Raw genomic sequence first — 71,112 nt, 5'->3', positions numbered from 1 at the left:
ACTCAGGGTTTAGGATGTGGGATTCAGGATGCTTCTGCTTTGGGTGAGAGAGATAGTGGAAGAGAAAGAAGTTTGACACAGAACCAGTTCTAACAGAAAATTTTCAGTAAAATTGTAGGGAATTCAGGAAGAAATGGTTGTGGGAGACAAGTTTTACAACAGTTCTCAAAACATTGGCGTGGCAAAGGAAAACCAGTGGCTATAAAGACTTTCATGTCTCTGTCGCCAGCTAGACTCTGAATATTTGCAGTATCCTGTGTGCAATAAGAAAGTGGTCTTGACTCAAGCCTCACTAGACAAGGAATCCACAACTGTTCTTATTGGCAGCTCTAGCTGAAAAAACAAGCAATGAACGTGCAAAATTAATGATGGTCTGTCTTCTAGAACAAGACCATTCAGGTAGAGGCTAACAGATCTTTGACGATGTCTATCTAGAAAATGGAAATGGTCATTTCCAGCACAGCCAGCCAGACCCCTTTTACCATCAAAACCAGGAAAGGAACGTTGCACATCTGCCTATGTTGTCGTCAGATGGAGGTACACAATTAATGGAGGCATAAGCATTAAATCAAAGTAAATGTAAAGAATCTTTTGGTGCAAATATAGTAACTCTGACCTCCTCCTGCCGGGGCTGGTGACAATGACCACATGCATTTCCTTATACTTCATCACTTTTCTTTAATAATAAACCATCAACTAAACCATAAGCGGAAAACAGAGAAAATGACTGAAAAACACTTTTCAAAGAACAGCACGTAGCTACATTCCTTTTTTTCACACACCACTAATAAATAACTTGCCCTGACTATCCCACCGAGAGTCGGGGTCCGCTGGGCTGTCCATCAGTCCTCTGGGCGAGGGCTAAATCGACCCCTGCTTAATTGATCGGAGCTGGAGGAGTTCATCCGAGCCAGCAAAGGGAAGTCGTAATCTACGTGTATTTATTACAGTCACCCAACTCATTCTGGCTCCAGCCTGGCCCCAAGACACCGCCAGCCCAAACCTTGTGCTCCCACCGTGCTGGCTGCCCGAGCCTCCTCACCGCTACCCAAGGAATGGTGTCTGCGTGCTCCGAGCTGATAAGAGCTGGTGGAAACCGTGCTCGGAGAGGGCCCGTGAGAAGGAATGTTTAACTTGTAAGAGCAGGGAAGAGCAACCAGTTATTCTGTGTGTTTTTATTATTTGTGTCTTAATCCTGTCCAGTTTGGAAAATTTAAAAACAAAGGATGCTTTATTTCTTATGTGAACATAAATGTGGATTAATCCCTCTAACCTTACAGGAAAACTGGGGTTGTAGAGAGATCAAAAGGAGGGGAAATCCGCATGGGCCTAGAAAAATGTTAACATTTTTTTAACAAATAAACTTAATGTGTAGTCAGATGATCAAAGCTGCTGGATTAGTTCAAATATTATTCTTGGAACAGAGCAGCAAACACTCTATTTCTGTTTCTCACTTAACCTTTCAAGTAAAAGTACCATTAGACGTGAGAGTTTCATATATAATGAAATAAATGCAGCCTACTGGCCTGCTTTTCCCACTGTTTTTCCTCCTTTCTCCCGAGGTCAGGCAGCTACGATGTGCCAGTTACCCACACGCTGACACACGCTTGCTGCACCCTAACCCGCGGTGGCGGTTTTGCTTCACACGCATGACCCACGTTATCTTTGTGCAACAAGGCATCTTAAAGTGACCTGGATCTTTCATTCCCTCTTAATGATGACTCTCCCCGGCTTTTCAGACTCCGGCCAGCTCCTAACGTGCCAATAGTAGGGAAAAATGTGCACCTGAGACTTGTGAGCCCGCATCTGCCAGATGTCCCCGCATCCCGGTCCCTGGGGGACATCCTCCTGACGGCCCCGTGCCGCTCCTCTCCGCCATGAGCAGGCGGCTTGAGGCAATGTGGCCACAGTTCTGCGTGTTCGGGCCGTGGCTGCTCGCTCTCCAGCCGGGGAAGGATCGGTTCACCCCCCCCCCCGGAGCAGCCAGCCCGGCCCACGCTCCGGCAGCGGTGTGGGGCGGTCACGGCCGTGCCGCCGGCAGCACTGCGGGCACCTGCTCCTTCTTGCTCAGGCATCCTGGCAGAGCCTTCGATTGTTTTTTAAGTGGGTATCAAGTCATAAAGTTCACAGAAGTGGATTGCAAAGAAGCGGGAATGTATTATCACGCACTGCGAGACTGGTTACTTATTAAACCCTTTTGCTATTAATAGTAAAACACCATCGAGAGGTTAGGAGTGCGAGTTCAGGCAGTGCGTTTTTCGACTGAAGGATGCCAAAAATAGACACACAAAAGTCCAATCCTGATAAAACTTTAATTTTTGTTGGTAAAAAACACATACTATACTAACTCTGTGAGCCCTGGAGGCACTGACCCCTGATACTCACTCGCTGGTTCCTGAGAAGCTATAGAATAAACATTGTGTTAAAAAAGCAAGTGAGCATCATCTGCTGTATTTGTAATCTCTCTTTTGGTACTATTTCCAAATTAATATATAGCAAAGTTTTTCTCTACTTTTCAGTTTCTGAGTTGAAATGAAGTTCAAGGGTGTTTTGATGTATTTTATTAGCTATAGTCAAAATAAATACAAAACAACTGTTAAGTCAATTCTAAACAAACAAACCAACCAACCAACCCCAAACACACCCCCCCCCCAAAACAAGACCAGTGTTAGATTTCAGTTTGAATGCTCTGAAGCTGCCGGTGTCCATCCTGTGACTGCAGTCACGCCTGCTTTGGCATGGGCTGCTGTAGCTGAGGGCCTTCCCGTCCCAGAAGATATTCCACTTAGGACTCAAACCTACATTTCTTGGACACTCCCCAACTTACAAGAAAGTTGACAAATATTGTCAGCGTTCAAGAAAGACAGGACTGAACGCTGCACTATATAAAGAAGACTAACCAAAAAGTTGTTCTGCACATCTGAAGAACTGTTCACCATCAGCACAGGGAAAACATCATCAGACAAAGAGAAATTGCCATAAAACTCTCAAGGCAATTAGCAAAGCACAACTAAGTAGCAGATTGTTGACATGAGGGGGATTCTTCCTCCAGCTGGAGCTCAGAGCAGCTGCAGAAAACATTTTTGAGACGGCATTGCCAGACATGTCTTCCTTCAGGTCTTCCTTCGCAGTTGACTCCGAGGTTGACTCACTCAGCAGAAGAATTTTGAAATAAGCCTCTTAGGACAAAAGAATTCAGCAGGTGACACTAAGTAGTGTCACAGGTTATTTTAGGAGAACATTTAGCACGTGTCAAACCAGTTTAGTGAAGAAGATCCAACAGATGTGGGTTTTTTTGCTGGAGAGGAAATGTACACCACCACGGCTCACTCAACCTGGCCTCACCACGTAGGAATTACAAAGGAGCTACCACCGGTATCACTAGCAACAGCACGATAACCTCAAAATTAAAAACACCTTGAAAGCACAGTGTAAAGTCTCATGACTTCTCCATGCAGCTGAGATGCACAGGTCATTGTCTGGCTTTCCAGTCGGCAGCCCTTATCTCCTGTAAATAAGAATCTGTGATAGTTAGACTTTCACCCAATAATTAATGCCACTACAGCACCTTCCGTGTTTATTCAGTTTGTAAGCCATCCAAAGGTATTTCATCTCAGTGGCGATACTTACATGTGGAGTCGTGCCTCTCTTAAAATTCAGCCGACTGTGGGACCCAAATCTGGTGAGAAACAGGCTACATTAGTAATACTTCTCGAACAACTGATCCATTATTATCTGAACTTTCAGGGATTAACAGTGAAGTAGTTAAATCTCCTGAATAGCACAATATTTGGCGTAAGGCCTGCTCCAGATCCCTCCAGACACACTCCTGACTAATTTTTCTCCATGTCCTTCCTCAGGCAGAGACAGTGACAAAACCAAGGAGCAGGAGGGAGTCACACTGGCTGTACCCTGTCTCCCCCCAGCCGTTGCAAGGCATTGCAGAGATTATGAATCATCGCTTTGTCTAGACAGATTCTGTCAATTTTTCCTCTCCTTGAAGATCAAAAGAGATGCTATAGGTGGCACATTCCCCCCCCTTTTTTTTTGTTGGGGGTTTTTTTTGTTGGGTTTTTGTTTTGTTTTGGTTTGTTTTGGTTTGTTTTGGTTTGGTTTGTTTAGGGTGCATCTCAGCTACTGGATGTCGTTCATCAAAGGCAACAGGTTCCTGTTCTTTTGCAGTCCCTCTCCACACAGGCTTGCTGGGGCAATAACTGTGCTAAAAGAAGCCTTCTGGCCGTAATCTGATAGTCCAGTCATGGACATGGGCAGAATGTGTGACGTTCGTTGCCCGGTCTGGTTTTGCTCAGCTTGTCTCAAGGAAGATACGGAGCAGGCTGAGAAAACAGCCCGGGGAATGCTGGAAAGCGGGTAGTGCGGTGAAACGCGATGTGGGGATTACCCAGGAGCGAAGGAGAAAGGCGCCTGACAGGCTGAGATAAGCCCTGAGGGCGAGAACGGGGGATGGATCCTCCATTCCTGTCCCACGGCACAGATAAACCTGGAAGGGTGCAGCATGAAGTGAGAGGACGGTGCTCAGAGGGGAGGCAGAGGGGATGGAGTCTGCCTGCTTTTGAGCAAGCACAGAATTAGCTCTGAGTCAAACCTGGGCTTTTAAAATATCTGCCTGCTTTAAGTCACCAATAATATTTATGATTTCTGCGCAAGCTAAGGATATTATAAAGTCGTGCACAGGCTGTTGGCAGTGGTTCAGAGGACAGGCTTCCCCCATGAAAGACGCTGCCTAATGCAAGTACGGTCCTCCGTGCCAGGCGGACTCTCGCTCTGGATTAGCGACTGAAAAGAAACTAGTCGATTCTGTGTGCACAGGCTAAGACAAGAGCAGGTAGGAAGGGGAGCAATGGTTGCATATTTCTGAAGACTGAAGCGTTATCCACACAGCAAAAAAAGGTGCAACCTTTGACAGAAGTCCAGGATAAAGTTTTCTGATGAACATCCTTGCTCAGGTCAACGAATGGGTTTTTCCCGCTAACTCAAACAGTGTTTGTGCAAAGGCTCGCGTATGTCTGACAGGCACGGTTAACCAACTGTTCTGCACCTGCTCACGGGCTGTGTTTCACCGGGGTCTTCGCAACCGTACGAACAGAGGAGGGTTTCACGGGGCAGGCTGTCTCTCCACTCAGCCAGAAGGGTGGTGCGGGAGGGACGTACACCAAGGACGTAGCTGTGGAGGTGTGTGATGTACCTGGGCTTTTCACACACAACATAGCAATACTTTAATCAGCATCTGCAAAATTGTAGATGTCTATCATTCATGCTGCAATCATTAATCAAGGAGTAAAGGAGTGTTTACCATAAAGCTCGCAGAGATTTAAAACTCTTCGGGGGAAAGGGTGTGTTTTAAAAGCAGGCTCAAGAGTTTCTTGGACACCTTCTACTCAGAGCGGCTTTGTCCGAGGTTTTTGTACAATTTAATGTTGCTGAATCATGCCTGATGATGCTGTGCCTGAATATGTTTGGACAGCCCTACTTTCTTAAAATCAAAATGTGCCGTGTGACTAAGGCAGTTTTCATGAAGTGCCCTTTCAAAATGAAAATTAGGAGTTGTTGACATAATAATGTTGAAACCTACCAGTTAGGAGCTTGACTGAAAGAAAAATCTTTGTCCTGGCATAAGTTCTTGTAACAGCCCTGTTATTTCTTAAAAGCAATTCCAAGTTTTCTAAAAGATTCCTTTCTATAATATTTGCATTCACCCCGATGTATTTTCTCTCTCTCCCAAACTTGATTTCGCTAAAAATAATATTAATTTTTATTTAATTTCATTCAAATTTTGAAACACGAAAGATTTTTAAAATTCAAGATTATAAAAAACCCCAGCAAACCTAGTTCCCGTTCTCCTTCGGCTGCAGTAAAAGCACCACCCTACGCAAGGTGGGAAGACACAGAGCTGTCGGCTTCGACAGGCATGGCGCAGAAGTACCACCCACATCCCTCCAGAAATTAGAGTAACGAGGGAAGGAGCGTGAGCGTGGCCAGCGTCAGGCACGTGGCTTCACAGGGCTGCACGGCCACCGTGTTGTAAAATTTTGAGCATCCCGGCAGACGTTAGGGAAGGGGTGAGCAGAGAGCAGCTGTTCGTGCTTTGAGCAGCGCATTTCGCTATGACCATCCAAGCACGTTTCTCGGCGCCGTACCTGTCCCTGCGCGTTTGTGCGGCGCGGGTCCTGCCCCCGTGTCCCTGCCCGCGGCCGTGCCGTGGTGGGGCGATGGGCGGCTGCGGGAGGCAGAGCCCAGGCTGCCCCGCTCGCCGGCTCTGCCCCAACACGAGCGCTCGGGCAGCCAAGCACAATATCCCTTTCCTTTCATAATGCCCATCCTTCTGGTACCTGCTCGCTCTCTGTTGAGACAGGCGTGTTAGGTGTGATCTGCCTGAACACCCTCTACTTCAGCATCCCTCCTGAGCATGTTATTTCCATTACGCAGAATTCACACCTTTGTTTATTTGCCCAGGAGCTCTGATTTTCCCCAGAACTGCCAGTTGCTCCTTCTATTGTTTTTCCCTGGATCCCGTTGACTTCTATATATAGCACAATACTCTTTGTGTCCTCAAAACTCTGTTGCCTTTTCCAGGCAAGCCCATTGGGTGCCAATCGCAGCCCCAGAGGGGCTCGGAGGACACAGTGGCTTCCCAAGGGTTATCGAATATGCAGAAAAATGTCTGCTCTGTTTTTCCAAGGGCACCTGCCAGAACCCTGTTGGTGGATCAAAGCACAGATCAAATATTTGGCATCAGCCGTATCCCTCCCCGAGCATCTCCACCTGCAGGTAGTATAACATGCTATTTTTAAATATTTATTCCATTCATTTGTATCTATGCATAAATAAAACTCCCCCCCCCCGCCCCCCCGCGGTGAACGGTGAATATCTGCACACCGTGGGCTCACAGCTAACTCTTTGATTCCTCAAGCAATGAGCTGATCTAGTTTCTCTTTCAATTCTGCCTTTGGGCAAGAAAAACTTTGCGAGAGTTATGAATCAACTGTATTTGAAGCTACCCTGCTTCCTGGAAAATGTCCTCAAGCACATCTTCCCATGCATCGGTTGCCAGACTTCCTCTGTGTGCCCCTTTGCTGGAAATTCGTAATGCCACGGTTCAGTGACAAGGACATCTTTTGCAATTAGTTCTTTTCTGATTTGTTCAAAACAGAAGGCAAGTTCCTGAGAGGTTCTTGCTTATCGAAAGTGAAACTTTGGTATTTAGAGGAAAAGAAAAAACTAACACCCTCCTGGATTTAGATGGCTTAGTTTCACCTAAACAATTAAGAACCCGAGGGTCTGCATCTTAAGGCGAATGATTCAGTGCCCGTATTTCTCTGCAGGGCGATCCTGGGAATCGCTCCCTAGGTGGATCTGTGCGACCGCAGGGCCAGCTCCGCGGTTCCTTTGGCTAACGCAAAGCTATGCTGCAGCCCCGAAAGAGCGGTGGGGCCCTCTCCAGCGCCGTGCTGTCAGCCCCCAGGTGCGTGTTCAGGCCACCTTCCTGCTGTTGACTCCAGCAGATTTGTAGCCAAGGGCTGAGTCAGAGCAGCTCTCTGATCCTACTAAAACCAGCCCTGCAAAAAAGGGGTTTTGTCTGGATCAAAGTCTCACGGTTGAGAGAGATCAGGATACATGGTCATAACAGGGGTGGAGGACAACAGCCCATAATTAGTCTGTGAACCCACAAAGTTCCCTTGGGGTGCAATCTGCACAGGGCTTTTATTGCAGGTTAGCTAACCACACCTACAAAAATTCACACGGCTCCCCTGTCTGCTCCTTTGAGTTGGTGTGAGCGGCTCGGAGGGACAAGTCCTTTCCCTTTTCAGAAGAGGCTGTAAAACTCCCACTGACGGCTGGTTAGCGTCACCGAAGCCCTAGATGTGGGCTTCGTCAGTGATGAAACCATCATTTATAAAGAGGCCACCAGAAAAACCCCAAAACCCCAAACCTTACCATCCCCTGCCCGCGCCCTCCTCGTACCTGCACTGCACGTTGTGTCCCTGAGCAGCCGGTGTCAGTCGGTGAGCTGGAGTTTAACAGACACGGGGGCTGAGCAGAGCCCTCCACAAAGATGCGGCGCTGCTGCTGGGTTTAGTAACCCTGATAAAGCAATATTTCACTTCACCGCAGATGTTTCCCTCAGTCTGCGCTCTTTATCAGTCCCTTCAAGAGAAAGCACTTAGATGTGAACTTTGAAATACGGAATTTTCTTAGGAAAAGCAAACGCCTGGTATTTTACAGACCCAAATTCCCATCATTGGTCTTGAGCAACACATCTTTCAATTTCCCTCTTTTGTGGGAGTTAGTGAGAAAAGTAATATAGTTATTCTTAGTCTAATTAACATTTCTTTCTTTTATTCAAGCTTTGGAATGGATAAATCATGTTTATTAAACGTTTATACGGAGTACTGTTTTGAATCGAGGTGGTTGCCATTAATAGCAAAGTGTACTTGGATCCTTCTTGTTTAGAATGGTAATTTCTTTTCAGTACATAAACCATTCATGACCAGAAATTATCTTTTTCTTCGTAAAAATCCAATGTTTATTCTAAGGCTTCTCTCCAGGGAGGTACACTTTTGACCTGTACCAAAATGTGGGGGTTTTAATAGCTTCCTTGATGACAACCCAGCATTATTTTGTGTTATCGAACAAATTTCTGTTCCTCCAATGATTTGTCTATGTTCTTCGAAGCTAAACATCAGACACTGTTGTACACCTCCCTTACCAAACACCCCCAAATTCCTTTACTTCCCACCTCACAAGTCATGTCTTCCTCATTTACTGATGAATAATTTGTATTAAAATGCAAAAGTGATTTTTTTTAGCAGAAAATGCATTTCATGAAGAATTTTATTGGGTCAGTAGCCTTGCTTAGAAAATATCTTGAGCTTTTACAAAGTATTTTTAGAGATGTTATCCATGCTTCATTATAAGCTTTTGAACTTTTTATACGCACGCACGCACACACACAGAGAGACAAGTCTCATTCACTGTGATTTTTGAAAAAAGCCATCAGTGAAACACTGTTATGAGAAAATACACGTCTGTTTCATCCTGTAAAAATATTTGTTTCAATTTAATTTTAAAGCAGAAAAACTTCTATTTTTTTAAAGCTAGAAATTACAGGTAACACCCAGAATTAGTGCGCTATTTAATATAGTAAAGGTATATTGCTGTGGATCAGATATCATTAGCAATTCAAGTATGTGAAGTTTTGGGTTTTTTTGGTTTTTTTTTTTAAGGACCAGTTAATTTTGTCGTCTTTGAAGTTATTTAAAGATTTCACAGTTCTGCAAGCTGCACAACCTGCTTCCCTCAGGTAGAAAATCCAGGATGCTCCAGGGTTTAGTCTTTAATGATTAAAACGCCTTTCTGTGGCATCCCAGCCTCTTGTACACTTATTTAAAGGGAGAAGCTACAGTGGAAGCTCCCAATAAGAATTTAATAATATGTCCAGTGTATCCAGTTACTTGAGAAATTTATATCAGTGTGACTGCATACAAGATATCTCATGTTTTGTTCTCTTTGTTGGTTTGGTTTGGTTTTGTTTTGTTCTGGTTTTTAGTGGAGTGTGCTTTGAAGTTTTTCACTCGCATTGAAATGAGATCCAAACATGTGTGTCGCAAAGAGCGGTGTTTATTTAAAGCTGTTCTATTGCTCTGACTTTCAAACATAGCCAGAGGGAAGACAGGATCGTTCCGGAGTACCAAAACTTGGCATCTACCGCACGGAGCAAAATCTGTGTGTGAACACGACTATCTTCCTGTCTTCCTGCCCAGGATCTTGCTCCCAAAGTCAGGGCAAGCTCCTTACTCTGCTTATGCTCTGCAGGTGCCATCTAAAATGCATAAATTTGGATCCCAGCTGAGGCCTCCTCCCGTGCTTTATGGTAGGACAGCCGCTGTAATCCTGTCGACTTGCACCCTCCACGTAAGGAGCGTGTTGGGTGTCTGCAGCCCGTGGGTGGGTTCCTGCCAGCCACCAAAGCAGCTCCCGGGTTTAGGACGGAGGGTGGCCTTTGCCCGTGGATCCAGCTGGCTCTTGGCTGACCCCTGATCAGATATGTGGGTACCTTTGCCCTGAACCAAGTGGGACTGAGCTTGATTCAGGCATTGACCTCATCTGCAAAACCAGTTGTGATTCCCGTTGGTGTAACCGAGATAAGAATAAGGGTTTTTTTGTGGGAACTTGCAGGTCTAGATAAGTGCAACCCATACTGCTGGAGATAGGAGTTTTCAAAGACTTCCTTCCATTATTTCCATTAATTTTGAGAACGTTTTTCCTTTCTTCATCTTGAGCCAGGTCCGTGGTGCTGGAAGTCCATCTGACAGTGAGGATACCGTTTAGTTCAAGGTAAGCAAGACCTGCACCATTCCCCTGCTTCTCTCCTATCTCCCGTTTTTATGTGGAACACAGTCCAATAGCAGGATGAATCAGATGTGAATTGTTTGATTTACTATCAAGTTTCTGGGCACCTAAGTTGATAGCGGAGGGTAAAGTATCATAAACGTGCATACCAATTTGGGAAGACCAAGGGGTAACTCTCGTACTCAGAGTTGCCCTTTATTGCCTTGTTGTGCTCCCTGCCTGCGCCTGCCTGCGCTGCCTTCGCTTCTCCTCTGACACGCGGTGCCTGGAGTTCATTCAACGCACTTAACAATTAGAGGCAAAGAGTTCCAACTTGTCGAAAGGAACATGCCCAAGAAAGCGAAGTATAGCTTACCCCGATTATAAAATGCATTCCATTCCACGCTTGTTTTGACATTGGCCCTTGGAGAAAAATATTTTGGCTCATAAAAAAGTCTCCTCGTTGCTTTCCTTGTCAGGAGGAGGATTGCTCCGTAAGTGTTCAGCTCCATCCAAACCCCACAATGTAAAGATTTCTAAAACTCCTTCTGGATCCAAATACTATAGCTTAAGCATAACTTTTTAGGTTGTTCCAAAGCCACAGGCCGGTGATCATACAGCTGGGCCAAAAACTATGGGCAAGAGTTGAAAGTCAATGTAGTGCTTCCTCTGCTAGCCAAGAGGAATGCGGGAAGGTAGGAATACAGAAGAGAGGGTTCAGACAGGTGTTGTATGAGGCGCTCGTGCACGTCTGGGTGAACGGACAAGAAAGGAGTGAACAGCAATATTCACACGGAGAGCTGGGCTGTCTTGGAAAAACTACACCGTAACCTCGCACCAGATCCCAGGTGTGCTCCCCGGCCGTACCAGTTACACTTCCCTGCCCAGAGAATCGCACCGATCCTGTAGCGGCTGATCCCAGCTCCGTGTTAGTTTACATTTCTCAGCGTCGACAAGGGTACTCCTGGGTTCTGCCCAGGCGTACGACAGGGATTCACGGCAGCGGGACCGCAGCCCTGAGCTACTGAACAAGAGAGCGGAGTCGGCAGGACCGGCAGAAAGGTCAGGACGTGCTGTTTCTGTGACAAAACAGTTTAGCATCTCTCTGTTTTCTTCTCTCTTCAAAGCTGATACTCAGAAATCCCCAAGAATAAAAGTGAATAAGCATAATGCTCAGTTTCGTAATATAATATTCATACTTTTTCCCAAGCCATGCCTGGGAGGACACATCAAAAAAATTTGAATGCAGCCACCCACACTACGATATATCAATCCACGAGTTACCAGAACAACACACACATCCAGGGGCAGAGATTAATGAGGCTGCTTGTGCCTTCAATCTCAATAAGCCCTTTGTTTCAATTATCAGAAGTAAAAAGGCAGCTTTTTCTTCTGAAACCACAACCCTTACATGAATTTTGCATGTCTGTGCCACAAATGACATGCTGGAAACTGTTAAACTTTCTCCTTTTATGAAAACTGGTAACGCACTAAAAGCCCTGGACATACACGCGCAGTCCCGCTGAGGTCAATGTGAGCTTTCACATATTTAAAATTAAGCACGTGCCGAGTTGTTCTCCTAAAATTTGCTCTGAAAGGAACTTCAGCTGTGAACATTTTGCAGAATTAGTTTTTCAGAGCTTGGGTTGTTTTGCCCCATCAGTTAAAGTCAGCGTTGACACAGATATGAATTCACCTCTAGCTGTCGAGAACAAAGATCCTTCTCAGGGTGGAAGAAGACAGACGAGAACACATCATCTGGCATCTAACCACAGCAGGAAAGGTGTACGCAGGGACTGGCTCAGAGCATACTATATAACAGCCAGCTTCTAATGAGCAGAACAGATACGAAAAATGCCAGATTGTCAGTCCTGAAAACTGGCGTTCTTTATTCATAAAAAAAGCACAGATTAGTTGGCTCCAACTTTGTCTATCTCATTCCCACTAACATGCCTACAGCCTGAACAGAATCAACTTCCTTTTGGATAGGTAAACCCCGTTCACTTCCTTGTTGAGAAAGTTAATGTGGAGGCCAATTAATTCCATTCGGTTTACGATGCAACTATCTTCCCCTGAGGAGTAACTGTAGGAAACGATAGTAGGGAAGTAGTGTTGTCATTGTCATTTTAATATGTAATTCTGAATGAGCAAATCATTTCAAAGCAGCAAAGAACTGAACTGAATTTATCCAGCTGACCATAGGTGAAAGGTTTCATAGACACTTATTAATCTCAGAAGCATCATGCTGGTTTTCATACTTCTGAAATACGAGAAAAAGAAAGCCATGCGGGTTTCTTAATGTGAAAGTCTGGCTTGGTCATTCATTATCTGTGTAGTTTGATAATTACCTATTTCCTAGGTAAATTGTTTTGGACGTTTACTTTGAGGTAGCAGATTAATGAAGTTCTTTGAAAACTTTGGGAACCTGAAAATCTACAAAGCTTCCGGAACAAAATTTTCCAGGTCAGTGGTTATTGTACTTCTAGAAACCCAGAAGATGGCACATGTTTGTACCTCAGCTTGTACAGACTTGGTCTAAACCTTACGCAGAGCAACACTTGTATAGATCTCTGAGTCCACTAAATTGAAGTAGCAAAAATAATAAGCAGTGCAGTAAGCAGGAACCTGTGATTTACTATACAGAATCAATAAAGGATTTCGAAATAGCTGATAACGAGGCTGTCAAGGTCAGGTCAACTAAATAGCACCTCTTCTCTTTGGCTGTCTTCAAAAGTTAAATCGTCGGGACATTTGTGAGCAGTGTGATACGCCTGGAAGGAACGGCAGACCTGCCTTTCTGTTCACACTTGTTTCATACTGGCACAACTCCACTGGCTCCAACGGACTCCTGTTAGTTGATAATACTCTAAGAAGACACTTAGTGTATATTATTGCTGTAGTAGCTTGGGTCAGTCTCCCCACACAGTCTTGCACCATAGCACGAGCTGCCAGAGCTGCCTGGGGCTGGGGGGGAGCACCCGCAGCGTCCCAGCCCACCCTCCCGGGCTCCGGCCCCCGCGCTCGTCTCAGCAGCACGAGCTGCAGTCACTCCCAACTGCACCGCGAGTGTGATTTTTCAGAAAAGCGACATTCTTACACAGCGCCGTACGATTTTTCTTACACCATCATTCACTCAGCCGGAGGCAACCTTGGCTTGGCAAAGCCAGCACGGTTCTGATAACTGTCAGGTTTGCTCTTTGCGTAACCATCAGGCTGTCACTCGCAGTGCTGGTGGATGGCTTCTTCTATATACATCATTTCCTTTGATCCTGCAAAGGTTCAAACTATTTTTATCCTTCCTCAAAACTTTATACTGATTTTATCTTGTCATAATGGCAGAGGAAAGTAACAATCCCATCCCTGGAGACCTCAGTACTGTGCATGCAGGGGAGAAACGCGTTCAGACTGTGCTGTGGCTGCAGAAAGCCTCCTACCATCAGCGTTCGCTGAGGTCTGACAGGATGGTCCAGAGGGAGGGGGGCTGTAGGCATGGGTTTAACACCTAATACTAGGGCTAGCCTGGATCGAAGGAACGCCAAGATTAATGGCACAGAAGGAGTTTGGCATCAAAGCTCTGAGCTGCAGGGCTTAACGCCCCTGTCCTCGCTCACCTGGGATCCCCCTCCCCGGGGCTGGTGGGTGCCAGGCAGTGCCCAGGATGGGTGCCAGGCAGTGGGTGCCAGGCAGCGCCCGCTGTGCATACCCTCCCACCAGTTTCCCAGCGAGGGTGTTGTAGCACACAATCAAGCAACTTTGGGGTATCACAAAGCAGAAGTTTTTCAGTGTTGAATTGAAGTAACTTGGTTTTGTAGAATGTCAAGTTCAAGCCCAATGAGGATATTAAGCAAAGGGATGAAAGTACAAAGTACCACCGCAACTTTTTTGCGGGAAGTTACCACGGAAGACGAGATTTTTGTAATGCTACAAAGAATTTATAATAAACTGTGGAAGACTATTTATAGAAAAAAAAATAGAAATCTTTATTTTTTTACAAAATTGACTATTACCAAATTGACTAGAAAGGTTCTGACAATGCACAAATTGCTTCACACATTGTAATACGACTACGTTTACATGTTTGAGTATAACAGCAGAGGAAAGCAAACAAAACACCTTCAGGAGGCAGACCAACAAATGCTAAGAACTTGTATCATCTCAGAATGTAAAAAAATAAACCCAGCCCTTTATGGTTTTATATATAAACCTGTACTTGAAACTGCATCAGGGGAAAAATACGCTAGTGACCGTAATAGCTAACGTACAGCGTTAATGTAGGGCAGTGACAGCTTTAACCTTTACATACAGGTATTGAAGTCTCCACAAGAAATAGATCTCTCTGAAATGTTTAGGATCCTCATTTCCTGCGGTTCTTTGAAACATACATTTTATATTACTCATCTGATGAAGTAACTATCCTGTTAGGATAATCATCATTTAATAGTGGCAGAACCCATAGGATTCCAGTGATTCCATTCCTGGATAAGGCCTTTCATGCAACAAAAGACCACTAAGGTTTTACAATAAAGGTGTGACAAAATGGCTTGTGAGGGAGTTGGAGCACAGAACTCCCGGGGCGAGCAGAGTACGTGGCAGGCACAGCGTGGCAACTGTTCAAATCAAAGTACTGGGCAGGCATGAGGAACAAATCCTGTTACATACCTTTGTCCTTGTTTCCCTTTTGGTAAGGAAGTGAATAGCGCTAGGGAAAGTATACTTCTTTAATTATCCTATTTTTTAAGCCCTTATTACAGACTGCCATCTACCTTCTCAGTTTAATTCATGACGTCGGTAATTTGGTAAGGACTGAGCGAGTTTCTTTTCCCTTAAGCTGACTTCCCAAACTCTCCAACTCTGGGCTACCAGGGCCAGTGCAGTCCTGACTCTCGTTGCCCCAGGTGCACTACGTGATACCCACAAACCAGAACCCCGCTCTTTGCAAGCTAGCCTGGTGAACAGCTTGAGGCTGTAGGAATTTCACTGCGCACTAACAAGAACTATCCCTAACACTCCACAGCTCGTTATCAAGCTCTGTCCTGTACAGTCCCAGCTGCACTAACCCGGTGTATTTGCGTAGGTATATGAACGCGCACGGCATTTTTCTTTCCTTTTAACATTGCCAAGTAGAGCTGAACTAACTAACCACATTTTTTTCCAATAAAACAGTACGGGAGCTTTTCTTGGTACTAGGTCTGGTTCAGCAATCGTTCGACTGGTTACCGTAGGCTTTGACTTTCCCAGCCGATGTGTGTTTTGTCAGAGAAGGCAGCAGCAGGGTTGTCATTTATTTTCTGCAAGCTGTAGGAAAGAGAAAAAGAATCTATATAGTGAACGATTCTTTAAAAGCAAATAGCACTGAGCAAACTTCAGTTAAAGGAGTTAGTACCCTTACTCAGATTATACTGTGTGATTTTTTTTCCTGTGGTGCTGGCCAGCAAAAAAATATCTCCCACAGTATTTAAATGTCACTTGATTTCTAATTTGAGGACTTAATTCTAGATCAAAGAGCCAGTTTTCCAATTTAATTTTTATACAAATAAGCTTTTTTGTTAGCTTATTTGTACAAGCCCGTGAGCAGAGAAAATCTTACATTCAATTTTTTTGAACCAAAAGCTTATAACAAGTTGCAACATTGCATGACTGTTTACAAACAGATATTTCTTTCCTTGTCCTTCTGCCTAAAATTAAGCTTTTTTTATCTAAACTCTGTAGTGGACTGGTTACTGTTCCATCGCTAAGGCATTTTCTTTTTAATCTGTACATTGATGCTCAAAATCAAATGCTATTTTCCAGGAAATATCTTCTAGAAATGTAGTGGAGAATTTATATTATAACAAAATAATGGCTATTATTTTCTCCAACAGTACATAAATTTTGATTTCCCCATTTTGATCTGCATCATGCACAGAAGACATGTTCTCTTGGAATTTAAAACGAGACAGCTAAGTTCAGAGCTGTACAAAATTTATCCTCTTAGCACATTGAATATTTTCTGTTAAAAGTAGCAAAACGTGATGGCATTTCATAAATCTCACATTGTGAGAATAAAGCTTAGGAAAACATCTGTTCTCTTACACTCACAGCTCTATGAACATTCCGAATGGGGTTCAAAGAAAAGGCTCGTGCACTCAGGAGACCCTCCTGCACATACCTCATCGTCTGAGAAATGCAATGGGAAGCTCCCGGCTGGGAATCAGTATTCCCGAATGGAGCGTTTCCACGGCTTTGTTGTCAGTCGCTACAATTCGGTACCTGCGAACGAGCTGAAACACAAACATTGCAGTTAGCGTGCTTTGGCTTCTAGACCTCCCGACCGGCTGAAATGTTGAACCAGCAGGCGTTGTGTAAAAATGCCATTTTATAGTATTTACCCAGCAAAGGGCCAAGTGGAGCTGGAGCTCTGCTACGCGGCGCCCGATGCACATCCTCTTCCCAATGCCAAACGGGACATGAGAAAAAGGATTTATTAAGTTCTTCTGAAACCAGCGCTCTGGTTTAAACTGAGTCCAGCCATTAAAATACTCTTCATTGCAACCCAGGGCATGGCTATTTATCATTAGCACGGTCTATAAACAAAGCAACAGAGTCTCGTTACAGATTGGCTTAGAGCTAACAAGTGAATCAGCTTGTTAATGGAAAAAAATAATGCAACAGTTAAGGCGAGGCAGTTTCCTCAGAAGGTGTCCTGTAATTCTCTGAAGATTAATTCAGACACAGAAAAGGTCATTGCTTCCTCAGAAAATCATGGGAAAGTTCGAAAAATTTTTTTGAAATACCACACCGAAATATTTTTGCCTAAATCCGACAGCAGTGCGGGCAGGTATGGTTTGCAGTTCATGGGGATTCTTAGTGAGAATTCCTCATTCCTTATCCTTTGGCAAAGTCATTTTGAGACTGAACTATGACCAATGTCAGCTGTTCACAGGACAGGTAATCCACGACAAAATATTCTAATAAGCTAAATTAATTGACTTACCCCTTTGGGCAGTACATAATCTCCCAGAACCATTTCTGTGTCGATGGTGCGAGTAGTAAATGGCACAGAGGGTGTTAATCTGCAGTGAAAGAAACAAAATGGGTCACATTTCCAGCATTTCTTCTTCCTGTAGCTATCATAGCTTACCTTAAACAGCAAGGTGAACAAAATTATATATACCAGAAAATTCTTTCTCCCTAGTGCACACTAGCTGGTAAAAACCTTTGTGATCCTTTTGCTTTCTGCAAATTATTTGAGAATTTTACCTCATGGATTCTTTCAGGCATGCTTTTAGGTAAGGCATATTCTTCAAGTTCTCAGCACTTGGACTCTCAGTAGCAGCCAAAACAGTCTGTATTTCCTGGAAAAGCTTCTGCTGAACATGTGGATTGCGTGAAATGTTATACAAAGCCCACAGTAAACTATTGGCCGTCTGAAACAAACCAAAAAGAAACGTAAGACCTTTGTTTGTGGTGACAGAAACAAGAAGTTGCCAAAGGTTTGAAGCAACATTTACAGCTGGCCACCGCCTTAGGGTGTTTTGTAAACCCAAGGGATTATGAGCCATGCCAGTTGTTCTCTAGGAGTAAGGAACAGAAGAAAGAATCCAGTGATTTCCGGTAAAAATTCACTTGCATTTAGGCCACCGAAGCACCTACAGGATTAGCTCAGTCAGATGTAGGAGGAAAGCAGGGAGTTGGAAGGATGCTCGTTTTAACAAGCTCCTGGAAAGTCAGCCTTACCGTTTCAACTCCGGCGATCTGGAGCTCTGCGATGGCAGCGTACAGCTCCTTCTTGGAAAGCTGTCCTCCCGAATAGATGTCACACAGGAAATCCTCCTGAGGGTTTGCAGAGTGTTTTCCCAGTCGACAGTCAATTGAGTGCTTGGCTGAGGAGGGAGGAGCAGGAGGTAATTAATGGAAAATCACTAAAAATACTATAAAAATAAAAGCAAAAATATGTCTCACATGCAGGATTTTGAAAGAAGATACCAAGCTGTGCTCTTTTTTCAAGCAATGAGCATTATACTGAATAAGTAATAGTATTTTCACTTTTTTAGACAAAAAAAAGGTCACAAAAATCACTTCTGAACAGAAGAATCTCCTGCAAACTATTAGGAATTCTGCTTTCTTAAATTAGGAAAGGAAATCAGTGATGTGTTGAGTGAAATATTTAGCAAACACAAATACAGATGTGTAAAATTTATCAGCTTGGATTTTCAAAGGGGATCAAGGTGTTAAAAAATCAAAGAGACTTGGCACTCAGACTCCCCGAGGGGAAATTTAAGCCTTTGATTTACTAGGGGAAGGCAAAAATAGATGCCAAATTTCTACATGCTGCTTTTTTTTTTTTTTAATATAGAGAACTAGATCTTGCCTACCCTTTCTAATGAATATCCCAATTGCTAAGACCAGTTCCTAGTAAGGAGCTATTAATGTCAAGCAAGGGTGTTAAATGTTTTTTTCTGAACAAAACTGGTTTAAAGTGCCTTTCCTAAACCCCCCCAAACTAAGAAGGAATAAAATAAGTACATGTGTGGCTGGCATGACCAAAACTCCTGAAGCATCAAGTACTCAAATACCTGGCGTTACAATCATCCAAACCTTTCTTAAATGCCAAAACCTTTCTTAATCTTTAGCTATAACTGTCACTGTCTAGCAAAATATTGAAAAATATAAACTTAACTTAATCTGGAGTTCGAGCAATTTTTGCAACCTTGAAGGCCAATTCATCTTAAATAGACAGAAAATGTTATCAAAAAGCGAAACTGTGCCTTATGATTTAAATTGCTTCTGTTTTTAAAACTTACAACTATATTCCAGGCTGTTCATAAAACCTATTCTTTCTTTTTTTCTTTTTTTTTTAAGCAAACAGGCTTTTGTTACACGTAAAATTCTTGTTCCTCAAGAAAACAACTCCCTTTGAGATCCCTTTGAGGGAGGTCCCTTTCCTCACTCGTATACCTCACTTGCCTTTAAAGAGATGATACATGTTCTGGCTATTTACTTTTACGGACAGATTAAAGTGGACTCATGACGTTGCTGGCTCCCAAATTTCTGGGGCTTCCCTGGGGATTGGGCATAGCCCAAAAACCAGAGAGAAGCATTAGTCATAAGAAAACAGTGCTCCTATGCTTGTGATTAGCTGCAGCAAAGGTGTCTCAATCTGTGCTGAAGGCAGCAATTAACAGCAGCATAGAGCGGTAGCAAGTTTGAAGAAAGTCAGTTCCACCAAGGAACAGAGCAGAAGAGAAAGGAGAGAAATCGTGTTAAAAGAAATTAACCTGTTTTAAATATATCATCCCATGCTTTAGTATGAGCTTGCCAGACTTTTGTGTTCAGACCCTTGTGAAGTTCCACGGGGGTTACCATCATCATTCCAAAAGTAGCCATCATCTGTGGTGGAGAAAGAGTTTTTGAAATCTTTCTTTAATCTACCTACTTGCAATCCGTGAACTAAATTAGACTGTAAAGTAGGAGGCAATTTTCAGGAAGTCAGGATTCTGGCAGATTTTCCACCCTGGACAGAAAGGATGGGTCTCAACCTAATTAGACTCTATCCAGCTAAAAATTAGGGACAGCCAGTGGAGGATAGGAGGCTTCTCTAGTGGGTGATTCATCCTATCTATTTTAGGCACCTGCTTTAGAATGGGACAAGCCACCCTTTGGCAGTGCCTCTCTCTCCCTTGAGAACAGATGGAGCGAAAAAACTAGGCTAGGCTTAGATGCCTATCTTTTAGATGGCTAAAATTAGGCAGATACATATCGCTGGAGTCCAAGTTGCAGCAAGATGCACAGCAGGTGTGCTTGCAGGAATGACTAACCTCCAAATCCAGCGTATTTGCATAATCCCACACAACTCCAAGAGTCCCACCCAGCTAACAGCAGTGTTGCACAACAGGTGTCTCAGAGGGAGAGGAAAGTTAACCAACCAACCTGACAACTCTATTTCCAGGATTACCCTGATGTCCGTAAAGCATTTTTTCCCCTACAGATGTAGGCATTTCATAAATGGGACAGTCAGGTGGTCGGTACTAGCACTGCACGTATAAGTGTCGCCTTGGATGTGCAAGGCTGCCAACACATAGGTAGCACAAAAGCTTGAGCTGCTTTTCTCAGGTGACCCATTTAAGCTGGTACCCTCTCAGTAGCAGTAGGGGTAGAAAATCACTACAGCCCCAGTAAAGCCTCTTCCATACCGTTTTTACAGCCTTGATGAAGTTCAAACTTTCTTCTTCTACATCCTGCTGTAGGAGACCAAACCTCTTTCCATACAGCACCAGGCAGATACCTGTTGTTAAGCAATATTATCATTAAATGATATAAACAAAAGGGTGTGTGGTATCCACCATTTATTGTCAAGGAATGGCTTGGATCATCCTTCTGAAAAATGGTCTCTGTTCTGTGATGCACACCTGTGAGAGCAGTGCTTCACAACACCCTCTGCACGTTTGCCTCAGACCCAAGTAGCAGCATACCCAGCTAAGGTGCCCTTACAGTAGTACGTTCTTCACAAAGAAGAATCACCACTGATCCTCTCACACGAGCAGCAGACCGTTCTGCCAAGCAGGGCTGGTGTATTTGGCAAGTAAGCTATTCGGCTTCCTATTTCTCCCTTTCCAAAAGCAGCCGTCACCAATGACGGTGGAAAAAGCCCAACATTTAAAACATTTTCAGCAACTGGGTACACAGGTAGCTGATAGTTTGGAAATAATCAGCCTACGCTGTCATCACTGATTGCACTTGAACTGAAATGTCATAGCAGGTACAAAATGCATACCGCTCTCAGGCAAAAAACCTACTTACTTTCAAATGACCATTTGTTGAATTCTGAATAGACATCTTCTATTTGCCCGTTGTGGTTACAAACATCATCTATTCTGTGCATGAAGTCCTGCAGGACCTAAGTGGTGGAGAGAAGAGAGAGAAAAGAAAGGAATAAAATGACATCAACTAATAAAAATCCTGTGTAATTTAGCATTTCAACTGTCTTTTAAATAGATAACAATCTCACAGAAGAGAGGGATACTTATGTTTCCTGTTCTTTGAACAAGATTCAGTTTCCCCCTGTGTTAACAAAAGTTTGGATTTTACATGACTCCCATGCTATCTCTGGTTGTACTTCGACAAACTGAGCTTTCCTCCACAGGGATGAAATGCTTCAGTCTGACACTGGGATAATGCTGGAGTTTCACAGTAAAGAAGATTAAACTGTTTGTCACAGATGCTTCTCAAACTCAATGAGGAACACAGAGGTTAAAGAGGGAGGTATTCCCTGACGGGAGGAACATGAGAGTGATGAAGTAAAGGCAAAAAACCACTGAATGCAAGAAAAGTAAGGAAAAATGCTGTTTGCAGGAGCCCATATCATTGTGGAATCATCTTATATTGTTTTGTGGAGACAGACAATCTCAATTGTAGGTTTCTATGTGGTCTCACTTTTGGTCAGACCCTGATAATCAGTTTGTACTTATTACTCCCTGAATGGTTTTAGAGTATGAACTCATGGTTTTACCACTGTAGAGCAGATCAACAGCTATCCAGGTAAACCGGATCACTTGATCTGCTTTTATTTCCCAGGTTTTCAGGGGAGAGAGAGAAAGAACGTCTCAAAGCACAGCAGTACCTCGTTGATCGTGGTATCCAGTTTCGCAACTTCCCCGGGTTTCATTAATTTCTTTTGAAAGGCACTTCTTACCCTCTGCCAGTCCTTTCCTTCCCTAGATTGAATTAAAAACAGCGAGGTTGAAAAGAGAAAGGCTTAAAGAAGAAAGAAGGAAGAAAACCCCCGAACCCGCAGCATGTGCAACGCGGCATCTCGGGCAGCGCCGCTGCTTCGCCTTTACCGCACCGACGGGCGCAAACTTGACGCCGCAGCCGCTTCTCGGGGGTGCGGGGGGTGAAACCTGCTCCGGGCGGCAGCTCCGGGCGGCCAGCTCCTCCGGCACAGCCGCCCCGCGGGAGCGAAGCCCGGGCAGGACACCCTGGTCCCCGCGGAGCCGGGAGCGGCAGGTCGGCTGGCGGGGGCCGCCCGCCCGCAGCATCCCCCGGGCACCTCGGAAACCGCCCTCGCCCGCACCGGCTTCTCCCCACACACACACCGCGGGGAGCGGCCGGCCCTCCCTGCACCTCCCCAGGGCCGCCCGGGTGCCACTTACAGGATCAGCAGCCCGTAGCCCTCGTCGCGATAGTCCCGATAGGCTTTCCAGGGCTTGATCTCCAGGCGCTGGGGGCAGGCGCTCTCCCGGCGGTACAGGGCTTCCAGGAGGCAGGGGGCTGCGATGTGCACCGAGTCGAAAGCCCCCAGCTTCATGCGGAAAATCTTGCCGAACCTCCTGTGGTATTCAGCCTGGGGGCGCAGAAGAGACCCCCGGTCCGGTGAGTGCAAGGCGCTCCCCTGCCTCCCCCCGCCGCAGCATCCCCATCCCCGTCCCCGTCCCCGTCCCGCCTCACCAGCGTCTCATGCTGCCTCTTGAGCCCCCCCTTCCAGAGGACGTCGGGCAGGCTGCCCATCAGCGGCCAGCTGGGGGGGCCGGGCAGGGCGGCCAGGGGGTGTCCGCGGCCCCGCGGAGCGGGGGGCGCCGCCGGCCGCAGGGCGCAGAGGGAGGAGGCGAGCAAGCGCTGCGCGGGGGCTCCGCGCCCGGCGGGGCTCATCGCGGCGCGGCCGCAGGTGAGGGCGGGGTGCCGGAGGAAGATGCTGCAGCCTCCCATAGCCGCGCTGACAGACACCCATCCCGTATATGTATATATATAGCAGCCGGGAGGCTCGCTGGACTTTCATCGGGGGCCAATGGGAGCCCTGGGTGGGGTGAGGTGGGGCCGGCTGGCCCGGCCCGGCCCGGCCCGGCCCGGCCCGAGGAGGCTGCGGGGCAAGCGGTTCATGAAAGGGTTCAGGCGAGGCAGGAGGGCACCGCGCCAGCACCGCCCGCGCCTCCGCCCGCCAGAGCTTCCCGGGAGCCCCCGCCGCCCCCCGCCCGCCCCGCCGCCCGCCAAAGCTTCCGGGGGCTCCCGGGGCTGCGGCGGCTCCGGACCCTGCGGCGCGGGCGGCGAGCGGGAGGCAGGCGGCGGCCGGGGCGGCAGGTAGCGGCACCCGCTTCCCCGAGAAGCTGCCTGGCGACCGTGCCGACGGTCCCATAAAGCAATTCCTTTTTTTTTTTTTTTTTTTTTAATTCTGCTTTTAGGGGGGACGAGGCGGCCGGGGCACATCCGCATGAAACGTGGGGGGGCCCGTAGTGTTCATACCACAATGCACAAGTGGCTGAATAGTTCAGTCTTCCTTCAGTATTTGCACTTTGAAATGATGGAATAAAAAATGCAGGGAGCTAAGGAATAACAAGTTTTGGTGGGTAGACTGCTCTTACCCTATCTGGCTGACTAACCACCTATTTATGAAAAAGGCATGCGAGTGCATCATCTGAGAGGACAAAATTCCCTTCACTGTTAGTGTTGGCAGCTATTAAATTCTGACAAAAATCAGTTATTGCCATGACTCTCTTAATCGGAAACTGCACAGTAACTGTCAGAGGGAGCCAAAGGTTTTCATGCTAAGTGAAGGCAGGAGAGGTGCAAGCACAGATAAAGCAGCTCAGGTCACCTGGGTACTTGGCTCCCTGTCCTCTCCTTGCAAGAGAAGTCAAAGAGGCTGTGGATCTTGCTGCAAGACAAAAAGCTACCTGTAAACCACAGGATTTCCAGGAAAGACAGGTATGCTACAATGAGGACTTGATTTTCTCCCACCCCACACTACCTTTTTTCATCTTTCCCAAGTTGTGTTTTGTGACTCAGCACTTAATCCCCTTTATTTAAGTGTCTGACGGTAAGATGCAGAGTGTGCAGATAGATGGATGGGTGTGTTAGACAAGGGACAAGCAGAGGAATGATCAGCAGATGGGTTTGACCCAGAACCTGGGACCCATAAAGGCACGTCTCAAAGTCACATTAATAACAACAAAAAGACTAAGGTAGCAGTGATCAATACAGAGAAAACTGTACAAAAGCATAACATCTCTCTGCAGACTTCTTCCATGATTTTTGTACGTCCTTCCCAATCTTGCCCCTCTGTTTCAGTGATTTTCTTCTATGGGATCATCCTATGTGGGCCACAAGATCAGAGCACTTTCTAGGTGGGCTTTAAAATTAAAGCTGGTTCAAAACTTTGCAAATTTTTTTTTTAGGGAAACACCACAACAAGTTGATACTTTTGTGATTTGTTTTCTTTGAGCCAGGTCTACCGAACAGACATCCTGCTGTCCTTGTAGGCTGAGTGCAGTTCAGGCTTCATTCAATGATAAGTTCTTCTGAGAAATCAGACAAGAAGAGACAACTTGTGTGCTCTGCGGACACCTGTCTATTTGAGGAATCAAAATGAACTCATTTGAAGGGTCACAGCTTAGTGCCTGTGAAATGATCTCTTTAGAAGAGTCTGGAATAGGCAAGTCAAGACTAAACTGGGCACAGGTCAATTTTTCCATGTTTGTCACTGCTATGGGGAAGAAACCACCCTGTTAATACGAAATCTTCTCTATTAAGCTGTTTTTAAATTACAGAATGGAAAAGGTTTTATTTAACTTCTGTGGTCGTGATGTAACTCTCTGGCAGGGAAGCTAGTATATTTGTAGCTCAGCTAGGCCTGGAGCTGAGAGAGCTAATGATTGCCTCAATTTCTGGTAAAGTGCAGTTCTAAGGGCATTTTCAGCCTTCACTTCTTCCTCCCCTCCCTTTTAAGAGATCTCAAAAACAAGCCTTTAATTTGCAGCAAGATCTTTTCTTGTGACCTTTAGAACATATCAAGGGTTATCTTAAGAGTAAAGCGACGCTAGTTACAGGGTTCTTGAACTGAAATTTGGGGGCATATCCTCACAAGGGTGTCACTCCACTGAGGCACCTGTAACAGTGAAGATGTCACCATTGTCCCACAGGTGTCTATCCGCAAGACTTCCCAGTATTTTCTAACAATCCTAACAGCTAATGACAACTGTGAGTGAAAAGCCCTCTTCACTTCTGTACTGTGGCAAAAGACCAGGAAACATCTGAAGATCAAAACTAACTAGCTTATGATACATATCCTTCTATGCTTCTCTTTTGCTACGGAAAAAAATGCGTTTTGATTTCTGCCGTCTCAGATGTCAGGAGAGAATGTCCCTTGAAAAATGCTCTGCCGGTGTGATGCTTCTGTAGAAGATGTGACGGGACTGTTGCAGAGGAACAGAAAGGCTGTATTGCAGCCTGTATTTTTCATCACTACAATATTTAATCAGTACCGTAAATCCAAGTTTTAGGGCTGCTTCCTATGCAGAAGTAATTGCTAGTCCTACCTCTTGGGAAACAATAGTAACACATTCTTTACATAAAGCTTGGAAATCCATCAAGCTAAGAACTCCTCACCAGGATTTAAGAGACTGAGGTGTGCTTGGAAATCTCATTGAAACACACAGCTGAACTTCCAGTCTGTTGTAAAACATATCAAAAGCAGGGAGCTCATGCAAAGTGAACTGCTGCTTTTCATACAGTGCACTTCAAATACACTAAGTATTACCAAAATAACTCCTGAGTGGGAAAGAGTTTTACATTGGTAGTGGATTTTCCTCCGTAATACCTGTAAATCCAGGAGGTTTGTTTTGTGACATATTACACAATTCCTGTCTCCTGACCTCTACTCTTCTTGTTGGAAAAAGCTTTTTGCTGTTTTGGCCCTAAAAATGCTTTTGAAGTCTCCTGTGTTTTCTAAAATGCTACAACATAAAAGTGCTATAGGAGAATGGGTAGAGTACACAGGGAGTATCTCTGCCATGGGAAGGTATTTCACAATGCTGGGGAAGACAAGTTGAATGCAACTTGTAAACTCTAGTGTCAAAACACAAAGTTGTTATTCCAGGTTTTTGCTCATGTTTGTTTATACACTTTTAATTCCATGTCTCTTTCCAGCTGAGGATCTTACGGTTTTGTAAATATTGATGAATTAAGCCTCAGCCTAGGAAATGGGAAAGTACAGTAATTCCCATTCTACAGAAGAGAAACTGAAATGTATTTGAAAATTGAGATCTCAAAGTTGATATATAGACACTCACTGTAAAATGAAAGCAAAAGAAATCTTCATTATATTTTTACTCAAACACTATTTTTTTAACATTAAACTCTTACTATCTCACTGCACGCTAGGTGATTACACTCCTAGAAGACAACAGTAGCAGTGTGGGGAAAAGGGTCTGCAGAGCAACCTGAGAACAAGGTAATCCTTAGAGGGGGGTCCAGAAAACCAGAAAGGTAGGTGAACAGCTCAAACTCCACCAGCCAAGGAATCTTCTCGCTGGCCATGACCCGCTTGAGATATCTACCTCTGCAATAAACATTGCGACATTCAACAATTGAAAGAGTCTCTAATTAAGTACATGGTTCAAGAAAATTAAGAGATTTCTTGACTTAAATTAAGCATAGTTAATGTTTACTTACAAATAAAAAGTTGAACCATCTTTTCTGTGAATAAATATTTACTATCTGCTTTACATGAAAAAAAGCAATGGTCCACACATGCTTCATTCTCTAGAGAGGTTAACTTCTGGGGGATAAGTCAGGGAGAAAGCGGGGAGCACAGACCAAGGAACTGAGGTTCATAACGAGACGTTCTGACGGTCAGCTTGGAAATGCTCCGGACTTGACTGTCTCTTCCTTTTCCTTCTGATAACTAGAACCACTCTCTGGGCTTTCTCAGTTTCTTGTCTTCTCCGTGAGCGGGGAAGGGAGTTGCTGTAGCAAAGGATTTGTGCATTAGGATGCTGCGAGACTGAGTTACTGGCCCAGGCTGAATTCTTCTCTTTGGACAGAACTGACAGAAGTCTAGAAGCTTTCTTCACCTTCCACTCAGCACTGCAGAGAGGCACATTTAGTTTAAAAAGCAGTAGCATTTAGGAATCTGTCTGGAGCATTTCATTTTTCAAAACAAATGGTTCACATTCAGGAGGCAGGAACTTCACTAGTGGGTATTGTGCCATGGAAGGCGATACTGGAAGTCCTGGTTTCTCTTTACCAGTCTTCAACACTTCCAGGGGGAAACGAGGGAATTCAGAGTGAACCGAGTCCCTCAGGATGGCTCAGAAGTACCTACTGAAATCATGACACTGTGATTGAGCAATGGTTGCGGGTGGATACCTTCACACTAAGGCAGTACAGGACAAGCCCTGGTGCTTCTCTCAGCCTTGTTTCTCCCACATGTCCATAACCTGCCTTTCTCCTGTTGACACCCATCCTATCCTTCTCTGTTCTGCAACTACTGGCACGATCTAACCATAGTTTACATTTGTCCCAAGTAGAGATGTAATTTGGTTATTTACTGCAAAAGAATTTTGTATGTTTACGACAGTGCAAAAATGTGTGTCAATTTATTGCTGATGTTATCAGCGTAACATGATGTTATGCAAAGAAAATCTTAGAGGATACAAAAAGGTGTAATGTAAATAGTATTTTCCTCACCCTGAACAGGGTGAGTTACCTTCTCTCATGCTGCCTAATGATCCATGACATGGAAGCACTGTGCCTTTAGATCCAGTCTATATTGAAACATTTTAATTAGCAATATCAGCAAAAGCCTATAATTATATAGATTCAACAAATTACCATTACATTGCTTTTTTTTTTCCTGTGGTGGGTCTTAGTGACTTTCAGTGATGTATCTAAGAATCGGGCTAGCTTGCCTGATTGCCACTTCAGGTTAGACCTGCAGACAGTCCTGTGTAACCACGCAATATCTAGGTATCTATCTTTACTAACTGCTCCTGGAAGTACAGAGGGCAAGAGGGTCCTGGGAAGTATTAGGAGGAACTGTGAAAGATTCTGCCCAAAGTCTAAAGAAGCATTTGGCTGGTCAAGTTTTGCCCAAGATTCAGGCCAAAGGAGTCAGTTGAAGTTTCCTGTGTCACCTGGAGACACAGAGTGTTAGGTCTCTATATGGTTAAAAACGTAGGTCCTCAGGCATCCCAAATCCCAAAGGCACCTACATTCTGTAGGTATTTATGTATTTATGTTTCCAGCTGTAAAAACCCTAACAGCTTCTGTCTCTGCCAAGATGAATGTATGCAGCTATCCGTGTTCTGAGACAGGAATTCTTGGTAAGTTTTCCCCATTGGGAAATTAATCTTGATTTTAGCTCTGCTTCCAGAAACAGTGTAGTTAAGAGCAATCATGTATATTTGTACTTAATTTTTGTGTGCATTTATACATTTAACCTCCTGCTATGACACTGCGCAGGTGCACTTGCCTTTTTCACATGCAGTTAACAAGCAAAGTAGCACTTGTGTTATGGTACTGAAAAATGATGAAAATATTTTCAGTTCTAGTGGTATTATTAACTCCGCAATGTACGTAAGTGACAAAAGCTGTTTGCCAAAAGCAAGGAAAGCTTTCAGGAGATGTTGAATATCTTTTTAACTCAAACAACACCTGAAATTTAAAATAAAGATCTAAGTTTATGAATCTGAAGCTTTTAGTTGTGTGACTGTCTTCATTGCCTGGAAAAATAGCTGTTGTATCAGTTCTTGAGAGAATTTCCTAGAGGTGGTTATACAATCGCTTGAATCGGACTCAAACTCATGTAATTTACTGGATTTGTTGAATAAGCCTGTAACGTTTGCACAGATTACTTTCGGTCTGATGGATGCATTTCTGCTGAGGTAAAATTGATCTCATACCAAGTTTTATGAAAGCAAACAGATGCTCATTACTTGTTAAAATTTTGAAGGCCCTGTTTTTATAAGATGCTGCTAGCCAGTTTGTCAAAGAAAAGACAATAACAATATTGTTCTAGCACACTCCTCTTACATTTGTCTTATAATAACAAATATTTATCTCATTGTTCCTGCACTGACAAATCTCATAAAGCATAATTGTGTTAATATAATCGTTCATGTTGTTTTGTATTACACTGTATTATATTTCTAGAATAAGAGTTTCACAGATATTAATATCTGGTCTGTAAATTCCCCTGAAATACCAAGATAATAGGCGATGGTCTCATGAGGTCAGCATCTTGAACCCTTGCCAATACACGAGAAAGGTGGTTTACTTGGATAAGTTAGTGAGTAAGCAAGCAGTGTCTCCCGCCGAGCCAGCACAGAACCTGCTGTTAGCAGCTTCTGTGCTGTTTGCAGCTCGTGCCTTCTGCCTGACGTCCACCACCACGGCTATGATCGTTTGCAAGTGTTCAGAGAGGAGGAGCGCTAGTTATTAGTATTATCATCAGGTTGCCCATGGTTACAGTTTGGTAATAATATCTGGTCTCAAAATTTCCCAGAAATGGCAAACAAATAGGAGTTTTTAAATGTTTTTTACTATTATGGAGCACTGCTGTTTCTTCCCAGGGAGGGGGCATGTGAAACAATCCTTGTCTGTGGTCTTTACAGTATTTTCTGATGAAAGGTCTAACAGATATGTAAAAGATAGTATTAATCCAGCAGTACTTCTGTAAACCCACAAAAAAGATGAGTTGGAACTTTAACTAATGAATTGCTGTGAACTGAGTGCATTTTGCTTCTATTGTGTTCATTAGAGCCGTAAGAAAATACGAAAACTCTATCTCCCTTTACCATTAGTCAGCCAAAAGGCACTTGGGCTATGCCTCGCTGAACTCAATACCCTCTGGGCCACATCCTGGTTACTCCTATTCATTGCTTTTGGAGGGATTAGAGCAGACTGCATCAGTCCTTCATCAGATAAAGCCTTTGCCTGAAATCCTGCTGTTTATTTCAGTTCAAATGCCTGGCCACAGACCTCTAGGGAAGAGTTTAGTTTCCTCAGATGTATGACTACTGAATGCAACTATTGCCCTTGGGAAAACATTTAATATATTTATTGCTCTATTTGGTAAAGTATCAAATGAGCACATCTGATACTCCCTGAGAAAGCTCTTCTCCAAAACTCCCCCCTGCCGGAAAAAAGCCAAACAACAACCACCAACAAAAAAGACAAACTTGTGCAGATTAAAAAATGCTGAGTAACACTACAGACAGGGCACGTTACTGACAGACCTGCTGTGAGTTTAGAACCAGGCTCTACGTTCAGTGCCAAATAAATTTGTGATGCTTTAAGAGAAAAGAATCCTGCAGGGTGATGGTTAAGGAGGGAACAGGACTCTATTCCTCCTTATGTGCATTTTTCAAGGAATACATACCGGCTTTTGAAACTGGCACTGACAGTGCTGCTTTTAGAAAGGAAATTGTTTCTACCTGTGCAGGTGTAACTGAAGACCTAATTTCAGGTAGTTTGTGTGCAGTTCTTATTGAAGATGAACCACAAGAGTGCAAAAAGAGCAAGAGTGATGCTGCAGTTGCAGGCCCTGTACAGAGATGTTCAGTATGGGCCACAAAAAGTTCCCAGCAAACTGAGAGATGTTCCACCACCAGAAACATTTCTGGAACAGGATGGATTGTGGAGTAACAGAAATACAGGGCTAACATTTCGCACCCTGGTATATTCCCTGTTAATACTGAGGTGCCAAGTAGTGGTGAAAAAGGGCAGGGTTGCAGAGACAGCTGTTACCTTTTATTTTAAATAAACCCAGCATGAGGCAACAACTGCTCTGTCCACAAAGGTGGAGTAAGGTCTTCTGCTGTGCTTCACCATAAAGGGATTTCCCAGCAAAATGGAACCTCCAGCTTCCATCTCAGGCACAAACAGCCAGCACAAACTCCCCCTAGCTTCATGGCTCCAGCTGGTGCTGCAGAACGAGGGAAAAGAGAAGTTTTCTTCACAGAGGGTGATGCTTATTGGGGTGACTTGCAGAAAGGAGATAATGCAATTTAATAACTCTAATGCTGGATATACATGAACATAGAGGAGGGCTTGAATGCTGAAATGGTGATGACGTTTTTGACTAACAGGAGGGATTTTCTTTGAAAGAACAAGGATAGAGATTGGAGAAAATCTGCTTTCCTTTCCTCAGACCACAAAAAAATGAAAAACTAAGGGGGATTTGTCCTGTAAATAGTTAAGACTTGTATCATTAAGAGCTGGCATGTCTTTCTGGAAAATAAGAACATCTTTAGAAGAAGGGGATTGTTTTTCTTCAACCACCATTTCCCCCTGCAATGTTGGTACAAGGGCAGATATGGGCATTCTGACATGAGGAACTTTATACCATGTTCAGTCAGGCCCTCTAATATTGGAAATGCCATGCTCCTGCTAGCTCTGCGCCTACACAGTATGGAAGCTGCACCCCGTTAGTACACTGGCACAACTAAAGAAGTACAACTTTGTGCAGCTTTTGCTAATAGCGATCCACTTCATAAAGGCTAAATCGAGATAAGTCAACCACTTTGTCTCCATTAAGCTTTCTGCATTTCTAATGCATCTTGTATTAACAAACATTGTTGATGTGTGGGTGTTTCAAGATGCTCAAAGACTGAGAAAGAGCTCTGTGTAACTTCAGGGAAAAGGGTAAAGAGTTTGGGAATTCAAAACAACTCACTTAGGCAGCAAAGAGACTCTTTCCGAGTGAGCTGCATTGCAAAAGGCTACAGCAAGTAACATGGAATGAAAATGTGAAAAAGAACCACAAAGGAGACGTAAGATGAAGGGCGTGGGGGTTACACACACTGTGGAAGGGATCCCACCAAAGTGCTAGGTGAAGCTAACCACACTCCCAACAGCAACGAGGACCAGTACAAGAAAGAGCAAGTCCTTTTATGCAACTGAAAGAGAAATGAGGTCACTGAGTTCAATGAGTTTATCTTACTCCACCACTGGATGTTTGCACTCGTGCACTGTTTTCACTTTTATCTACATAAGAAAGGTCTACAGTAAGTTACTCTTGGCAACATGCTCACACCACAAATCTTGCCTGAGCATGTGGGAGAAAAAGATTTATTTTCAAAGCCTTCAAGCCATCAAATTCTTACGAAATCCTTTTCTCTTGAAGGAAATTACATTGGCTTGGACCTAACATGTATTATTCAGTTAATCCACCCGTGGAAATAACCACGGTTTAGACTGTACCCTTTCCTAGTAGGATCCTGAAGAAGAGAGAAGATAGCTGACTTGGGGGAAGAGAAGGAGAATGGCCAGAGAGACGAGAGTTTGTTCTCTGAGAAAAAGGGAGACTTAGAATTAGGATTATGTTTTTACATAAGTTCATGATAACATAGTTCTCCAGGGAGAACTTTTGTGATTAATTTTTTCTCTCAGTGGGAAACAAATCAAGTTATACAATGAAATAAAATGTAACGGTCAGCCTGAGGGACACTCAAAATATTTTCTTTTCTGTTCTGTTTTTTCTACTAGTTTGTAACAGGGGATTGGAAATGAGCAGTCATTCTGAACTGAAAAAAACCAGAACACTTTCATTCAGTAAATATCCAACAAAAAATATTTTGATAGTTCTGAAAGTTTTTTCCCTCAACTAATTTTAAAGCTAGAAACATGCTGCAGTCTTTCCCACAAGTAGCTGTGACTTACTTACAGTTATTCAACAAAAAGCAGTTACTGAAAGAGAGCTCCCCAACCAGCTCTGCCATGAAACGAAGCTGAACACCATTGGAAGAAGCTCCATCTCCCTAAGTAATAAAGCGGGAACCCCAACTTTTCATTCCCACAGGCAGCACAGCTGCTATACCGTTTCCATCTATGATGGACAAAGTCAAGGCTGAGAGAGAACAGTGCTGGTGTATGTGCTAAGACATGAATGGAGCATGCCATATTTCAGCTCGTCCTAATAAGGCCTAATTGCAGGAAATTAATAGGAAACCTTTAAAATAGTTACCCACTCTTCTGTTGGGTGTTGTCTTCTATTGTTCTCCATGGATCCCTTTTGGAATGGACTTTCATGAGCTATTGTGGAGCCAGGATTCTCCTGCAGCAACAGGACTGGATTCTCGCTGAGCAACAAAGGGTTCAAACAAAAGCAAACACTAGCTCTCTGTTCCCCTGATTGTTCATATATTTTTCATTAAACCCGTCATCAGATAACATACAGAGTTATTAATGGTTCAGGCGTTAGGAGGGGGGTGGGAGACGTGAATTTGGATGCCATCCGACAGCAGGGAACAGTACATCAACCGCCCATATCACGAATAAGCGTTTGAAGAACAAGACCGTTGCGTGCAGTCAGGGTATTGGGCTTTGTAAAGCACAGCTTGAGAAAGCAAGGTTATACATTTTGCCTTCCGGAAGTAGTTTTGACCTTTGGACTCCAAAGTGGTGGAGGCGATTCTCAGCAGCTCTGCGAAAAGGTTCAGCAGTTTGGCTGCCTGGGACTGAACGTGCTGACCCGAGACAGCTCCTTGCTCACAACGCTGTCTGGTTTTCTTTCTGGAGATCCAAGTCCCCCCCAGACATTGGTCTGCAAGCTGCAGACTCTAACCCAGCTTTCCAAATTCCTTTCCACGCCAGACAGTGTAAAAGCACACCGCCCAGGGCCCTGGACTCTCTGTACCCAGGCACTTTCTTTGGGTCTAACTCTAATGACTTCCAACTGCAGCTCACAGGAGGGCATAGCAGAAAGATGAATCACAGCAAAACACCTGAAAGATATTTTCAAACACCTCTCTGACTCTCACACCGCAGGCTTGTTGCCATCCCCACCTGATGCTGGCACAACAGCGTATCGCTCGGAAATCTCTGTAGCTGAGGCATATTTAGATTTTTGAAAGCTCGCGGGTACCGGAGATGCTGATCGTTCTTCAAGAAGGTCTTGGCAGACCCAAGCAGGAGCTGATCAGAGTCTCAAGGCATCTCTGCCACTGCTGCCAGCCTGCACCGACGCCTCTGCCAACCCTGTCGGTTTTGAGCCCTCACATCCACGCGTGCCCGTCTGCCGCGGGCCCAGCTTTAGGATCGGGGCCTTGTACCCCCTGCAGCCAGGCCGGGGCCAGGCCTCTCCCCTGCGGCTGTGAGACGTTAGGATGGCCTGGTTTGGGGTTTTTGTTTTGTAGCTGTGAGAAGCTAAATAAACTTAAGCATGCGGAGGCAATTATGCAGTGTAAATGCCAGCTATCCCTGTTTCTGTTTAGAAGCTATCAACCAGCCTGTTCAGAAAAATATTTATTTTCTCTTAAAAAGTCCCTCCGCAATGACTTGAACTTGAAGGCCTCTTCCACCTCCGCTTCCAGAAAGGCGGCTGGTCTGGCTGGCGAGGGCTGGGGACAGCTCGGAGGTGTCCTTGGCCCCGGCCTCCGGCTGGGCACTGCCCGCCCGCCCCTCCCCGCTCCGGGGCCGCCCTCCCTCCAGAGGCGCCTCGTACCCCACCGCGCTGCCGCCGGGCCCTACCGCCCGCCCGTGCGCCAATCCATGGCACCTCCTGGCGGCAGCTACTGCCCTTATTGTTTTCTGTCGGCGGAGCGGCGGGGTCGGGCCTCTTCTCCTTTAAACGGGACGTACCAAGCGCTGTGGGGGTGGGTTGGAGTTGGTTTTGTGTGTTCCGTGTTGCCCCCCCCGGCCAGCCTGCCGGGCTGGGGGCGATGGGAAGAGGCAGAAGCCCCGAGCCGCGTGGGACCGCCGCTGCCGGGCGCTTTCCCTCGTCTTTCCTCTTTTTCCCGTGCTGGCAGCTCCTCCTCTGTGGGGAGGGCGAATAGTTCAGTCCTACCGACATGGCCGCCACCATGAAGAAGGCGGTGAGTGCGGAAGGAGGGCATGACGGCGGGCGCTTTGCCTTCCCGGCCTCTCCGCCGTGGGCTCCCCTCAGGAGGGCTCCTCCGCCGCCTCCCGGGGCGGCAGGGCCGGGCCCTCCGGCCGTCGGGGGCCGCCGTCTCTCGGTGCTGGGGCGGTGTGGCCGTGTCGGCTCAGCGCTGCCTCCCGCCCCGCGCTCGGGGTCCGCAGAGGCGCCTCCCTCAGTGCCCGCTGCCCGGCCACGCAGCCCCCGGGCAGCAGCCCTGTGCGGGGCCGGAGCGGGGCGGTTCCTTCCCTAGGCCGATGCCGGTCAGGCCTGCCGAAAATACCCCGGTCTGTGGGTCGCGGCGCTGGCGGGGCTGTCTCGGCCCTGTGGAAGCCGCTTACCGTGCCATCAAACCCGCGGGTGCGCTTACACTGCCCTGACGGAGGCTGTGCTGGCGCAGTTTGCTGTAAGCTGCCGAAAGCTCTTTGGCCGCACAAGGGGCCCGTACGTGGAGGACGCTCGGGCCGAGCCCAGCGGGGGTCCTGCCGCAGCCCCTGCTGCCACACCGCAGGTCGGCGGGAAGAGTCTGCCTGGGGCCGTAAAGCCGCGGTAGCACCATCGCACTCGGCAGCTCACCGGTTCGAGTCAAATGATGTTGCTGGCAGATTATGAAGTTGATAAGAAGTTGGGCCACGAAGCTGATCCGAGGGCTGGAGCACCTCTGCTATGAGGACAGGCTGAGAGAGTTGGGGTTGTTCAGCCTGGAGAAGAGAAGGCTCCGGGGAGATCTAATTGTGGCTTACCAGTACCTGAAGGGCCTACAGGAAAGATGGTCAGGGACTGTTTGTCAGGGAGTGTAGTGACAGGACAAGGGATAATGGGTTTAAGCTGAAGGAGGGTGGATTTAGATTAGATGTTAGAAAGAAATTCGTTACTGTTAGAGTGCTGAGGCCCTGGCACAGGTCACCCAGAGAAGCTGTGGCTGCCCCTGGCTCCCTGGCAGTGTTCAAGGCCAGGTTGGATGGGGCTTTGGGCAACCTGGGCTAGTGGAGGGTGTCCCTGCCCATGGCAGGGGGTGGGACTGGATGGGCTGTGAGTTCCCTCCAACCCAAACCATTCTGTGATTACCCTCTGTACCCCGCAGTGATCTTTAAGCAGAGGTGTCTATTTGAGATGTCAGTGCTGCCAAGGAAATGACTGGCATTAGGATGCCATGGATAGCTGGTGTTTTATTTGGGTGTTACCAGGGCCTCCGCCCAGCTACACATGGATATTGATCTCCTTGAGGAGGTGTTTTAAGGAATCAAGTGTATAAGCAGAATGTAGTGGCTGTAAGACTATTTCAGAAGCTTTGTAGGAATAATCTTGTAGTGAGATTCAAGTTAATGTAAAAAATGAAGTTTTAATTTTGACCTCTCCTCCTCGCAGGCTGCAGAAGATGTCAATGTTACTTTTGAAGATCAACAGAAAATTAACAAATTTGCAAGAAATACTAGCAGGATCACAGAGCTGAAAGAAGAAATAGAAGTGAAAAAGGTATATGTGCTTCAAATATCACTTCTTCTTCATTGCTCTTAGTTAATTTTCAGCTGTAGCACAGAAAATAGGGACTGTGGATTATTGTAAGTAATGCTTCGTTTCTAATATGGGATTTCTGATACTTTGAAAATAGCCAGAGAACATTAAAGTGGAAAAAAGTCATGAAAAATAAAGGTCGCTAGTATATTTCTGCATGCAGTTCTTGGAACTCCTTAGTTCTCATATATAAAGCATTGTCTATATATAATGGCTGTTGGTAGTGTTCTTAAAATTTCCTGTCTGAGACTGTTCATATTTATTTTGTCTTGAACCTGTAAGGCAGTTGTTTGTTATGTTATTCTTTTGATGTGTTGACAGAGATTGTCATTATGAGTGCGGAAGTTTTCTTTTGCTAGGCTGAAGACGATAGGTCACTAATTTTCTTTTTCAGTATTCATTCACTTTCCTTCAACATCAGTAATAGCATTTCCAAAGAAGTTTTACCAAGTTCTTAAAAAAGAAAATATGCCAGTACTGTCACAAAATGTTTTCTATAATTACTTTGCCTAATATGTATATTGTAAAAACGTTACCTTTTTATACTGATGTTTCATTAATGACTTAAGGTGCTGGAACTTTAAGCAGTCCTGCTTTTGTAATAAAGTAATTAACATTTGCCATCTTATTTACTAATTTTTTCTGTTCTCTAGCTAAATTAAAAAATTCCTGTGTAAGAGCATATCAGAAAGTAGTGAAATTTAAACCTACTGTATTTTCCTTGTCTAGGAGTTATCCTGTTAATGACAGATAATGAATATTGACTAGAAATTTCTTCTAGTACAGCTCCATTGCATTTAATACTTATGCTGAATTATAGCACTGGAACTGTTCTATTAGACATGCTGATAGTATGCTGGCAGGTAGGAGTTTTGCCCAAAATGTGGACTCACTGAGTTCATTACTCAACTGATAGCACGATAATGTATCCATTGAAATAATTTACCTAGTACAAAGTTACCACTTTTCTTATGTCTTGGTAAACAGAAACAACTTCAGAATTTGGAAGATGCTTGCGATGACATCATGATGCTTGATGATGGTGATTCACTTCTGATACCCTACCAAATTGGAGATGTCTTCATTAGTCATTCCCAAGAAGAGACGCAGGAAATGCTGGAGGAGGCAAAGGTTTGTCTGGGCAAAAGGGAGCTCCTTTACAGTACTGGTTGCTAGAATGTGGTGAGCGTTGGAATAGGATGATCTGTTCATCCTTTGCACCTCTTACTTTCTAAAGTTCATGTTTGATTTGTGATTTGAGGAGGGGGATGTGCGTGCGTGGTAAGGCGTAACTGGGTTGTCAGTATACAGTCACACTCACCTTTGGCCCTGTAATAAGTCTTACAGTCTGACTTGGCAAAAAGTTGGCAAAGTGGTACCTCTTTATGTTTATATGTTGCTGACAAACATGGCTCAGTTTGTTTTACATCACTAGTTGATTATTTTTTTCTTTTTCAGAAAAGTTTACAAGAAGAAATTGAAGCGTTAGAATCCCGAGTGGAATCAATTCAGAGGGTGTTATCTGACCTGAAAGTTCAGCTCTATGCAAAGTTTGGAAATAACATAAATCTTGAGGCTGAGGACAGTTAAAGGTGTTCAAAATATACCATACACCTTTTCCTTGTTTTATTAAATGTTTTGATAACATTGTTCCAATTACATTTAAAAAAAATCCACCACTTTAGTTTCTTTTTTTTTTTACTTTCCTGTCTTGGGTTCCATTTATTTAATGAGAGCTTTCTTATTTTGGTTATTGCAGTTATTTATTTGTTCAGGAAAGCATTAGCTTCATATTGTTGGTAAAGCATCAAGTTTGGAATATTTGCATTGTTTATTAAAGTAATAAAGTCAGGCATGTATTGTAGTTTCCTTGGCCTTGTTTTCCACTCATGAAAATACTTAAGTATAAAAACCAACAGAAACGAATTTTTTATTTGCTCTGTAATGGCCGTTTGGTAAGTTTCTCTGTAATACATAGGGTATGATTCAGCTGTAGTGCTATTTAGCTGTTTTTAGCAGCCATCCTGGAAATACTAAATCTATCCTTTGTCTTTCAGTCTTAGCTCAGATAGCATAAACACTGTTAGCTCAGTGCACAACGTGGCAACAAGTTGACAGGGGAGAAAGGAGGGCTCTTTAAAGCTTGCACTGGTATTGAAGAAAAACTTTTGGAGCCACACTCGTGCTCAGTCATTGACTACTTTCTATTTGAGAATCACAAAAGCTGCTGTATGTCAGAATGGTGAGTCTTAACTTCTAATTTTCCTGAACAATCACTTTCTAAATCCACATTTATATACCAAATTAATGTCAGAATTGTTCATAGATGATGTTGCTGTGTCAGCATCAATCCCTAGAACTATGCCTCCATCACTATGTGGAGTTGAATGTAATTTTCAAATGTCTTGGTTTGCTGACTTCTTACATCGTTAAAAAAATCATGTTCTGTCTCACTGTAATTCTGCTTTTGGACTTTTGCCTTTTGCTTTGATTAATGTATTGTACCATGGAAATACCTGCTCATTATGACTTTGTCTTTCAGAATTAAATCTTAGCATACTTAAATCATCTTTTTAAGCTATTTTCCAAAACAATGTGGACAGAAAATTCAGTTGGCCAAATATTTACCTGCAGTCATTGTTCTTAATACAGATAATCAGAGTATGAGATGAGTATATTTTTATAAAGTGATGAATACCTACCTATCATGTGTCAATTGTGTAGCATCTCTTCTTCACGCAGCGTGAACGTGGACAAAAAAACCTACTTGGTTTCTCTGTTATTGAAGTAGTTTTAACAGGGTAGTGATTGAACTTGATCTTCAGTACACCTGAGCAAGATCTCACCAGTGCATTGTTATTTATTAATCACAGCATTGTAACTTACATAGTTGTTTACGTAAGTTTATTAATGTATATAAGGCTTAGCATAGCCATTAGAGAAGACTGTCTTCAACAGCGAAGGTCTAATACCTCAACACAAGCACTTGTATTACTTACAACGTATGTCAACTGATGGCTGTAAGTCTTAAAAGCTGCGCTAATTTTCTGTCTAGCCCTGGCGTTTCTCTTGGGTAGAATTCCGATTATTTGAATGCTTCTGCTGCTGGACGTGTGTACAAATACCCTGGCTATAACTGTACAGGTTTTTAACTTTGTTTTCTGACTGGTTACAGTTTTAATTCAAGCCTATGCCTCAGGAAAGAGTTTGAGTTTTTCCTTACTTCGAGTGAATACTTCAGCTACTCTTAGGTAAAACGTGGATACAGTAGCCATGGCAACTCTGCTGCTCTACCTGTCAGCCAGTGCTTGTAGCAAATCAAGTGTGTTGGGCCTTCAAGGAGATGTAGGTGTTCCTCTACGTAATTTCTGAACTCCTCATACAGTTTTGTGTTAGGTGTTTGGCACCAAACTACCTAGAGCAGTTCTGGGTTGACCAACTACTGTTATTTTAGGCACTAAAGGGAGAAGAAGGTGGCCAGCTATTTGAGAACAGCTGATACAAGTATTGTGGACTTAGGTGACTCTGCCTTCTCCTGCTTTATTAGATATAGCTCTTGGTCCAAAACTGCCTTTCAGGACAGCACAGTTCGGAAGCTAAGTAATGCAAGGTTATGTCTTAGGAGTTGCTGGTATATTGAGTTTTTTTCTAAACAGCTAAACTATTTATTTGGTATGTTAAAGTAAACCATCCAACGCATTCATCTTTATATAACCCAAAGAAAATGGAAGAGACATTTTCCAGGTGAAAACGGAGCTAGTCATGGAGTTTGACCCATGATGAGAAGCATCCAGCAGATGGCATTGGAGAACTGGGAAACCCATGTTACCACAAGCCTGTCCTGGGCTGTGAGTGCCAGTTGCTGGTTTTAGTAAAGTGAAACTTTGGCTGCAATGATCACATTCTCATAAATGTGTTGGTAACACTTTAAAAATCACTCCTGAGCGACTGCTGTGCCCGCTCTGCTGTTCTGAGCATATTCATGGCTCTGCAGACTGCAGATATTTAAAATGATTGTGATTTCCAGATAGGCCACAGTATCGCTGTGTCTTCATTACAGAAAAGAAAAAGTCAGCTGGTAAGGTTTCACTGTGATTCCAGGGGCAGCTGTAAAGCTGGTGAGGGCTGTAGTTCAGTAAAGGACGCAAAGTGAGAAAGGTGGCAAGGCATGGAGAGCTTGCATTTTCCCTGCTGTTCTTCGGTATCCTGGAAGTGGAATTGTCCATATATGCAGCCCTGGTGTTCAGGGGAAAAACAACTGTTAGAATGTTCTTGTGAATGCCAAAGGTATTTCCTCTCTGCTGCTGAATTTCAGTCCCTTGGGGTTTGTTTTGTGACCACACCCCCTTATTTCTTTTTTCTATTTATCATGGTGTTGGTATGTTTTGGGCCATTTCACTAGGCCTTTCTGCACTACTAGAGTTCAGGCTTTTATGTGTATGAAGTGTCTTTCCTGTTTGCTTAGACCTTACTACAAATTGTATGTCCATGCAGCCTTGAAAATCTAGGTGCCTTTTTGTGTATGTAATGTCCAGTTTCCTTGTATGGTTTAGACAACTGTGTTTGCAAGTCAGGCAAGTAATCATCTAAGAAACTTTTGCAGATTAGTCTCTGGATTTTTGTAGTTAGCAAAACATGCTGTCCCAGGCTATCATTTGATATTTTTATATGCATAAAATAGAACATGCAGGAAACTCTTTGGTCTTGTCATTGTAGAAGTTAATTTGCAGATTGTCCATCAGTTGCTTGAAATATTTGACAGAGTCCTGGTTTTTCCTTTTAATAACTTTTCTCCTCCCTTGTGAACACATGCCATTATTTTTCAGTTGGCATTAATTCTGTTTAGTGCCCTATCTTCCAAGTACTTTTTATTTTTGATAGATTGGAAATTTCTGTTGTCTCTAACGTTTGCCTTACAGTTACCTTGTTCAGATAATACAAATACTAGCATCTGTTCAGTTCATGTTTGTGGCCAAGATCCTTCATGAAGGCAGGCCTCTTAACTCTGCATCTTTTCTTCTACCTACTTCTCCCCTCCCCAGCACCTCCACTGCAGTAGGGAGTAAATCTGGTAGGCTTACTGAAGCAAGGTAGGAGTACACAAATACATATAGACTGTTTAAGCAGATGGGACTGTGTTGGTACACTATGCAGTTTGCAGAAAATGCTGCTACAGTGCATATGCGGGCAAATACAAACATTAAGAATTACTATTTTTTAAAAAAGGAGCAAAATGGACTTCACTGTAGAAGAGTTTTGGCCATGATTACGTGTTTTATTATAGTTGTGATCTTTGATTTCACAAAAGTGGTAGCAAAATCAACTGTAGAATTTATTTTACAAGTTAATTCGTCCTACAACATTTGATGGAGCTACAGTTGAGGATGTTTTTGCTTCTGTTCTCTTCACCGTCCAACTTTGGACAGTAGTGATATGGAGTAGCTGTATGACTGCTTGTGGATGTCACTGTGAGATCACTGTTGCAGGGCTTTTGCAGTTACTCTCTCCCAGATTATCCTCCTTGCAGCTCGTTCCTATGTAATGTAGCAAGCAAGGAGATAGTGATAGTTATTAGTAGCCAAGGAGTGGATTGTAGCACTCGTGTTTACCTGTATGGTCGTGTCTCTGGCACTTCATTATTGCAGGTGCAAAGTACTGTGGAATGAAGAATTGGAGATAAGACTCTATAGGCAAGTGTGGGTTGGTTGTGGGGTTTTTTTGTTTTCTTTTTGTTTAAGTTCTTGCAGAAAAAGTAACTAGAGGGCACAAAGTATGAGTTCATAGTCAGCTTTGACAGCTACTGTATCCAGTGCAGACTTTAACAAAGTTCAAACCGCTGGTATATCACCTATATGATACTCTTACTTTCTACTGTGGTAGCCACGTTTATCTCATAGGAGACCTGGAACTGTCACACTACTTTTAATGCTCACCAACCAGGATTCTGCATTTTAGCCACGTGTACTGTAAGAGACACTTAGCTGGTGCTTTGCATTTTTTACATCTAGCCTGGGCTTTGTGTGCTTTCACTTTTCCAGACAACAGGCTGCTAAGTGGCTGTATGTGTTTATAATGCTGTTTGGTGACACCAGCACAAGAATTTCACATCAGGCTGACTTTTATTTATTGTCACTGGCTAAACTTCTTGACACATAATTTTATTGCCATTATGTTTGATATGACAAACATCTAATAAAATAAAATTGCATTTCATCTTATATCAAAACAAAGATTTATTTAATATCATCATGAAGTTTCAACTGATGCCTGTTGCTATGACAACATGCAGTAACTTTGTGGTTAGCATAGGAATTATTGCAAGAATTTCCTGAGTTTCATGTCAAATATGAATGGCTTGTGAAGCTTTCCTTATACTAAACAGGACGTATGGGAGAAAGATCACAGGCTCCTTCCCTCTGCTCCTTAAATGCTGGTTTCAGTTCCCTCTTATTTCAAAGGTGAAGTTCTTGATGACAAAATTGATACAGAAGTTAGGAAAATTTTCAGAATAATTTGTCTGTAACCTGCTATTTTCATTTGTCCTTTGTACTGCAATAGAGAATACAAAGTTTGCTGCTTATTCCACAGAAGATTTGATGCATTGATAATGATCTCTGGATCAGGTTGGCCGTAGTTCACATACTTCTTAGCATGCTGAAAAATATGCATTTAAGCTCTTACTTTTTTCTGCTTACATGGGGATCTGTAGCTTCCTGTTGAAATGTTTATGTTTCAATTAATAGAGGTATATAGATGCTAAGATAATGGACACTATTCACAAATTGGAAAAACTAATCATACAATTAATGTAAAATGAAAAAATGATTACTTCAGAGCCAAAAGAAACCAATTCCCCCTAGCTGTAATGAACTCTGAAAGGATCAAATAAGAGATATTATCCATAAATGTAACTTTTCTGAAAGTTCACAACTATTTCCAGTGACTACCTCTTGATTAATGTGTACATCCAAGTGTATTCTGTTTTTCAGATAAGGCCACAAAATAAGTTGTTAGGAATTGATGTACCACTTACACCTAGATGAAGTATATGAACCAAATTGTGTCACATTCTATTCTGTTAATCAGCATAATGAAAGGAGAAAGTTCTAGTTAGCTTTGAAAATGCTGCTGTCTCAGTCTTTTGGTTGTGAAATAGAACTGAATTAATAAGCTCTAGTAGTCTGCATGATTAGACAGGAACAATTTATTTAAGGCACAAAGCAAACACGGAAATTTGCAACAGCTCAAAAAAAAAAAAAAAGAATTATTTCCATTTCACAGCTATTATGGTTCATTTGGAAGCCTAAGTAAGAAAGATCTAAGAACCAACTTACAGCTTGCTATGAAAAGGTGACACCAGCCATGTTTGAAATGTCTATACTGTATTTTCCAGACAACAGAAATGCAGTAGGGTTTTCTGTTCGCAGTGCACTAATGAGTTCCGTTCTAGCTCTTTCTAAAGGGCTTCTGAGCTCACATGGAAAACCAAACAATGCTTTGGAAAAACACCTAAGCTTCACTTTATGTATACTTGTGCAGATTTCCTGAATTCATTGCTGTTGCATTTGTACAAAATCACTGTGTGTGGAATTAGGGGTGGAAATAGAAAAGTTTTGGTTTTGTTTCCTGTGGTGTCTTTTGAGATTTTGTATTGGTTAGTACCTTCATTAAAAGCCATTGAATTTCATGGTGGTGGGAGAAAGCTGTGGCATTCCTTCTAAATTCTTTCTTTTATCTGGATATGGAATTTTATGGAGTTTATAGGGAATCTTATGATTGTAGTTGGGAACAAGAAGAGATGATGCGTTTGGACATCCAAGCCTTTTCTGTGTTTGAGACAGCTTTGCTGATGATCTTTGCCATTACAGAAACAGCAGTGTGGAGCAGGAACATCCTCAACAATCTGCCCACTTTTCCCCGTGGTTAAGATTGCCATTTTGTTGAAGAATTAGAGTTGAGCCTTGTCTGAAACTGTTATTGAGTGCCCCAGATGCATTAGGCTAGAGGAAGTGAATTAAACACAAACTTTACCACTGTCTTATAATGTGGTGGATGTAAGACCACGCATGCAAAGATCTCTGCCTTAGTAGAAGCAAATATCCTCAACTCCAAGTCTGCAAAAGTTGGATGTGATTTGCATTCAACAAATAGTTTACATTTTTCCTAGATGCAGTATTAAAATTGACCCAAAATTGACCCAGGCCTGTGAGAAATACTGATTTAGAACAAAAAGCAGTGATAGGTCTTATCTCTTAAGAGACCAGGCAAAAGCAGAAATTGAAAAAAGGTGACTGGCATATGTATACTTTTTTTAAGGTCTCTGCAATGTAATTTTCAAGATTTTATTATTATTTTTCACAAATGGAAAATCTGAAAAGCTACGTGTCATTACTCATCATATTTTCTTTCTTCCCTGTGGCTTAAAAAGGGGTACAATCAGTAGGCAAGGCAGCGTTACAGTGGGAAGAAAGGACACTGCCATTTGATAAAGAATAATGAGATGAAAAATACAGTAAAGCCTACAACTGTTCCTTCCTTGATTATTGATATTGAGCTTTATTAGAGCATTTAAAAGCTTGGAGGGGATTATAGTCATAGTACTGGCTACCATGGTAATGCCACTTCAAATGATAAACCCCTTAGAGTGACACTGGTATTTCAGAGGATATCACAAGTAATTATTCAGGTGAAGAAGCAAATTTTTAGTAGCTCTTCGGAATTTATTTTGTTATCCTCCCCCACCCCCTTTTCTCCTGCCTTTTAAAAAGGCCTAATCTTACTTCATCTCTGTTCTCTGTGAAGCAGGTATTTGGAATGCTTATCTCTGCTTTCCAAAGCAGTGTACAGTACAGTGATCGCAGCTAAAACACACCTGTCCCTTGTGCCTGCAAACTGTTAACACAGAAAAGAGTGATTGTTTCTTAGTCCCTAAGGAGAGGAAGATTCTTTTCCTTTAACTGTTGTAGCAGTATGAGCAGAACAGAGCCAGACAGCTGTGACGTCTGGTCTGTTGTAGCTAAAGACACAAAGTGCATGTCGTTGTTCTGGTTTCAACTACCCATTTGTCTGGACTGAGAAAAGCTGGATTTTGAGCATGAAAGTGTATTTGGAAGGGCTGGAGGTTTGGATGCCTGTTTTTTAGCCAGAGCCTGCTAGGTACAGCAGTCGTTAAAAGAGGAAGCAGGGTAAAGACATGCTGACGTTTATACCACAATCCTTTGGGGTTTGCTTTTCAGAGGAGGTTCAAGTTGTGTTATAGTGTATCTGAACTAGTTCATAAAAGTTGAAGACAGACAAGTAGGCAGGCAGAGTGTATCCTTTTGAGTACAGTGCCATTTATAAACTGAGAGAAGTTTAAGCTCCATAATTCTGCTGGCCTTCCATTATTCTCCGATAATAATAAAAAGCCTATTTTCTGCATAAAGATCCAATCAGTGCTAGAAGTGTCACTAAAACAAAATAGTTATACTCTGTGTCCCAGGGACATCACAGCAGCTGTCCAAGTATTTTGTGAAGCTGCATACTAACATTCTCCAAATCAAGAATTAGTAATGAAAATGTAATTTTTTAGGCCAGAATTGCAATTAAGAAAAAAGAATCTAAATCAATTTGAGGTATCTATTTTACAGTATTTTCATCTGCTGACTTAGAATAGAAATCTGTGCATTTAAGTGGAAGGGATAAATCTTATCGGAGGGACTTTCTGCTATCAAACACAGTCTGCTTGCACATTGTGTAAGTGTGGGGCTCAGAATTTACTGTTGTACAGAATTTGGAAAATTAAATTATGGAAATGAAAATCCTCATGGAAGGACTAATAATGCCTCCATTACCAATGCAGTGAAGCCAAGACTTGAAACACAAATGAGATCTCGAGCTCCTAGAAACCTGTCTTTATCAGAGGATGAAGTCCAGCCATTTAACCAAGAGCAGGAGCGGGTGTATTCTGAAACTTCAGAGTTTTGTGTGACAGGTACTGACATGGCTTTCTGGACAGTTTACCCACAGAGGATTCAAATATGTTACATAGATTCTTCTTGACACATAAAGTAGTTGTGATATATTCACGTTAGTCATTTCAATGGAGACTACACAGGGTGACAGAAAACTTCAGCTTGCCTCTTCAGTTATGGTAAACACAGAATTATGTGCTGTTTTAATAATGTGTCTCCTTACAATTGATACAGATGAAGAAAAGCAGCCCCATGCAAAGAATTATTAGAACCGAATAATAATTCATGATGGACAGTGTATTCAAATACATTGTTTCCCATTCTGTTTGCAAATTGGCCACAAACAGTGACTGTTATTTGATCAATTATTCAAGAAATTCACTAAATAATTCTTGGTCTCCAATGCTGTCATATCAGGTTTATTAAAATTCCAAGAGATTTGTAAAGCAACCTGTTTAATTGGACACATCTCATGCTATGGATCTTGTTTGAATGATAGCAACCATGAAGTTGATCAGACTCAGCGTTTTAGTTAAATGACTTGGCTTTTTCATCTGACGCTTGATTTTTGCCTAGGCAGTTCTGTGTATTTGCTTTGAATTTGTTTCTTTTCTAATAGCTACCAGTATTCTTGAGAATAAACTCATTCACAGTGGGAACCTCCTGAGGAGCACCACCAAGGTCTCTGAGAGAAGAGTATTACAAACAGAAGAATTAAGACAAATTCACAGTGAGAATGTAGAGTATACTTAATATCAACAGTGTCGTCCAACTCTTACCATTAACTTCATGTTTTCAGGCATAAGCCAACCATTAACACGGGAAAGAGAAAATTTCTCTCCAGATAGATAATTTCAAAGTCATTAACTGAAGATTTTCTTAATATTCCACATAAAAATCACAAAAATAACACCTCTGATTGAGGAAGTCAGGGCAACAGATCTCCACAGTGAGGGGCTACACAAAGGAAATGCTGCCATATGTTGGTTCTGTTTCACGCTCACCTTAGTTTTGGCCACAGTGGATCACTCTTGAAGGAACGACATGGACTAGAAGGATTTTTAAGCTAAGCTGGTGTGGCCTTTTTGATGTTATCATGTGCACGGGGCGTTTCAGGACAGCATTCTCACTCGCTACAACTGTTCATTTCGATTGGATGCTGTGAGAATATAAAAAAAATAAAGCTTAATTATCTTTTTTTTTAAACATTTAACCAAAATTGGTATGCTCTTGAAATTTAATTAATTTTTATTATTTTAATGAAGTTTCTGTTCAGTTCTTTTTTTCCTCCTCAGGTTAGCTAGATGTAGTTACGTATCTTTCTCAGCTACTGCGAGGGTGAATTAGTCAGTGTTTTCAGAGCTTCGCAAAGCATCATGTAGGTGTCAAGATTTTAAATAATCTCTCAGCATTTATCACTATATTTAATAGGCTTTCAATTAGAATGCCAATTAAAACTGATTTGTTTTAAAGAAACAGACGTATTTTTAATTACAGCAGGCACATTCAGCCTTGTATTTAATTGCAGCAAGATTGCTGAAAGGCTCTCTTTATTCCTAGATGCACAAGGACAAAGCTTTTACTCAGTTCCCTGCAATTAGGATGAAGTAGGAACATTATCTCAGCAGGTGCAGAGCAGCTCAGAAGGGAAGAGCTGAGGAATGGATTTTGTGGCCCTGCTGGCTGAATGGCCAGGTTTTGGGGCAGATCTCTCAGATTCTGGTCCCGCAAAGCCCTGAAGAGTATGTGTGACCCTAGCCTGTAAGCAATCTCACTGAAAACAATAGGACTATACAGATATTTCAGAAGTTTGATAACAGCAAAATGCTTCCTAATATGCAGTATCCACAAACCACAGCTGATCTTCAGTGTTACTTCCTTTCCATTGTGCTCTCAGATCTCAAGTTCTGTCTATTTTCTTTTACCTGGGAAAATGCTGGTATTAAAAGGTGGTCTGATTTATGGTTTAGAGTTTTTTGTCCATTTCTAAAGCAGCACATCGTGTCTTAACATGTCATCTATCAACACTGTAAATCTTGTGCTTCTAGATATTCTGATGTCAAGGCGAACTGCAGTCTTTGAAGTTTTAACGCAATAATCCCCTTACCAGCCAAAGGAAAGGTTTTCAAGATATCAATTTCCTTCAGTTTTTCAGTGTGTTATGACTATGCACGAAAGCTGTGAGTGCTTCACTAACTACAGTTAGAGGAAGCGCACCTATTGTGACAGTTCTTCTAAGTGTAGATTTGGAATATAGCATTAGAAATAGTGATACTGATCACTGGTGTGATTGGAAGCATCCTGTAAAAATAGTTAACTATCTCCTCACAAACATAGGAGCCTGAGTTTGTCTTAGTGACTTATCACTTGCCAGCTAAGCCAGGATAACTATGCATGGCATTTTGCAACAGCAAAATCAATCCTTAGCTTAAACCACCACAAAGCTTCCACCAGCAGTCGTTCACAGTAAAAACCACTTGACTTCAGGTTAGTCTTCTCACTACTCAGTGTTAATATTTTCACATTCCTTTAGAAGATAGTGGCTAAACATTGAGCTTGTAGGTTCTTCGAACAATGCACAGCATGACATTATGTGTAGTAACTGTAACGGTCGTCCATCCCCACATGAGTATTTACATACCTCTTTTTCTGTAAGATTCAGAAAGTTGAAGATTGAAGTAATTTTGAAGCAGAATGTGACAAACGTCTGGACTGTGTGCCATATGCAAAATGGAACAGAGTAAGCTTTTCAGCCACTTCTATAATTAAACAAGGCTAAAATAAACCCAGAGTGGAAAATAAATTGAGCTGAGGATATGATTACACCTCATTTTCATGGGCTTCATATCATTCTGCGTTCACAGCATAATTCCCCTTTAGCACAACTGTAAACATTTTGTTCTCGTCTGGTCATTGATTCCTTTTATCCTAAGAAACAACTTTAACCATAAGCATCAAGAAGAAAGTGAATGTCCAGCCCCTTTCCGTGATAAATGTCGTACTTCCAGGGAAAAGCTGCATTTGAATGCTTTCTCCCCCCTGCTTTTATATTCTTGGCACACACTCCGAATTTGAGCAAAAAAGATAGACTTAGTCTTGTGAGTCATTTTCCTGATTGATCTAATTTACCTTGAAGGTTAATGTATTCTAAACTAATTCAGAGATTAATAACCACTTAAAGATATATGAAAGACATTTAACTGTATACCAGACAAGTGTTGTAACCTAGTTTATTATCTCTTCAATGACTTTGGGAGTTCATTTGATGAGATTTAAGAGTTATTTGATTGTTTGATACAGAGTGGCAGGTGCAAAGCAAAAAGGTGTTTTCAGAGCTTGCTAGTTAATTCTGAAAACAAGGATGTAATTTTATCTGCTTACATTGCATAATTCAAAGAAAACATTTATGTTCAAGGTGATGATTAATCATAGAATCCCGGACTGGTTTGGGTTGAAGGGACCTCCCAGCCCACCCAGTGCCACCCCTGCCATGGGCAGGGACCCCCTCCACTAGCCCAGGTTGCCCAAAGCCCCATCCAACCTGGCCTTGAACACTGCCAGGGAGCCAGGGGCAGCCACAGCTTCTCTGGGCACCCTGTGCCAGGGCCTCAGCACCCTCACAGGGAAGGATTTCTTCCTAATATCTCTTCTCAATCTCTCCTCCTTCAGCTTCAGGCCATTCCCCTTGGCCTGTCACTCCATGCCCTTGTCAACAGTCCCTGTTTTGTCTTATGGCATTCATTAAAATTCTTTCAGTGATTAAATAATTAGTTGGACATGAACAATGCTGGACCTGTCCATTCTCCAACCTGCTTTTGACTTCTAGGACAACAGAATTGATGATGCTGGATTTCCTCTCTTTTTGCAAGACCACACCAGCATACCAATACAGAGCTTTACCTTTGTCTTAAGGAGCTGTGTCAAGTTTAGGTGTTACCTTTTTCAGATATAAAAAAATGAAAGGCTGTTATATGCCTAGTGGTTTTGGATGTGTCCTCTTTCTGCTGGAAAAAAATTGTCCAGTAATTTTGTGAAGAATTGGTGTCTGCCGTGGTAGAACTAGCAGAATGAAACGTGAGATAGCCCTGGATGCGCCCAGGAGCTCTCACTGGGCTGCCTTATATTTGAAAATCTCAGACGTTTTCCAGTGTAAGTAAGTGGAGATGCTGGTTGTTGCTTAGAGGTATTTGTGCTGAAGATCTGCGTAGTAAGTAAGTCCAGCTTTGGTGGGAAGCTCTGTACATGTGCGCTAAACAGAAGCATTCTTGGCTGCATCAGATAGATTGTGCATGTACAAAAAAATCACATGACATCTGTGCAATAGGTCCAAAGTTTTTCCAAACCCTGAACAGAACTAGTGTACATTAGGGCTATAACACACTGTGTATTGCCCTGGCTGGTCTCAGCGGGAGATCAAACCTGACTGAAGGCTGAGCTCTGTATGTCTTTCTGGTAGTCCTCTTCCAGACTTCTTCCCGTCTGGGGAAGGAACATAGGGTGCTTTATCTGTATGATGCAGATTACGTGAGAGCTTTACACACAAGCTTGTGGCCAAGGAACTTTTCTGAGTGGTGCTAAGGCTCTGCTCCCAGATCAGGAACTCATTTCTGTATAAACGGAGGAGAGAGTTCTTTGATATTTACAAACGCTGAACATCTTCAGCTGCCAGAAATTGGTAAGAGTTGCAAGTGTTAAGCAGCAGCAGGGAACAGATTGGGCAAATAGTGTCTATTTACTGTAAATATTTTGTTTTATATTTACAGCCAGATAGGCACCAAAATTGTGAGTGAGCCGTTAGGCATATTAATACCTCTGAATATTGTGCGTGGGGTCCCATTCACTGACCTGTCAGAATAACAAAGGTGATATACAAGGTGGTTTGTTGCCAAGAGTAGAGTATCCTACTGCTTGTAGAGCTTGTCTCATGTTTTATCTGGGTTTTTATCTCAAACCATTGTTGCGTGAACATTGAATGCGCAATGAGCCCTGGCTACCTGATTTATGTCTGCAAGCTCCTGATGACTTCATAGCTCGTAAGTGTCAGAGCAAAACTGAGCCCAGATTGATTTATGAAGGGTCATCAATAAAGAATGGAAGAAAAGGACTGATCTAGAATCAGGGCTTTGTACACAACACTGGACTAGACAGGTACCTAGATAAAACCTATTTCATACCTAACCAAAACCAAGCAGACAGTTACAGAGTCATAAAATAGTTATAAATGAAGAAAACCCACCACAGGCTGGGTGGAGCTTCAGGTAACATTATGGGGATCTATGTATAAGTTCTATAAATAACATAAAAGCTTTTCACTTTGAGGTTCTGCTGGGCTGTCAGAGGGAATAAAAGACCTAGCAAAAAGAGACAGATATGTTCAGAGTCAGTAAAAACCTTGACAAGTACTAAGAAAGAACCAATCAAGTGGATGAACTGATGAATAGATATACAAATCTATCAGAAAATGCAGCGTGCTGGTGCCTTGCTTCAGTCACATCCCATCAGCAATCACTATCTGTTGTATATATCCCTCTGCTCCCTCAGGGCTCGCTTTGTCCCCTCAAACTGGAAAACATAGGAAGGCAGGATTTCAAAACTGCCATTTTCATTACCACTGACAGTTAAAAGAAGAAAGAACAGCAAAACCTATCCTGTCTTGGATAGCACACTACTAGAACGCTTTCTTGAGAATAATATAGCCCAGGACATGCTATTTGACTCATGACATAGCTTAAAATGCAGAAGAGATGCAGCCAGTGAGGTATGTCAGAAAAGTGTGGAATCGCGTATCTGTTGTCTTCCTTATCAGTGAATTTGACCAAATCATTTGACACTGCCAAGACCTGGACTTCCACAGTGACCTGCAAGTTAGCTTCTCCAAGAAAAAAAATGCAGAACACCTGTACAATTCCGTCAGGAGCCTTGGGGTTTTAGCGTGCCCCAAGAGGGAGAGGATTGTTTCTCAGGAATGCGACCAGAGACAAGATCAGATGCAAACTAGAAAGCGTCCACAGCAAGTTGAGTCGCTGTGACAGCATCCTGAGATTGTTCTGTGACAGCAAGCCTGGCAGATGGTGTCAGCTGCCCCTTGTATCATCATCCACCGGCCAGCACTGTTTTGTGAACACAGGTGAACAGACTGTGAAGTTTTACAAGCGCTGAATCCTGTTCGTTTGCTGATAACTGCTCCATGGAAGAAAGCACATACACAAAACATCATGAAGCTGATTGTGAGCTTGGTTTGAGAGGTATGGACTCGTAATAAACTTGGGGGAAAAGGATGTTATGCATGTAATTTTGTATCACAGCCTGTCATTAGTCATTATAATTCACAACATATGTTAGCCATGAACATTTCTGCTATTTTGGAAATACGTTATTGGAGGGTGTTCTCTTGGACAAAGAACTGTCAAATATCATTAGCACAGCCTGTCCATCTTTTGTGGTTTGGTTTTGTGGTTTTTTTGTGGTTTTTTTAAGAAATAAGGCTCTGCAGGAATATGGTACCAGTCTCTAGATTAAATTAAAGGTCTGCAAAGCGGGTACTTTATCTAATTTTCTATACAAGAAGGCACAGATTTGCTACTGATAATGCATACAGCTCAGGAAAGATTTAATCTGCTTACCACACTGCGTATTCAAGGTAGGAAGAAGTTTTCTTTTAAATAATTTTAGAGCATAGCATTTTTCCAGAGAGCTGAAACCATGATCATTACAGCACACTTCACTGGGCTGTCTTATATCTGGAATGGAAGACAACAGTTGCCAAAGATTGCCAAAAGTCAGATGTTATTTGGTGAACTAAAAGAGGGAGTATGTCAGCAGGGCAGTCAGAGGAAAATATTCAAGGAAATACTGAAGCACAACCTCAAGCAACATGACATTGACATCAAGACAGCTGGAAATTACTGACAGCAGAGGGCATGTGGTGTCCGCACTTTCTGTTGGGATGGTTTGGTCTGACCAGCAGCACATGGCTGGTATCAAAGCGAACGGCACTGAAAGCTGGCAGGTTCAGAGGCAGAGGGTCCAAGGTTTCCTGGGCTTATTTGCACCTGGTCATGGAAAGGAATGAATGCCATCCGTATGCCAGGTATTTCAGGATTTGGTGACCCAAGACGCAATGCAGCAGCGTATTGTGATTCAAAAGTACTTATTGCTATAATGCCATTGATGACTGCAGATGCAGCAAAATACAGTATGATGCTTATCATAGAAGAGAGGTCCCTTCAGATGTCACCATGCACCTCTGAAGGAAAACTTGCATCTTAAAGGCTTCTAATTTTTTTAGTCTTACCATAATCCAGCATTGCTCTGCACTTTGAGCTTCTCTTTGCTTTTGTGCTGCTATCTTGAATGCTAATAGCAACAACTGTAATGATCACATAGAGTATCAAAAAGATCGGTACTTTCTGCTTCCAGTTCATGAACAAACATACAGTTTTTGTTGTCAAAACCAGCTTAATTTACCATTTTTATTTTCCCCCATTCTATCAATTCGGTTTTGATGGCAGTTAAACTAGAAGCAGTTGAATCAATTTTCTGAGCGTAGACAGTAGAATTTAGCTGGATACAAAAGCAAAGCTACTGCGACTGTCAGAAGCAGGATTAGATCAGGGTGTCTTTCACCCTGTCTTTGGTCAGCCTCTGGATCACTTTCATACTTTTGGATTCTTTATAAAAAGCTTTTAAAGTTTATATGAACAAATCACTTTTCAGTGAGAAAAGGGCAACTTTGCAGAAAAAAGCGAGATCTATTTTTGCCCAGTTCTAACAGTGTGATGGTACCTGGCAGCATAATTATGAAATCAGGGTATCATTGTTAGGCATTACAGACCTAACAAAAAGACTTTCGCTGTGTAAAAAAATGCAGTAACAAACGTGTTATAGTAACACATGTAGTAAGACTTTCTCTAATGTCTATGGACTATGGCTCAAAATCTTATTTTGACTTTTCTCAGAATAGTTATGCTGCATGAGATCCATGCGCTGATATATAAATTGCAGTTCTGACATTTCAGCGTTAACACTGAGCATTCTTGACTATTTTACCTTCTAGTTTAACTTCATTATTTCACAAACTTGGTAACATTTATTTCCTTGGTGACTGTAGTCATTTAGCAAGTTCATTGATAGTCTTGAAGTGTTAGGTTCAGAGAGCCTGTAGATAGGATTGATTTTCTCTTTGAGGCCAAGTATTTTAATTACTGTGATAAAAAAATCTGTCTCTCCCTTCAAATACAGAATACTTTTTATGTGGGTTTTTGTGTGTGTGTGTGCAGAACTTAAAAAAAAAATAAAAATCCAGCTACACAAAACTCCATGTCCATGACTTGAGTTTAGTTGCAAGCAGTAAGGCCCTTAGTCAACGTAGAATTGTAGATAAACAGACAAATTTTAGTTATTTAGTCACAGTAAGCATGCATTTAGCAGTATGAGGTGATATTTATTTACAGGGATCTTGTATTTCACTGTTTGTGCTGATTGGTTGAAAAACATGTTTAATGTTTTCTGTAAAATGGAAAATGACTTTTCTTTGTCTTTCCTATTTGATTTGCTTTGGTATCTACGTCCATTGCATTTTTTTCCATCTGACTTACCAGAGTGATTCTGTAATTCTTATGATTAAATGTGCAATTAAGGCTTAAGCACTATTAGCACAAGGGATTTTGAAATTAGGATGAGACTGTAACGTTGATATCAAATTTAAATGTCAGCACTACTGGAATAGGAAGTGTGACTTTCATCTTTCAGTTAAGAGCTCGGTAGCTCTGCCATGCAAATTGCTAACGGGTATAAAGCATGATGAGGCATCAGGACTCAATGTACCCAACAGCAGTACTTAGCAGACCTATAATGGATTTACCCAGGGTAATTTTTGGAATTATATGTAAGCTGACAGCATACAAATGACACAGTGCAAATTATATTATTTTAACTTGTTTATCAACTTGTCATCAGAGCCCTTTCTTTTTTTTTTCAGTACAGCATTGTAAATCTGACTCATGCAGAGCAAGTCACAAAGATGCACTGGCCTGTCTAGATTTCCAGCAATATTATTATGAGAAACACATTAATTTGTCTGTATGGAAAGGATTTAAAGGTTGTTGTGTTCATTTGTTACCAGAGGCTGAGCACTTAATCACACAGACTCGGTTCAGCAAGAAAATTATCTCTTCTTTTCAAGTCCATTAACAATACTTTTACAGAGTCTCGAGAAATAAAAATATTGGAGGATATTAATGAAAATGACATTATACCTGATCTATTGGGCCCAAAAATATGATTAAGTGCCCTGTTAATTAACTTTTTTTGCTATGATACTTGCAAAAGTATAGTAATTTTTTAAAGCTAACGGAATTGCCTAGAAAAAGGCTGGTAGTCTGATCTGGGTGAACCGTTGTCTCATCAGTGTTTTAATTATGAATAACAGCAACATATAGTGCACCCCAGGTATGTCACACTGTATAAAAGAAAAACGCTGAAGTCAGTATTTTATCAGTACAGCAGTACCTCCACGAGCACTCCTCCTCTTACTGCTCTTCTGCCTCCAGACAAAACTTTGTTACAACAGTAACAGAGAACCCCTTCATTCTCCTTTGAAAGATGGGAATTTGAGGCATAGAAAAATTAAAGGTCATCAAAAAAAGTCTGAAAAGACCTCCCATTAAGCAGTGATGTTTTTCTTGAGATCAGGATAGTGGAAACAGAGCTGTTCTGAAATCCTGGCCCTCGGAGCTTAGGCAAAGCTGCTCAGAAGAAACATGGCATGGCCAAGGAGACCCCAGGTCTCTGGAATGCAGTCTGCGAGGCCATCCATCTCTAGAATTCATCTTGGGTCTGTATTCCGGCATCAAGGGGCTTTTAATAACAAAGGGAAATCAAATAGCTCTGCAATAGTGCTATCATTGTGAGACCTTTCACTATTAGTTCTTGACTCAAAAGGGTTTCTGTGAGTCAAGTGGAGGTTGAGTGAACGTAGGGTTTGCAGGCTCAGGTGGTAAGATGCACATCTTTAACAGATTCCTCAGCCAGCCCACGTAGATCTTCAGTTTGAAGAAAAACCCCTTTGACATACGTATGATGTGATACATTATGCAGAAATCATCCCAGTTTTTCAACAAGTTTTTCTGCCTAACCTCTGTTTGTGTCTGTCAGTTCTGTTAACGGGATAATCTCGGTGAAAAGACATAGGTGGGTTTTCCTATATTGCAATAGGAAAAAAAGGGCAAGATCAATACCTTTAGAAACAGCCCTTTATTTCAAGAAAGTAAAGAGAATAACATTCTGAAGTGTATCTTCCAGAATAGCAGTTCATTCCCTTACTTGTCTGGTGGCTGGGTTTACCATTTAACAGTGAAATATTAATTCTTGTTAGCTTGCTTTTTTTTTTTTTGAGGAGCTTCTTTCATTGACAGAACCACTCTAATAGCAGTTGTAAAAAATTATCACCCCAGCATTGGAACATACTTCACAACCAAGGAGACATTAAATTCACTCTACTTCACTGCATTTGCATTCTGCAGTTATTAATGAGTTAATGATCTGTACACTTTTAATGAATAGAACATAAAGGAAGAGACAGGAAAGGATATTAGAGTGAGTGGAGCTCTGAGTGAAGGCTTTAATTACACTCCCATCTTCAGGTCATTAGCTGCGTAACTACCTGTGGACGATCTGATAATTATTCTCTCATGGCACTAATGAATTTGCTTTTTGTTTGGATTGGTAAAAATGTTAATATCCTTTCTATGAACAATTAAACTCACTGACATGAGGTGTATAAAAAACTGCAGTCAACACACGTGACCATACTTCGCATGTCTTCCTTCACCCCTCATGCTGCTGCTGCATACTGGTTTTAATTAAATCTTTTCCAGAATAACTTCCCATTAATTTTACTGCAATTTGGCTAGCAAATCTTTGTAGTGCCTGGCAAAAAGACAAGCAATGAGCATTTCAGGTGTCATAAAAAGTTGCTAAGTGTTCTGACAGTATTTATAAATCCCAAAACTGGTGACATTATTCTTGAACTTAGATGCACCTGTTTAAGATTGTTTTCCCCCATAAAAAGTAGGGGCATACCTTGTGTCCTTTTTTTCGGTAGCATATAATGCAAGGACTACATAGAAACAAGTTCTCTTCAAGTTAGTAAATACCAGTGAGTGACACTCAGCTAGCACTGCCACACGCCCAAGGACAAACACATTTAATCATTGGATGAAGAAATAACTTGTTACATGATGTAGGTTTCCAAATACTTCATAGGGGTTTTGTTTGATTTTTTTTTTTTGTTGTTTTTTAATTATTAAATGCCATACATGACAACTTGGCCTGAGTAGGAAAAAGGCCATAAAGAAAAGCTAAGTCTTCACAAAGTAATCACCTTATGTTTGCCAACAAACAGCAACTGAATAATGGCATGTTGGATTCATCTTGAAAATCAGCAGGCTATACCGTTCTTGTTTTGTAAGATATTGTTCTATTAAGGATAATATATATTTTCCTTGTTAAGACAGAAATTCAAAAGACAACATTTAGTAGGCTTATAAAATCCTTGGAGATAGCGAGGTCCAGCCCCCCAGGTAGAGCTGCCCCTGCTTCGTTCCCAGAGATCCCCGTCCCAGCTCAACAGCAGCTGCCCTGCCACGGACCAGCTCTCCTGTCCAGTGCTCGGCCGACGCTTGCAGAGCGCTGAGCTCGCTTCTCGCTGTTAAATTAACACTGAGAACTCTGCTAGTTTCACACCAGCCTTCTGTGCTGACTCCAAGTCATAAAGCGTTGGTTGCCTTGAGAAATTAGTTTTTTTCATCAACAGTCTCAGTTTGAATTCTTGAGGTGTCAGACCCGGAGAAACTAAATGACATGAGAAACTAGAGAACCATGACCTTGGGGTCAATCCTGGAGACCAGAAAGAATTCCAATAGCTAAGTTAAAGTCTTTTCAGCTTGAAAGAGAGGTGTTGGCAACACATCAGGATGCTCAGAAGATTCAAAAAAGCTGGCAAAACCGTACCATCAGCTTCCACCTGTTGCATTTATAGATAATTCTGCTTCTCATGATTCTGTGGACACTGAACAAAAACTCTTAACACTTAAAAATACCTTTGAAAATGCTTATACTATGGAAGGCCTACTTTGAACTGAAACCTGATGTTTCATCACTCATTTAACAAGCATCGGAGTTGGATAGATCTTTTCGCTAGCCTTTGATCTCGCATTGGATCTGCTGGTTTATAGATTAGAAAGGACAGGGAAGAGGCATGCAGCTAATCAAAGCAGGATCACTACAGTGTTTGGAAATGGCCTGGTGGTGTTGAATAACTCATAGGAGAGCATAAAACAATGTTGGGATTAAATTATTAGGTACATGGATCATTTAAAAATGCAAGACAAAACTTTGACATTTTTGCCAACTGGTGACTTACATCCAGTTAATAAATGAGGTGGATTATTGATCTTAGAAGTTATGCCTGCATTGGACAAGACCAGACAACAACTGTTATTTCTAACCCAGAAATTGCCCTGGCCAAACAGCTCTTAGTCTGAATGTAGAAGGCTTACTGATATAATTTCTGAAACTATTTTGAATCTATTTTACAATACAGTTGTTTCTGTACTAGGGCAATCACAACAGAGTTAAAACAAATACCTTCCCATCTGTCTCCATTAATTTTTTTTTTTTTTAAAAATCCCTTTTCTGTTTAAACTGTTATTCTGCTTTTTTACTTACGCATTTTGTAATGGAGCTACAAGTTAATCATGCTGAGTACATCAATTTTGACTACAGTTAATAAGGCATTTGTGTAACCTCAGTGACTCAAGTCCCCTTGGGAGTCCTACCATGCCCGCTATGATTTACATGAACAAAAAAAGTACTCTTCAAAAAGGGAAGTGGCAGTATTAGCATGAAGTTAAGCATATCAGGCTTTATTCAAAAGAATGGTGAACTTTAGTGGCTGGCCACTAAACAGAGCTTGTTTATTGTGAAGTTGCAGGCTGAACTCCCAGCTTTGACTGTACTTCACTTTGACAGTTGTGACATCGGGCAGAGGAGGGAGGTGAGGAGGCAGCAGCTGTTCAGCAGGTTACCCAACCGATAAAACATTTGTTATGAGGATACCAGAAGATCATATAAAATTTAATATACACTTTTTCCATGACAAATATAAATTCGTAAATAATCGTGGCATAAAAAGCTCACTGTGACCAAATAGCACTTTGGTCATTGGAGACTTTGTTCTGTATAAAATTGTTAGGGTTATGAACAGCGAGCAGCCCAGACAGCTGTCTCTTCTGACCAGTATGGTTTAAGTCTGGAGATATTTTCCTGCATATCAGTTAGCTTTTCTTCCTGAAAAAATAAAGAATACCTGAGACGTTCTGGCTGCTGTGAAGTTCACAGTGGTTCAATTCTGTATTGACTCTCTCAGTTAACAAATGCTCAAGAACACAGCCAAAACTTTGCACAGAAGATTATACCCTTTCTCAGGAAAATCCATAGGCAGTATTATTTTGAAATTCCGTAACAATTTTTCAGTCTGGGTTTTATAAACCAGACAAGAAACAAGTTCCAGAGAACAATTTTAGAATTTATTAAGAAATGAATATATGAAAAAATAAACAGAAATGTATGTCCGTGTAGGTTGTGTGTTGGATTGCTCTTGGGTAAAGCTAGTTGCATCGTACAGACGTACCAGATGTAGCTGACTACAAAATACAGAACTGCAGCATACAGGTATGTAGCCATCTTTTGAAGCTACCTAACATTAGTTAGGCAAGTTTAACCCCTTCTAAGCCAGTGTTGTGAGTCATTTAGAAATGGAAAGATTTCAATCAGGAGAAGCTTAAAAGTAAAGAAAATTACCCACTGAGATGAGAATAGCTACACACTTGTGAAAACAAATAATTACTTGATTAGAAGCTTTTAGGAAGAGACACATGTTGCTCTGGTCACTAAAATATCAGGGAACGTGATCTATACACTGTATCTTTTTTATTGCTGTAATTCATTCAGTATATGTGTACAGATCACTGGTGCTAGGCAGGTGGTTTTTGCAGCCAGCTTCTATAGTTACCACATCCTGTGCAAGCTCAAAGGCAGGCTGTATTACAGCTGGGTTTATTAACAAATAAAACCAGGAAACAGTATATCCAGCTCAAGTTTTAATTAAAGGAATAGTTAATTCTAGGACCCCTCTGTTGGGAGTCTGCTTAGGCAAACACTACACATCTTGCTACGAGGAGGACTTCTCGAATCTCAATCAGAAAAGATACAGGATGGCACAGCAACCATCTCCAAAAAACCAACTCACCTGTCTTCAGCTGACAGCTAAATAGGAAAACTGGTCCTCTGGCCTTCGGATCCCTCTCACACCCCTTTGCCAGGACGGTCCTCTTCAAAACATCATCTTCCCCATGCTCCACGATGGGGTCACTTGGGGGGATTTGCTTTGATGACAAAGTAGTGAGACATGTCCATGAAGTAGAGTCACTCAGACAGGATTATTACTTGAGTAGTAAAAGGCTAATAGTGAAAAAATTACATTGCACTTTTGGCTTATTCTTTGTGATTTTATACTGAATATATGCCATAGCTAGGTCTCTTTTGTATCACTAACATGGTCCCGGTGATTTGTTTAAATGAGTTATACAGGCAAGTAGTTTTATCTGGGAGTTTAAGTGACAGATGTTTTGAGTTGAGCTATTTCTCACTTAGTTAAGCATCTAAAATACTGATGAGCAGGTCCACACAAAGAGACATTATGGTATGACTCAAATATCCTAGGTAATGTTCACGAGTTCAATTTTCAGATCCATTTCTGCAGACCAATAGACCAGTAATTGTTTCAGGGCATTTTGAAATGCTAATGATGGCCCAAATAAATGGTTTTCATTAATGCTAGAGAACATTCCTAGACTGTAAAGGAAGACAAAAATTGTGAAAAAGCATCACTCAGGGAACATGGCATCCAGGATTTAAAGAGCAGTCCAAACACAGGCTCTTTTGCCCAGCCAAATTACGTGCATTGGGTGATTGTACAGGACACTTTCCTAGTTGCCTGTGCATTTAATCCTCCTGTCATTTAACCTGCAAACCCAGCCGGGCATATCGGAGGGCTTGGTGGTGGTTTTTTTGAAATTCAGACTCGAGGAAGGATGAAAGGTTGTTTCTGGAATGAAAGTGTAGTGATATTAGCAGGAAGTAGGTAACAGGACACGGCCAGAAGCCTTTGGAAAGACAGCGTTTGATGGCAGCAGGACCACACAGGCATTCCGCTGCCCGTGCTGCGCCGAGAGGAGCACTGCCGCTACGCGAGAACAAAGCGTTTCCTCTGCTTTGTGCCTGCCAGCTCGATGGCCCAGCCTGGGCCAGAATCAGAAGCGTGGCTGCAGAGTCGCCCACCCTCCTGGCAATTGCTGGCCACAGAAACAAGCCCCCCCCAGTAGCAGTGCCACTGCCCCTGCACGCACCCTGCCTACCCTAAAGCTGCTGTGGGGTTTCTTCCATCGCAATACCTCACGTGTTTGGTGCAGCCAGAGCTTTTTTGAATTACTTAAGCTTCTTAGTACAGCAAGATCTGTGCAATGTATTAGTTATATTAAACAAATCACAAGTGTTTACTTACAAAAAAATTGAAGTCAAGGTGTCGTAGAATAGTAATTTATCACAGGGTCTCAGTTCAATGATTCAGAACATGAAGCATAAAAATACTGAAGGGTTCATTGTATAATAAAACAGCCTTGAGGGGATGTAAAATTAAAGTAAAAAAATCAGACTATGGAGTAGGATCATCAGTGTGTGTAAGCTGATTTAATTTTACAGCAATCAAAAGGCAATATCTAGATTTATCAAGAAGCAAGCATAACATTTATATGGACAAGCAGGTGCTTCAGCATCTCTAAAATACATTCCTGGTTCAGCGATAAGAAACTTGAAGAGCAACAATATTTGGGAAAAGCATGACCCAGAGAAAAAAAAGTCATGTAACCACAAATGTGGTCACACTTAAATGTATAGTTTAGGATGATTATCTTGGCCCACTACTTAAAAAACTAAAAAGCAAAATATCACATAGGTTGTGCAAAGTTGTGAGCTGGAATTAATCCTGATAGTAAATCTCTGGTAGATTCAGTTGCATTATTTAATCGAGCAGATCAGTATTGCTTTAAAATCTCTACTAAAGTCAAATTCATATTTTGATCAACACTAATTGTTGGATTTTACAGTTTAAGTCTATAAGTTTAATTTCTTTGTGCCCAAGGGAGCACAAAGTTTTACAGCACTGACTTACACCGCAGATGCCAGACTGGCATCAGGCCCCATCACCTTTCACAGTCAATTGATAATACAGTGCTGCAGTGCTTTTCTTAGGGAACAGAGCACAGCATGCTCAGCGTTACTCCAGCATCTTTTTACTTCTGGGGAAAGAAAGCACTCTTCTAGGCAAAGAAGAGTCAGAGTTCCTTCATTTTGGCTGAAAAAATACTTGTGTCAAGAAACAGCACTGCTGAAATTAGAGGTTAGTTTTTCCTAGACCTGGAAAGCATCTTTTCTTGTACTTCCCTGCTTTTGTTTCCCTACACCCTTACAATAGTTTTCTTTTGCAGAGGCCTGCAATGATTTGTATTTGTTTTGTGATAACTTGAATCTGTATGCAGTTCCAATGTGTGAATAATTTTTAGTGTGCAATTCTTCTATGTGCACATATTCTCACGTGTGGCTGTTTCACAAGCATAGTAGTATTCCCTCCTGTTTTCTTTCATGGCAACCTTGGTCTCAATAGATTTGGTAAAAGTTCACTGTCATGAGTTACAATAAATGGTTTGAAAGAGGCAAAGCGACAGACAACTTAAACACTAAGTACAAATAGTGAGTGTGAGCAGCCTTAGCTAAGATACTAGACACGTCACCTTCCCTTTCTGGTGGTACATGGAACGGTCCAAACAAGGACTAGGAACACACGCAACGTGACAGCACTTTGGTAAAGGACACTGGGAACAAAGCTGACTGCTCCAGAAAATCATCATGGGATCTTTAACATCCCCTCTGGCAGGAAGAACGTCTGTTTACTGCTCAGCCCTAAAGAGGTAAATTATAATATCAGCTTCAGCAGCATACTTGGAGTGTTATAGATCCCACGTCTAAAGCCCATTTAGGGAAAATTAAGTAAAAGGAATCTAAGGGGAACCTATGATCTAGAATGCAGCTCTGTTTTGTAGATTAATGTGGGGTTTTTTAAGAAAATGCTATAAATGTAGACAGTGTCATGAGTCAGCAGCCCTGGCTGCACTCACTGCTGGAGCCTAATTACATCTGTACTGTTAGTACTACTTCATCCTTATTCTTTCATGCAAGGATGTCATAACACATTAAACATTCCACAATTATTTGTTGCATCAACTGAGAGTAGAAATTGCTTTTCTGTTTTACTACTTCGATCTTTTGTTTACAGACAAGAAACAAAAGAGGTTCATTTACTTTGCTCAGGGTCACTCAGAACAATGGAGGAGAGCTCAAATGTTATAGCTCCCAAAATCATATGTAACCCAACAGACCATATTCCCTCCACCAGGTAATTCTGGAGAGGATGCTTGGCAAGTGGAATGCATTTGAGTAGAATTTATTTTAGCTGTTCTGAAGAGGCTACTTTAAAATACACTAAGGGTGAATTTTTTGAGAGGTTCCAAACCTGCTTGATCCATTTTTCTCCGCACTTTACATGTGTAATCGCACTTGCATGCAAATAGCATTTGAGTGAATGCACAGATCAAATAATCTGACAGCTCACATATACAAATCCTGTTTGCTTCTAATAGAGCTACAGGGCTAAGTATTTGCATGCACAGATATGGCTAATTTTTAAATATGTGCTGAAGTTACACTGAAATCAAATGGTATCAATCACATTCTTAAGAGTTAATCTTCTTAGGTCTCTTTCTGTAAGGGGCAATGGCATATTTTAAAAATTATCCTTACAGGATTTCAAATGTATCAACCAAAGGAAATAAATAGGCAGGAAAGCAGGTCCTGTAACCAATCCTCCACCTTCATAGCTGTGTTGGGCATCTGAAGTAAATGTCCGGGACCAAACTGACTGGCAGAAGTTGACAGAACCAAAGCAGCACCCAAGACATTCACTATACAACCTTCATTGCAATAAAACTGGCAAGAAGCAGGTATCACACCAGCCACTGCAGGGAGAGCTGCTCTACACAAAGCAATTAAATGGTATCATCATCATCTTCCCATCAGCAGGAAAGAAAGTCTCTGATAACTAGGCTAGCTGCTGATTGCTTGCTGGTCTAGTCTTTACATTAAATAAGTTACCTTGAAGCCGAAAATAAATAGGAATTAATTTGCCTTCCTTAAATGGTTGCTTGATTAGTAGAAGCCATCATTTGTAGAGCTTTGTAGGTTAAACTAGGATGACCAGTACATTTTCCTAAGCTCTTTCTGGTTCACTGTGGCTCTGAAGAAGAAATGATGCTCCAGAGAGTATCATTTAAGTTTAGATACTTCTGTATTACTAACCCTACTGTAACACTCCCCTTGATTTTATCATCCAGGGTATGTCCATGCAAATGTGATCATCTTCTCTACAAGTTTATCTTTTTCCCTTGTTCACTTCAACCTGAAATTCTTATCTGTTTGGTTTGCCACCATGCTGGATGTTAGGGATCATATATGTGATTTAAGTGGAGCATTTCAAAGTCAGAACTAGGTAAAATTCTCCAGATCACAGCTTGAAAGATAAAGAGATAGTGACTGTCTCCAAATTACACTAATGACACTAATTTGAAGCACTGAGAATTGATTCTTCAGATAGATTGAGGTTAATGTTTACTGTATCTGCAACATAAAGCACAGATGATGCTGTGTTTGTAGGCTGTATCTTGTGGGTTTGTAGAGTCCAGGTTCTGCCCTTGTATTTCTCTCTTTTCCTTCCTTTTGTAGATCTCTTCTGCAAGCCAAAGGAAACATGCACAAGGTGATCCTGGCTGAAGAACATAACCCTCTGGAAAAGGGAGAACAAAAAGGCTGGTTTGAAAGCAAATGAGCTGAAGTGTGTTCTCTTTAGATACACTGATTCCCACTTTTCTGTTTTGAGATGAGAGTCTGCTTACTGCCTGAACTGTGAAGGGATGCAGCTGCACCCACAGATGTATAGTGTACTGCACAAGTTGGAATCCTAGCAGCCTTCATATCCCCTTTGGGAAAGCTTGATAGAAAATAAGTTTGGTTTTTTAGTGTTCATTAATTGACTTCATAAAGCATATGTTAGTAAATCTAATCCATATATATATATACAGAACACATTCTATTTTGGAAAAATTCCTTTAAATGAGAAAGTTTAGTGTGCTTTGATTTTTGCATAGCTGAAGGTATATATAGTTACTTCAAGGAAGATATGGATGGCTAGAAGTTGAAAGAGTTTATTTCTGATCTTTTTCTGAAATGGAATATCTATTTGCATTTAAATTTTTCTAGTAGATACTATTTGCTAAGCTCAAAACAAAACAAAATTTGTTAGTCTGAAAATATTTGTATCATGTAATAGCTAAAGAGGTATAGAAAATTCACTAACACTTTACAAGTGTTAGTAACATATTGGAGATATCTTCAAAAGACATCATTTAAATATATGACAAGAGTAGAAAGTGTTCAGTTAAAAAGCAGTGTTAAAAAACTCTAAAAAAATCAGATTTCTTGTGCTTACTGATCATCTGACTTTTTCTTAAAAGAACATGATTGCTTGTTAATCAGACTACACACAAGCAAAGAATCTATTTGTACTTTAAATTAACTTACCAAGTGCAACAGTCACTTAACCAATGCTCCATCCAGTACTGCTGAAACTCTTCCCTACGTTTCTACAAGCTAAGTTTGCTCAGCAGCCTCAGGTGTCAGAGAAGGAGAACTTGTAAAGCAGGATGTATTTATAGTTAGTTCCAAGTTAAGTGATCCCAGCTGAGCTTACACACCCCACCCCACCCCCTTCAATTTTGTCCCTATAAATTGTGGTGAGGTGGGTGTATGGTCCTTCTTTAGGAGATGGATGGGAGCTTATAGTGGAGAGTTACTTTGCTCTGAAGGGAAAAGTAGCAGAATAAATTTTTTTATTATTTTTGTAAAGTAAATATGGACAAGACTTTTCAGTATGGCTTTTGCTCAGTTGAAGATGTTTTATCTTCCGAAGATGTGTGTTTCAAAGCTCTGATGTAAGTCTCAGATTACTTTTTTCCCTGCATAATAGGGTAGTCTACAGTTAGATTCTTCTCTGTATTGATTTTTTTCATTTTTTAGCAGAAACTTTTGCAAAAATTTCTCTTAAAATGTTTTGTTACTGAGCAATCATTTATAAGTTCACTTCTATAGTCTGGAGTTTGTGGAGCACATTAAAAAAGGGAGTAAAAATTATAACTTGAATGTGAGGGAAGATGGTTCCAGATTTTTTGGTCTGCTCTGTATGAAGTACCTTATTATGATATAAGCTATAGAGGAATTTTTAATGATTTGAAAGAAAAGTCTATTCATGTTCTAAACTTTCAGCCTATTTTGAAAATATATGAACATTTTCAGCTAATTGCTTGGCACTGGTTTACATTTAAGCTTTATGTATGGAGGCTAAATAGGTAAAGAGTTTGTCTGTGTGTCTCAGTCTTTTGTGTGAAATGTATTGCACTTCTTTGCTCTCTTCCCTGGATTATTTGTATGTAACTGGGATATATCCTGATAAGTGCACGTATGTCTCCACTGATCTCTCAAAACCTTGGCTAAAGCAATCAAGCCTTCTAACAGAAGCTGTTGTAGTTTGCGGGGTGAGGAGGGGATGGCTCCCACCCAGCTCAGCAAGGTGTGGCTTTGCTGGCTCTTAGCAAATGGTTGAATCTGTTTCTAGCTGGCTTTGTGGGTCTGAAATCCTGGTGACTTGAGAGCAGCGTCATCTGCAGTGTTGGCGGTGGCTAGTATTGAACGTGTGGATTGTGTTTGACTCAGGAATAGGAAACCTGAATTTCAGTGATTTAAAATGAAAATTGGATAATACCTTAAACTTTTTGTGACAATCAAGTGCCTTTTTGGTCCCACTTGCAGCTGGGACCCTTTGCAGTTATATCCTTTACAGGATAAAGACTGTTCACTGCTAAACCTAGTTTTCCCTTAAAGCAAAACCTGCCAGTCTAAATAGGTATAATGAAGAGGTTGGAAAAAAGGTGGAGAGGGGAGGTGCCTGATGTCACAGAGTGGGTCAAAGTAGGACCTATGTCTCTGTAGGTGAGTTATTTACTAACTGCACTGAGATCTGGAATTGCTTTCTGCTCCATAGGGGAGGCTGAGGTACTCACTCAGGCCTCCGTCACCAGTGAGTTATGAAGCCATCTGTATCTCATGAATATAAATTCCATTCTCTCTGGTGTAGTTATATATAGTGATATCGTTAGGGGGATGGCATATTCTGTATACAGAGAGGGATAGAGGGACATTCTTCTCTTTAAAAAACAGGAATGGTTTTCTAGCGACACAAATGATCATGTGTTCAGAAAGATAGATTATTTCATTTTACTCCTGCTGACATGCAATATGTCAATTAAAATATTAACATATTTTTAATTCAGTAGATTGATTTTCACTTTGCCTTATTTTTAAGTAATTCATCTTTGTTCACTGCCTGAAAGAAACATGGTGTATTTATTCATCCCTTGGGCCAAAATGGTGACCATTGCATGAAATACTCGCTCCTATCCTTTGCTGTTTTGCCCCAAAACTAACAGTGCTGTCAGCTTTTACTCCTTGGAGACAGGAAGCATAGCAGAAAAACATGTTATATATTGTATAATGTTATAGTTTCTGAAAAGTCCTGTACCTAATGTATACAGGCAATGTGATGCTTTTGTTTTGGTTTTCCTTGCTGAGAGTCCATCAAAACTGGCAATGGTGCAATTGAGCTCGAACTGTTATGCCTGAGATGTGCTATCTTGTGAAAATAACCCGGAGACAGGGCCGCTTTTCCGCAGGCTTTTGTGTAGGAAAGAGGTTAATGACATGAGAGGCTCCCAGGCCTAGAGCAGGAGGCTGGGAAATGGGATCCTTAGCTGAAACCGGGTGATGTGGGGCAAAGGGGGGGCTTGCTTTGGACCTTGTGTTTTGAAAAGTGAGAGGATGTGGCTTTATCACTTCACAGGACATGAGAAAAAAGTCTGTCTCTGCTCCTGTCTGCAGTCCCTTGAAATGTCTGTGCTGCTCCCAAGCCTTTAAACTTGTTTATCACTGACTCACTGAGACCAGTATTGGGCTGACATTTTCCAGGGCAGATTTCTGAAGCTGTGCAGTGAGCTGGCACTGAAATAATTGGCCTAATTTTTCAGAAGTGACGAAGATCCCACTGACATCTCCATTACATCCTGAGATGTTTAAGAAGATAACGCCAGGCACCCTCATTTGAAAATCCTAGCCTTTTACCTCACCAGAGATTTTACCTCAGAAGGAATTTGTGAAGATTACTCTGTTTCTAATACCTTTTGAAATCCTTAAAAGGTTTTGCAAGTGAAGAGTAAGAACAGCAGCAGCGTTACAATGGACAGTCTTTGGTGGCTCTGTTTACTTATGAGGTCAAAACCCATGTAGGCAACTGGTGATGCCATAAGTTTGGGAGGTTAGAATATAGGGGAGGAAGATCTGCCCCCAGTATTATGGTTCAAACACCTGCAGGTTCTGTGATAAGCTGTGTGTTGAACCGAGTGTTACAGCAGTAATGCTGCTTTGTCTGCTTTCAAAGGCACCATTTCCCCTTTTTCCAGACCTGGAAGCTAATGGGAGGTGACTTCACGTGTGAACTGAACTGCCCTCTGTCACACGGCAAGAAGGGCATTAACTGGAAATATCAGCAAGGAAGTGCACAACAGGTTCTCCCCGGTTTTCCAGTCAGAGCTATGTATGCAGGGGTTTATTCCATGCCACTGAAGTCAAAGGTATGTTCTTTCCACTGCTTGGTTTGCACAGCCAAGTAGACACTTCAGGATTTGCCTTCTCTAAATTGCAGAATTTTCTTTCCATAAACTACAAGCAGAAAACAAAGGCTATTGTTTATAATCTGTCCCATTAGGATTTATCGTCAAATAATGTTAAACCGATGAACATCTATGCCTACTGCTTTAGTCCCTTAGCCTGTGTTACAAGGAAATCACTTTCAGACATTCGAAAAACTAAGCACAGAGATTACTCAACAACTGGCTAACCATTTTGATCGGAACTATACTTCACTTTTAAAAGCAATTATGAAGGTTCTTGACAGATGTAATATTCTATCTGTAATCTTATTAGGAGAAGCAGCAATGGTAAGATAAGTTGCAGTCTGGATGAATTTACTGCCAAGGCGAAACTATTTATTTTCGGCAATACTCATTTTTCAAAGAGCAGATGGTTTAATTCTCTGAACCAGCTGCTAATAAACAGAAGGAAAATCAGAGGTGAGGATTGAAATAACTATTGTCCACCTTCAAAATTCAGCAGGGTTTAAAGGTATGCAGGCATTCCAACCAAGTAATGGATTTTTCTTTTGGTTTCTTCAGACTGAAGTACTCACAGCCTCAAGTGATATAATGAAGTTTATAAAATGACCACTTCTTCAAAACTAGTCTAAGGAAGTAATGAAAATACTCAGATGCTTGGGAACTTGGTTTTGCAGCCAAAACTTGAGGCTTAGATGTATTAAATATAACCAGTTAAACTGCTTCTAGTTTTGGAAAAATAACATTTTGACTAGTCAATTAACATTTAGGTCTTACAGACATTTACTTCTGTCACTGAAGTGATTCAGTTGCAATATTTAGCTGCAATTTCTGTTCTGACCATTCTGTTAGGTAGAACCTTTTAAATGCTCTAGGACATACAGGACATAATGCAATGACATGGCAGCTGAACCTTGAGAACAAACCCCATGAACTTCAACACCTTGAACTGATGAATCCAACTCCACTGGCTCTGCTAATCCATCTTACAACCAACCTGGTGTGCTCTGACTGCGTGGGACCCAAGGCTTAGCTGCTAGCAGTGATACAGTTTGGGAATTTCTAAACAGATTCTTATTTCCTTCTGATTAGGCAAATAAAAACATCCTGCAGTGAATTCCAGCTGCATCTGTTCATGAGTTTTGTTCACTGAATGCTCCCCAGAAAGTCCACACAATGCTTATGATTGTGTGCAATTTGTATCTTGCTGCTGGAAAACAGTAGATGCTGCCAGAGGTTTATTCACAAAAGGTTTGGGAGCGTGTGGTGAGGGCGTCGTGTGTATGAATGGCTGTTGCACCATGGTGCAGGAGAAATGAACGTGCTGTTGTCTGTGGATGTTTGGGTTTTATATGATCATAGAAGATTGCTTGGTATTTTCCCCTTCTTTCACTTCCATGTTTCTCCTTTTTTGTTCTCTTTGGATGCTAGGATACTGCACGATGTTAGCTGGTCTGCCACTTTCTCTGTTCTTATTCTGTCATGCAAGTATTCAGGGGCAGTATGTACCACTCTCTCCAGCTGGGCTTCCATTTAATCTTGGTTTGGCAAAAATGCAGAAGGACTTCCTGAGGATGTCCTTCCATGGATTCTTGAAAAGTCTGTCTTGAACATGTTATCAATGAGTATTGAGCCACCCAAGATGAGAAGTGTCTTGTTTTGAAACCGAAATTATTAGAAG

The 71,112-nt window shown here is 42.1% G+C and overlaps 2 protein-coding genes and 2 long non-coding RNA genes across 6 annotated transcripts; 2 read left to right on the top strand and 2 right to left on the bottom strand.

The window, feature by feature from the left end:
• Window positions 1-14,305: 14,305 nt before the first annotated feature.
• LOC129214337 (1,25-dihydroxyvitamin D(3) 24-hydroxylase, mitochondrial) lies at window positions 14,306-23,058 on the bottom strand. The gene is made up of 12 exons (XM_054845843.1): window positions 22,777-23,058; window positions 22,482-22,672; window positions 21,950-22,043; window positions 21,130-21,226; window positions 20,523-20,614; window positions 19,608-19,719; window positions 18,067-18,212; window positions 17,590-17,756; window positions 17,324-17,402; window positions 16,719-16,913; window positions 16,499-16,610; window positions 14,306-15,645 (listed from the first exon to the last, which is right to left on the bottom strand). The coding sequence occupies exons 1-11, from the start codon at window positions 23,032-23,034 to the stop codon at window positions 16,500-16,502; spliced, it is 1,542 nt and encodes a 513-aa protein (XP_054701818.1). The 5' UTR covers window positions 23,035-23,058; the 3' UTR covers window positions 14,306-15,645; window position 16,499.
• An 11,709-nt stretch (window positions 23,059-34,767) lies between these two features.
• On the top strand, window positions 34,768-42,688 carry PFDN4 (prefoldin subunit 4). Its single transcript, XM_054845559.1, has 4 exons — window positions 34,768-34,916; window positions 36,326-36,433; window positions 37,460-37,603; window positions 37,931-42,688. The coding sequence occupies exons 1-4, from the start codon at window positions 34,893-34,895 to the stop codon at window positions 38,060-38,062; spliced, it is 408 nt and encodes a 135-aa protein (XP_054701534.1). The 5' UTR covers window positions 34,768-34,892; the 3' UTR covers window positions 38,063-42,688.
• Window positions 41,890-66,319, bottom strand: LOC129214232 (uncharacterized). 2 transcript variants are annotated; one of them, XR_008579633.1, is made up of 4 exons: window positions 66,235-66,319; window positions 60,737-60,872; window positions 47,430-47,584; window positions 41,890-42,006 (listed from the first exon to the last, which is right to left on the bottom strand). It is a non-coding gene; the product is annotated as an uncharacterized LOC129214232 (long non-coding RNA). The 2 variants fall into 2 exon arrangements; XR_008579632.1 differs by lacking the exon at window positions 41,890-42,006 and having other exon boundaries at window positions 47,105-47,584.
• A 171-nt stretch (window positions 66,320-66,490) lies between these two features.
• Window positions 66,491-70,703, top strand: LOC129214238 (uncharacterized). 2 transcript variants are annotated; one of them, XR_008579637.1, is made up of 3 exons: window positions 66,491-66,644; window positions 69,222-69,392; window positions 70,307-70,703. It is a non-coding gene; the product is annotated as an uncharacterized LOC129214238 (long non-coding RNA). The 2 variants fall into 2 exon arrangements; XR_008579636.1 differs by having other exon boundaries at window positions 70,284-70,703.
• The last annotated feature ends 409 nt before the right edge of the window (window positions 70,704-71,112 follow it).

This window comes from Grus americana, chromosome 17 (assembly GCF_028858705.1).
Source record: "Grus americana isolate bGruAme1 chromosome 17, bGruAme1.mat, whole genome shotgun sequence".
Taxonomy (NCBI): domain Eukaryota; kingdom Metazoa; phylum Chordata; class Aves; order Gruiformes; family Gruidae; genus Grus; species Grus americana.
This window is presented reverse-complemented; position numbering and strand designations above follow the sequence as displayed.

Bases quoted from the DNA above. Each gene is read 5' to 3' on its own strand.
- PFDN4 (XM_054845559.1), top strand. From the start codon at position 34,893: ATGGCCGCCACCATGAAGAAGGCG. The intron at 34,917-36,325 runs GTGAGTGCGGAA...TCCTCCTCGCAG, and splicing joins CCGCCACCATGAAGAAGGCG to GCTGCAGAAGATGTCAATGT. The intron at 36,434-37,459 runs GTATATGTGCTT...CTTGGTAAACAG, and splicing joins AAGAAATAGAAGTGAAAAAG to AAACAACTTCAGAATTTGGA.
- LOC129214337 (XM_054845843.1), bottom strand. From the start codon at position 23,034: ATGGGAGGCTGCAGCATCTTCCTCCGGCACCCCGCCCTCACCTGCGGC. The intron at 21,227-21,949 runs GTACTGCTGTGC...TCCACCACTTAG, and splicing joins TGGATACCACGATCAACGAG to GTCCTGCAGGACTTCATGCA. The intron at 17,403-17,589 runs GTAAAATTCTCA...CTTTCACTGCAG, and splicing joins TGCCTGAAAGAATCCATGAG to ATTAACACCCTCTGTGCCAT.